This window comes from Callospermophilus lateralis, chromosome 2 (assembly GCF_048772815.1).
Source record: "Callospermophilus lateralis isolate mCalLat2 chromosome 2, mCalLat2.hap1, whole genome shotgun sequence".
Taxonomy (NCBI): Eukaryota; Metazoa; Chordata; class Mammalia; order Rodentia; family Sciuridae; genus Callospermophilus; species Callospermophilus lateralis.
The window spans coordinates 38861679-38933767 of NC_135306.1; the positions used below are offsets into that span (position 1 = coordinate 38861679).

The 72089-nt window shown below is 37.9% G+C and overlaps 1 protein-coding gene across 1 annotated transcript; it reads right to left on the minus strand.

The window, feature by feature from the left end:
- Positions 1-2401: 2401 nt before the first annotated feature.
- On the minus strand, positions 2402-53682 carry Aco1 (aconitase 1). Its single transcript, XM_076845926.2, has 21 exons — positions 53544-53682; positions 36801-36919; positions 35578-35746; positions 34427-34564; positions 29203-29272; positions 28897-29080; positions 27866-28005; positions 26172-26343; positions 23609-23709; positions 23314-23430; positions 21892-22051; positions 20519-20654; positions 19701-19785; positions 18840-18996; positions 17254-17378; positions 15620-15724; positions 14550-14692; positions 12735-12882; positions 8765-8887; positions 5669-5854; positions 2402-4781 (listed from the first exon to the last, which is right to left on the minus strand). The coding sequence occupies exons 2-21, from the start codon at positions 36895-36897 to the stop codon at positions 4653-4655; spliced, it is 2685 nt and encodes an 894-aa protein (XP_076702041.1). The 5' UTR covers positions 36898-36919; positions 53544-53682; the 3' UTR covers positions 2402-4652.
- Positions 53683-72089: the final 18407 nt, after the last annotated feature.

The following is a 72089-nucleotide window of genomic DNA, read 5'->3' on the forward strand; positions in this document are numbered from 1 at the left end:
AAGAATGCAGAAAACTCCAGATCTGGGGAAAGACATAAAAATATAGGTCTCCAATCAGATTCAGTCCAAATAAGAAAACACCAAGGCATTATAATTAAACTGTTAAAAGTCAAAGACAAAGAAGAGCCTGTAAAAGGGAAGTAAAGCATATATAAGGGAGTTCCGCTAAAGCTAGCAGCAGATTTTTTTCAACATATAATTGAAAGTGCTGGGGAGAAAAAGAAGGGAAAAAAATAAATAAAATCAAAATCAACCGAACCAAAAAACCCCCAAGAATATTGTACCTGGCAAAACTCTCCTTCAGACAAAAATTAAGGAAGTTCATTTAAAGAACATCAGTTCTTCTCAACAATTTCAAAAAACTGAAGAGGAAGTACTTCCAAACTCATTTTATGAGCCTAGCTAGCATTATCCTAATACCAAAGGCAGACAAGGACACTGTAAGAAAATTATGGGCACATAAGCATATATGCAAAAAATTTTTAACAAACTAAATAGTATGTTCAGAGAACTCTTCATGTTGAAGTAGGTAGGATACATCCCTTGGTTGCCAGAATAGTTCAGCATACTCCAGAGTATATACTATATTAACAAAAGGGACAAAAGCCATAAAATCACCTCACTAGAGGTTTAAAAAACTGACAAAATTCAATATTCTTTCATGAGAAAAATTCTGAAGAAATTAGGATTGAAGTAATTTACCTCATTCAGGCCATAACTGACAAACACACAGATGACAGCATACTCAATGGGGAAAAGTTCAAAGCTTTTCCTCTCAGGAAGAAGACAAAAGATGTCAACTCTTATCATTTGTATTCAATGCAGCACCGAAAGTCATAGAGAAATTAGGTCAGAGAAATAAAAGGCATCTAAATTATAAAGAAAAAAATTGTCTGCAGATAACATGATTTTATATATGGAAAATGCTAAAAACTCCACGTTAAAAAAAGCTTATAATAAACAAATTCAGTAAAGCTGCAGGATACAAAAAAATCACCATAAAAATTAGTAGTATTTCTACAAATTAAAAATGAACTATCTATAGAAAGGAGTAAACCATTCTATATGTAGAAGGTACAAAATAGTGCTTAGAAATACTTATTCACCAAAAACAAACACTAATGAAAGAACTGAAGATGGTATCAAAAAATGAAAAGATATCCCATGTTCTTTCAGTGGAACAATTAATGTTAAAATGTTCACACTATCCAAAGCAATCTACAGATTCACTGCAATTCCTATCAAATTTCCAATGTTTTTCACAGAAATGAAAACAAGTCTGAAATTTATAGGGAATCACAAAAAACTCCATATAGTCATTCACCTTGAACAAAAAGAAGAGAACAGAGGGAATTACCTTGTCTGCCTTCAAAATACACTACAAAGCTACAACAATCAAAATAGCATAGTACTGGCATAAAAACAGACCATTGAAAAAGAAGAGACACCCAAGAAATGAAGCCACTCATGTATGGCCAATTGATTCCTGACAAAGGAGACAGGAACACATGATGGCAAACAAACAGTTTCTTCAATAATGGAGTTGGGAAAACAGGATAGCTACATGAAAAAGAATGACATTAAACTCTTATTTCATACCACATATAAAAATCAACTTGAGATGGATTAAAAACTTCAGCATAAGACCTGACATTGTAGATCATAATAGATGAAAACACAGAGGAAAAACTCCATGACATTGGTCTAGGCAATGATTCTTTTTTTTTTTTATATGACCCCAAAGCAAAAGCAACAAAATTTAAAAGAGACAAACAGGACTGCATCAAAATTAAAAAGCTTCTGCAGCCAGGCAAACAGTAAAAAGACAACCTACAGAACAAGAGGAAATATGTGCAAACCATACATTTGATAAGTGGTTAATAACCAGAATATATAAAGAATTATAACTCAATAACAAAAAACCAAGTAATTAAAAAATGAGCAAAGGACCTGAATAAACATTTCTCAAAAGCAGCACATAAATGGCCATTGTGAAAAAGAAAAAATGCTTAACAATATTATCAGGGAACTTAAAATCAAAACTACAAGATGGCCACTCCAGACCTGTTACAATGGTCATCAGCACTTACCTTTCATCAAAAAGATGAGAGGTAAGTGTTGGTGAAGATGTGGAGGAAAGGGAACACTGCACACTGTTGATAGGAATGTAAATTAGCATAGCCATTATGGGAAACTTTATGGAGACCTCAAAAAGTTAAAATGATCACTATATGATCCAGCAATCCCATTTCTGGGAATATATCCAAAGAAAATTAAATCAGTATGTTCAAGAGGTATCTATGCTCCTGTGTTTACTGTAGCATTATTCACATTAGCCACAATATGGAATCAGTCAAAGTATCCATCAATGGATGAATGGAGAAAGAAAATGTGATATGTATTCATATACATACATAATGAATGTTATTCAACTTGAAAAAATAAAATCTTATAACTTGCAACAATATGGATGGACCTGGAGGACACTATGTTAAGTTAAATAAGTCAGTACAGCAAGATAAGTACCACATGATCTTTCTTATGTATGGAATCTAATGTTCAATTCAAAGAAGTAAAGAATAGAAAGGTAATTAACAAGGGTAGTCAGATGTCAAAGGATACAAAATTTCATTTGGGAGGAATAAGTTCAAAAGCTCCATTGTACAACATGGTGATCATAGTTAATATAATCTTGGAAATCACTAAGTATTCCCACTACAAAAAATATGCAAGGCAATACATAGGTTAATAAGCTCTATTTAGCCATTCTACAATGTTTATGCATTTTTAAAACTTATATATAGTAAACACATAATTTTCACTTGTCAATTAAAAATTTTTAAGATACAAAGAAAAAAAATTCAAAACACATTCCACTTTAATCAATAACAGAAGCACTGGCTGGATTGGAGCCAAGGCTCAGCTCTTTAGCTCTCTGGTTCTCACAAGATAGGGAACCCCAAAGGCACAGGTGAGCAGGCCCACAGCATGAGAGGGTAAGAGGCAGCAGGCTGGCTTCCAGAGGGGGGAGAAAGAGAACAGACAGGGAGGGAATTAAAGAAATTTACACCTGATCTACAAATTGCTAAGATTTGGAAGTCCCATACATTCCAGATGTTAACTGTCAGCCATTTAGAAAATCAGCTTTGAAATCTTGGCACTTCTATATATTAGACTTGTAAATTATTATTTAGCCTCCCTGGTAACTACAGTGGAACCACTAATACTTTTCCTATATTGCTAACATTATATTAAAATGTGAACTTATTACAAGATTAACTACAAGGTACCTTGTCAAGAACTGAATGTTTGTGTCCTCCCAAAATTCATATGTTGAAGCCCTAACCCCAATGGTAGTGTGGAAATAGTAACTCTTAAGAAAAATAATTTAAACTTAATTAATATTAAATGAGGTCATAAGGATGGGACTGTTATCCTATATAATTAGTGTTCTTCTAAAACACCAGAAAGACAATCCTCTCCCTTTCCTTCTTCTGGTGCATATCAAGAAAAAGTCACCTATAAGTCTTGACCTACAAAGTCAAGAGAATGCTCACCACAAACTGAAGGAGCTAGAACCTTGATTTCCCAGGTTTCAGAACTGCAAGAATATCAATTTCTGCTGATTGTCACTCAGTCTGTAGTATTTTGTTATGGCTGCCCATGCAGACTAAGACATGCCCTGATATGGATTTAGTGATACAAATGAGCAAATAAACACTAAACCTAATCTGCCCACTACTCTCAACATCCTTGCTACTGCTACCAGGTACTAGGCTACTCTTCCTTCATCTGCTGCTCCCAAACAGGGAAGGCAATGTAGTAGTTCCTCAACACAGTCTGTATCTACACAGTCCAGAGATATGTTTAGAAATAGGAGAACATGAAAGTCATTCAGACTTCAGGATGAAAGTGCTTTAAATATTGTAAAACTGGATTTCAAAGTCAACAAATTTTCCATGAAAATATATTTAATCTTATTCAAATCAGAAATGTTCTATGTCTCCCAATCCATCTCCAAAGGTCTCCTTGACAGATAAAATGTTTCCTAGGGAAAATTTCTGAACATAATAAAGAAAAATTTTTACTGTTATGTGGATCCATCAAAAGGTACATCATCAAAAAATTCAACGTTTGACCTGACCATGAGGCATCTGGATTACTCACTCTGAAGGGGGATCACAATCACTACCATGATTTGAAGGGTGAAAAAGTTCTTACCTACCTATGCCAATTAACACTGGTATAAATTGCAAAGGAACAGACCCTTAAGAGAAGGGTTTCACTGAGCAGAGGAAAACAGAAGAGCAAGGGAAGGGTAGGAGGGAAAACAGGGTAGGAGACATCTTCAGAGAAGACTTGCTAGTGCTTAGCTGAAAATTAATAGGGAAGAGTGAAAACAAATCAATGTCACTGATTTAAAGACAGGCTGATTCTCTTTCTGCATTACTGATCTTCCCATGATTACAGCTTCCAAATTCCAGAAAAAGATTCAAAGATTAACAATAACAGAGAATGTAGAAACTTTTGGCTTTGTGCCTCCAGGAATGGCACCCAAAATGCAGTGTTTACTTGCTGTCTGCAAGGAAGTTTCTCCACTAGGGCCCCAGCTGGCTGGGAACCCATGGGGTGCAGCACCTAGTGCGGATCCTCTAAGAAACAAGGGCCTGCCTGGCCATCTTTCGTATCATGTAGTTGAGGATGCCTCCGTTGTGGAAATAAGTAAGCTCCACATCAGTGTCGAACCTCATGACAGCCTGGAAGGTCTTTCCAGTATCCAGCTGTAATGAAAAAGAAGCAGAGAAAAATCGCTGAGGAAGAAGGTGAGACACCTGTCTTAGGGATTCTGTCCAGTCTCCCCTTAGTCTCCCATTTAAGGTGTGGTTCACATTCCGGTGCATTTAGAAACAGATGGTCTCTTCCCCCATCCTGGACAGTGATCAGAACCTGCATTTTGACAAGACCCTGTGAGATTGCTCTGTTCACTAAACTTTGAGAAGCACTGCACTGAAGAGTATAAATGATGGAAGTGAGAGGCAACTGAGAACTAGAACAGCTTCTAAGGGCTGTAGCCACTAGTGACAATGGAATGGTATTTTCTAAACCTTCTTTGGGGTCTTCTTGTGGACAGAAGTGTCTCAGCATCAGAGGTTTCACTGAGGTTGTCCTTTACTACCTCTCTCCTAGCAGGGTGCTAAGTCACCCTGGGATGTTGGTGCTGGCACTTCACCCTTATCTAGAGAGGTAGGATTGGAACCGATGAATCATTCTATAAACAGAAATCGGTATTATCCTTGGTATGCTGTGAAGGCAGGTGGGAAAGGTGTCAGCAGGACTCTGAGTCTAATGCAGTCCTGAGTGACTTTTATTTTTCCCTCTCAAATCCCATTCATTTCCTTCGCTGGGCATGGTGGCACATGCCTGTAATCCCATCAGCTTGGGAAGTGGAGGCAGGACGATGGCAAGTTCAAAGCCAGCCTCAGCAAAAGTGAGGCACTAAGCAACTCAGTGAGACCCTGTCTCTAAATAAAATACAAAATAGGGCTGAGGATGTAGCTTAGTGGTGGAGTGCCTGAGTTCAATACTGGGTACCTCCCAACCCCGCAAAAGAAAATTGTCTAAAAGGGCCCTTCTAAATGCATCCTAGTGTAGAGAAGGTCCAGCTTACCTTAACCTGGACTTTCATTTGTGGTTTGAGGTTCTCTGGAATGACAATAGTGTATCGTTCCCGTCCTGTGAGTCCCAGGGTGTCTGCATTCTCACCAGGGAGATATTCAAGGGGGATCACTCCCATTCCAACCAAGTTACTGCGGTGAATGCGCTCATAACTCTCAGCTAAAACAGCTTTGATTCCCTGATGAACAAAGAGAATAAGTTGGACACAGTCCCAATTTCTTTTTTTTTTAGGCATACAGAAACTTTTTAAAACGCTTAAGTCAAACTGTTCTCACAGCTAAATTCTCTCTAAATACTTGATAGTATTTCACTTAAAATATCCTAACATTAATTAGAAATATAGTAGCAAGTCTTACCAGATTACCTATAGTATAAGCACTGACATGAATTCTCTCATTCCACCCTCCACCAAATGGGGCACAGCAGATGCTACCATTCTGCCCCTTTACCAGGTTTTCAGTGTTGGGATCTGGTATTTGAACCTATGTGGTCTGACTCTGCACTTAGCCACTCTGAGATCCAAGATCTCTTAGCAAACTTCCATTATATCCAGAACTCATACCATGAATCAACATAAAGAAAATTCATTCCCTGAATTTTTCTATTATTATAGGTTTATCAGCAAACACAGAAGGTTTAACCAAAAAAGAAACTTTCTGAATATATTATGAAATAAATGATTACTACTTGCATACTTCCTGTTTCAAGGATGAAACTGATTGAATACAGTCTTGATATTAAGCTTCTTATAAAGGACATTTTTTTTGATAAAGTGTATATAGCAATAGTCAATAAAACAGGGTACCTGACTACCTAGAATTCTCCATTAATTATTAATAGTTGATGCTAATTATAATATTGAGGTACTCTAAAAGGTACCTTGGTATTTAGAGCACACCTTTGAGACACCACAGACTGAGTGACAATCAGCAGAAATTAATATTCTTACAGTTCTGAATCCTGGGAAGTCAAGGTTCTAGCTCCTTCAGTTTGTGGTGAGCACTCTCTTGACCTTGTATGTCAAGACTTACTGGTGAATTTTCCTTGATATGCACCAGAAGAAGGAAAGGGAGAGGATTGTCTTTCTATTGTAATTGTATAGGATAACAGTCTCATCCTTAAGACTTCAATTTAATATTAATTAAGTTTAAACATTTTCTTAAGAGTTGCTATTTCCATACTACCACGGGGGATTAGGGCTTCAATCAAACATATCATACTTAGGGAGTTTATTAATAAAAAATTAAATATTCTTGAATATTTAACCAGGTCTACTGAATCAGAATGTCTTGTGTATGGTGGGAGGAACCAGTGACTTTTATGTGCTGGAGAACCATGGCCATAGAACAGTAGTTCTCCATTTGATTTCTTCCCCATTCTGATACAGTCAGAAGCATGATTCAGAAATCTCCATTTATTTATTTTTCTCCAAAAACAGTGGTTCTCAAACTCTGTTGTATATCAATCTCCAGGGAAGACTTTTAAAATCTAGTGTCCAGGACTTTGTCCTTACCAATTAAACTAGAATCTCTGGGGATGAAATGTAAGACCAGGTGTTTTTTTTTCTTTTTCTTTCTTTAATATTTTCTTTAGTTGTTGAAGGATCTTCATTTTAATCATTTATTTATATGTGGTGCTGAGAATTAAACTCAGGGCCCCACACGTTCATTAGGCAAGAGCTCTACTACTGAGCCACACACAACCCCAGTCCCTGTTTTTTTTTTTTAAAAAAAAAAAAAAAAAAAGGTTACAGATGTCTCCAATTTGAGAATCACTACCACAGAGGAAGGGAAGATTCTTTGGGGTAGTAGTTATTTTGTAGAGATTTTTGTACATTTGTATTTATTCTGGGGAAGAGGAAAGCCTTCTAAATACAAGGAGTCATGTCCCTAGCTCTGTGTAAATGGCTGTGCAGCAGGCACAGAGTTGGCAGCCATATGAGTGGCCTAGTTCGGACAGCGAGGACTCAGAGAAGTAGAGACTTTGGTGTCCCTTTGATGCTTTTATTCTCTTTTTATCCCTCTTCCCCACTTGTTTTCACTGCCCAGTTCTCATTTCTGCCATCAGCTCTCAACTCCCTCCCTAAAGTCTTTTTATTTTTTTTAAATTTATCTGGTTCATTTTAGCAGTTTCCAGCAAAGTCAGGCCTCTGACCTATTACCAACTAATCAGAAAACATTATTTTTTTCCCCTTAGAGCAAAATGATCAATAAAATAATAGGTGTGATGTTGGAAGACATTTGCAGAGGCTAGAGGGCTGCTAGGAAGCCAGAGTTTTTACTGTACTGTGGATATTAACTTGTTTTTCCCAAGTGCATTGATTTTCTTGAGCTATAAATTATTTAAATTAAGGTGAGCTAAGACATTTTTACTTTATCCTTAGGATTAAAGCCAGCAACACGGTTTTCCCCTGATTTCAGATCAAGAAAATACTCAAGAGGGAAAAGCTCTCTGGTTGGCCCACCCTATGGGGACACCTCAAACAGGGTGAAACCTGAATCTGGAGAAGGCTCTAGAGATCTCTTTTCTCACTTAGATGAGAAGCAGACTTTCATAGGCAGTGAAAAACAACTTTAAAATGTACACACTCCTAGTTTTTCCAAGAGACCTGGAGCCTGTTCTTGTCAAACCAACTTCTGAAAATAGCCCAGGTTCCTTAACATTTCCCTTCTGTGAACCTTACAATATCTGTGGCTTATTCCTTACATTCATCTGGGACAGTGGCCTTAAATAGATTTTGGGTACCCAAGCTCTGAGAATGTTATGAAAACCATAGAACTTTTCCCTAAAAAAATACAATCTGGATATAATGTCGGAGACTTAACAAACCTCCTCCCATTGATCTGTAGACAATGAATGTCTGACTTAAGGAAACCAGTTCAACTTTGTAATATTACTTTTCACTGAGCAAAATAAATCTAGATACACCAAAAGCAGAAGGTAAATAACCATTACATGTTTTCAGAGCTTACTCTTCCATGCCATCTTGGAAAGCAAAGCAACAGAATTTATGCTTGGGCACTTTGCCAGCTTCTCTTCCAGTTTGGAGGGGCAGCTACTTCCTTGAATGTCTCTGCTTTATACTCACCAGCAGGAAAGGGCCCTTGGCAGCCCAGTCTCGGGAGCTACCTGAGCCATACTCTTTGCCAGCCAGAACAATTAGGGGAAGGCCTGCTTGTTGATACCGCTCAGCAGCATCAAATACATCAAGCTGAAAGAGAGAAAAGGAAAGTTTTACAGATGCAAAAGAGGCAAAAAACATGGTTACAGGCCTAGTAAGCCCTGGAGTCACAGGGTCAGAGGGGTCTGTGAGAGCCAGGTCATAAAGCCAGTGCAGAACTCAAACAACTGGCTGTGTGGACTATAGCCACTCAACCTATTTATTTCTATCAAACTGAATTTTATATTTTTGACTTAAATGCCTACATGTTGTCCAGTTTTCTAAAAAAAAAAAAAAAAAAAATTCAAATCCTAGGGCATGGGGTGGGGGGGAAGAAAACTAGATCAGATTTTCTTCACCTTTTTCCATTGACTAAACTATCTAAAAACTCAAAAACCCGAGAATACCACCTATGCCTCAGTTTTGACTCAGTATCAGACCCAGAACTAATTAGTTATGAAGGGGAGAAAACAGTAGGTAACAGGCTCTATAAATCACATAAAATACCAATTTTTGTTATTTTCTACTTGTAGGCCATGGGTAGAGATAGCATAAATATGGATGAAAGCATGAATCAATAAAGATCAGGGAAGGATTAGCTACATTCATACATGAGAAATATCTTAAACAGATTTGTTTCTCACAGCAATCTGAATATTCTGCTAAGATGAGACTTCACCAAGACATTTGGTATTACTATTGGTAACCAAGTAATGAAACAATTATTTTTCCTAGCTATGTAAGTCAGAAAATAAAATCCCTTAAAATGGAATGTATATCATTTCAAAGGAGCTTAAGACAAGCATTTAAAACTCTGAATAGGCTTTCCACAAATTAACTTGGTGGACTGATAAGAGTTAATTTTAAATCTGGGAAGATCCAAATATTTTCAGCTGAAGAGAACTCATGAACATAAAATCTGTTACAAAAGCACTAAATGCCTTCTTCTGTTTGGTCAGGATCCTTTCAGAGACCAGGAAGAAACAACCTACTATTTTCAGAGATATTAATTTTGCATATTAAGAATGTGTTTTAAGAAGTGTCTGTTTAAAAAGTGCTTTTGAAACTAGAGAAAATGGGCAGGGAGATAGCTCAGTACTATAGCACTTGCCTAGCATGCATGAGGATTAGGGTTCAAACCTATCACTACATTTAAAAAACAAAAAACAAAAACAAATACCCAAAAAATACCTATAGCAAAACTGAGGATTCCATGGCAAAGTAGTCGTGTTACCCAAGAGCAGAGGGATTATGCAGGTCTGGAATTTGGGTACCCTGATGCTTCATCTTCCATGTACTCTCCCTTCTCGTCTAAACAAGAAATATGCCATTTCTTCTGTTACTGTGCTGTCTCTGCTTACTGTTTAAACTTCTAGTTCTTGTTTCTCCATCTGTCATCAGTTCCCTACTTTGCTCAAGAGGATTTAGTTCTCTTTACCACTGCTCTTGCCAATACACAACCTCTCACTATAGTTATGCCATAAATTTTGATAAGCAAATATTTGTTGTGTACATTATAATGATTATACAAATTCTGTTTGCAGCTGAGCCATGTAATGTACTATGATTTCTTCTTGGCAATTTTGACAACATTTCTACTGCAATTAGTCATTTTCCTTTTTTGGTGTGCTCAACCTGTGTCTATACTCCTACCCATTAACTAATCCTTAAACACTCAGCCTACAGCACAAACCATCTTTAATATATTGAAATATATCAGGCAATCTATCATTTTAAAACGTCATGGTGGCACCACTCTTGGAGCCCTTGGTCTGTACTAATCTGGACTGACTGCTCTGGATGCTCAGTGCATTCCTGTGACAGATAAGCTTCTTTCCCCGCCATCCAGGGGATTCTCTTCAGTCCTTTTTCTTGGATCTTGCATTCCCCCCGCCCCCCCCCCCCCGCCATTTTGGTGGAACACATTCACCAGGCAGCTTCCAGAGAGAAGGACTGAAGGATATCTTTTAAGCTTTTGGATCTCTGAATATGCTATTGCCCTCAATGTACTTGGCTGGCAATAATCATTTTCCTCCATCTAAGCTTCCAGTATTGCTATTTAACAGCCTAGAGCACTTCTGATCCCATCATTGCATGTAAGCTGTTTTTCCCTTTTCAGAAGTTTCTAGACTTTTCCTTATCTCCGTTTTCTTGATTTCACAATGATGTGAATTAGAGTGGGTCTCTGTAAAGCACTGGTTAGGTATTCAGTGAAATTTTCAATCTGGATCCTCAGATACTTTAGTTGGGGAAAGTTCTTTATTGTGTTATTACTCTGATAATTTCCTTCTATCTTGTTTGTTTTCTTTTTAGTACCTATACTTAGTCAAATATTGGGCCTCCAGAGTTCAGTTCTTAATTTTCTTCCATCTTCTAATTTTCTCTTTGTCATTCTGTTCTATATTTCAGGAGACTTTCTAAATTAATTATCTTTTCCTCTGAATTTTTTGAGTGACTGTTTTGTTTTTAATTCATTTCTCTGAAGAGGTGATTCTTTTTCTTAAAGTTTTCTATCTTTTGCAAGGTCTCTGTCCCCCTACAGCACCCTTTTTTGTATAAGTTGGTTTTTCAAGTTCAAATCTTGGTTCAAATATTTGCTCTTCCCTGATTATATGTCCTTATTTGAAATGAGGCACTAAGCATCTGACTAGAAGTCAGTCCTACATCATGACAGAGTTACTCTGACATATTTTATTGTCCCTGCTCCCATCTTTCCCCTTAGTCTCTTGGGTATTCCATCATTTGTATCTACCTTTTCCATGTGATAGTTTATGATCCCTGTCACTCATTAAACAAGCATCTGCTGGGCTTGTCCTGGTGAGGACCCAATTATCTCAAAACAAAGCACCTGCCTGACAAAAATATAGTCAGTTGTGAGTATAGAAGCATGTGGGGAAGTCAAGGGCACTGACTTTAGAGCCAATCCTTGGGTTTTAATCTCTAATTTTTTTTTTTTCACTGCAACCTTAGAGAGTTATTTGACCTCTCTATGCTCAGGTTCTCAACTTAAGAACAGATAATTATTATATCTGCCTTAAGGGGTTGTGAGAGCTAAAAAAGTCCATATATGGAAAGGCTTATAAGAATACCTGTAATATAGCAAGTTCTGTAGAAATCTTGGCTGCTATTATTTTTAAATAAGTTGGCAAGGTTATTTCTCAAGCAGGCTAAACAGTTTACAAGCAGTTTCTCAGCATTCCCTAGGAAGGGGAGTGACACTGAGGATCTACATCCTGTGGCAGACACTATGCCACGTTTTACACATCATTCCATTTCATTTTAAGCCTCAAAGTCGTATGAAATAGGTATGATTTCTACTTCACAGGTAAGAAAAGAGAAACTCAGAGAAGGAAACCACCCACCAAAGGATCCACATTTCATATGAGGTGGTGCAGGACTTAAGCCCAGCTTCACATGGTTCAAGGTACAGGTTTCCCAGCTGCTCACAGGACCCACATTGTAACAAAAGCCTAGCTGGAATATACCAACTTCAAATGGCTTCCCTGAGAACTCAGGCCTATAAGGGCCTCTGTATTCCTTGTTCTAATAGATATAGTACATTAAATGCTAATAAGTCATACCGTAACCCTTCTTGAGAAAAATATTCTCTAACCTGAAATTTTCCCACTATATAATCGGATGAAATTTCACTCAAACTTTCAACTCCCTGGAAGGTAAGACTTGGTTAAACCACAGTGCAGAATCTCTTAGGTAAAAATTTCTATCAGTGATGAACTCCACACATATGGGCACATGGAAAGAGGAACTGTAGGAAGCCAGAGGTAGAATAGAGTTGGAAAATAAAAATGAAACCTAAAGGAAAGTCACTGTAAATAACCAGCCTCCAAGAGCCCAAAAAACACAGGTTTCTGAAGGAAGCAGAAGAGAGGATACTCACAGTTTCTCCAGAAGGAAGATGTATAGTCTGCGGTGCCTGCTTGTTCAAAAATTTGTTTAACAAGCGAATGTTGGCAAAGGTTCCCCGTGCCATGATGGCATCATTCCCTCGGCGGGAGCCATAGGAGTTGAAGTCTCGAGGAGTTAGGCTAATAATGCAAGCAGAATAGGAGCTAGTTTAGTGAAGTTAGCCAAGATTAAACTTAGCTTACACCAGAAAAGAAAAATACCATAAACCTGCCATTTCTCTAAGTCTACTAAGGTGTTCTCCAAGGCAGAAGAGCTGTTGTTATAGCTTCAACTAGAGGCAGAGTGACAAGTCAGGTGGAGAAGGGCAGGAATCAATATTCATCTTGGGTCAACTCGGTGAATTTTATATTTGGATAGAAAAATCAGGAGGAATTCTAAAAAGAGTATTTATTACTCAGTTGGGTAGCTTATAAAGTTTCACATAACATAAAACAGCTAACTTAAAATTAAGAAAATAGAAATAAGAGAATAATCAGCGTAGATTAGTCTGATGGAGTCAAAGATGGGAGACAACAAAATACATTCCACAAACCAACCAGAAGTAAATTCAAATGCATACCCACATTATGAGGAACTCAATGCAAAAAGAAGTCACACATTGGCAACATAATTTACAACTTCCATAATATAAAAATCAAAGCAGTGCCAAAGAGGCAGAACATCTATTTCTGGTCCCAGAACCAGAGAAATATCCTATTTGTGGGAACCAACAAAAGGAAACTGTGATGTCAAGAACATTATCTTACAATTAATATAGTGAACAGTTCACCAGCTTGTTCTTTAAATACAAGGGGGTGACTGGGCATGGTGAAGCAAACCTGTAATCCCAGTGGTTCTGGAGACTGAGGCAAGAGGGTCATAAGTTCAAAGCCAGCCTTAGCAATGTAGCAAGGCCCTAAAAAATTTAGCAAGACCCTGTCTCAGAGTAAAAAATGAGAAGGGCTGAGGATGTGGCTCAGTGGTTAAGTGTCCCTGGGTTCAATCCCCAGTACCAAAACAAAACACAAAAACAAAAACATAAAACAACCAACCAAGGGGATGGGTGTGAGTATTAACTTGATTTATGGTTACAGATTCATTTTATGACTGGGTGTCAAGAGCAGGCAAACATGGCTATGAATCCCTGAAATCCTATTCAAAATGCTTGCTTCCTTTCAGCTCACCAAGGATTCCATATGTCAAACAAGGTCAAGAATCACCACTAGAGAAAAAGTGAGTGGATTCTATTACTCAAATTTGCTCTGGGCCCTATCCCTGAAAGAGTTGATTCTGGAGGAAGGGACAAGAACCAGTAATTCTTATTTCCCCTTATAACTCTCATAGATTTGGGAACCACTGACTTCAGTTAATATCAGTATATTAGATAATAGGCAATACTGATATATTCCCCATGAATATCAGTATATGTCTAAAGAACTGATGAATGGATGAATGAACTGCAAATTCCTGAAGCAGTTCTGTGTTTACAAAGAACCACTGCTATAAAGACATAGCAAAGGCATTTGGGGTTATATCACTGTGGGCCTGAAGCATAAGCTACATCCACCACTAGATAATAGATGAGCCTAACTTACACACTTGTTCAAAAAGAAGACTGTTTTCCCCTCCCATTGCTGGGATTCCTGTGCTATGAACAAACAGAAAAAGTGACTGATTTTTGAATTCCAGAGTTCAGTGAAAAACCAGACTCTGGTTCCACAGAGATCATGTAACGAGAAACACTGACCCTCTCCATTTCATTTATTCTTCTTTGGCCTTTAGTCTTTTCAACCTCACTTATACTTACCCTCTGTTAGTTAAGTAACGAGCAGCAGGGCTATTTCTTGCAATATTTCCAGCTGGAGAGATGTGGTCAGTTGTTACTGAATCTCCCAAATTTAATAGAACGTAGGCATCCACTATAGATTTAGGGGGCTGAAGATCCAAAGTCTAGTAAAGAATAGAACAAGTCCGTATTTACCCAGGTTTTCTCAAAAAGTCACTAGGTGAGACTCAATAGTAGGAGTCCATGAAACTGGACCAGATGACAGTGCTATATAAATGAATAGAATAGCGTAGTTTTCTGGGTTTAAGCAAGGGTGCTTAGAAAAAGGAATGTGAACTTACTGAAAACATTCATATCTCAACCTCAAGAGAAGGCCAAGTATTGGCATGTCTGGCCAAAAGAGACATGAATGCAGCTGCAAATGACATTCATTCTTCTCCACAGAACTCAATTACCAAGGATAACTAGAATCCCGATTTCTCCCTTCCCCTTCCACAGTGACCATCGAGGAGTGGGGTGGGGTGGGGGTAAAATTTTAAACATGGTAGGTCCTGGGGATGTTCTTTTGGAACAGTCCCTCAGACTTTGCAGGCCCTTATCCCTAGTGGCAGCTATCATCATGATGCCTCTGCAGAGCTACCCAGAGAAACTATCACTACAGCTAAGTAGCTGACTCCTAAAATATTCCCCAGCATTATCTGCTTGAATATACAAAGGTGTTTTTTTTTTTTTTCTTTCTTTTTTTGGTGCCAAGGATTGAACCCAGGGGCACAACAACTGAGCCATATTCCTGGCCCTTTTCATTTTTTATTTTGAGGCAGGGTCTTACTAAATTGCTTAGGGCTTTGTTAATTGCTGAGGCTTTGAACTTACAATCCTCTTGTCTCAGCCTCCCAAGCCACTGGGATTACAGGCATGTGCCACTGTGTACAGCATGAATGTACAAAGGTTTTAATGAAATGGATAGTCAAAGCAAAGGTATGGATTAATAAAGTGGATTTTATAAGAATTTTATAAGGATAATAAAGTGGATTTTATAAAGAGAGAAACCTCTTAAAGAACTTGTTTTGTTTAAAAATAAAAAGTCATACCAGATTTTCAAAGAATGGTGGTGATTTAATATATGTAGATTTGGGATTCCAGAAGTACAGCTTATCTGATGGAGCTCCTAAAGCATTCCAGCTTTCATTCACAGTCTTTAAAAAAAAAAAAAAGTAATCATAATCTATTCCAGGGAAAATTTAAATATGTAAACACAAAACATTCAAGCTAAGAGGTACAATAACAACCATTTTTATTCTAAATAGTCACATACAAGAGTTCCTTTATACTAAGACAATGTCAAGCTAACTTAAAAATAAATAAGCTCTGATATAAGAGGGCTATAAAATGGCAGGAATGGTCCTATCCCCAGGATTTATACCCTTAGGTAACCCCCCTCCCATCCAGCATTGGCTGATCCTATGACTTATTTCCAAGATTAGGTTATAAAGACACTTTGCCTTCTGCTTCTCTTATTTACTGGCTCTGATGGAAGCCAACTCCCATACTGTGAACTGTGAAGAGACACATGCATAAGATGCTTTAGGAGGTCCCTAGCTGACAGCCAGTGGAGAATTGAGGATCTTAGTCTCATATTACATGAGTGAGCCTAAGTGGATACTCCTCCAGAGACCACAGCCCCAATGATATTTTGCTTTGAGTCCTGAAAGTACTGGCACCCAGTGAGACTGCATCTGTATTCCTAACTCAGAGGAACTGAGGTAATAAATATTTTTTTTGTTTTGATTTTCTCAGTTTGGGGGTAATTTGTTATATAGCAATAGATAATGAATACATATAATTAAAGATAATATTTAAAATAACAATTCAGATTGTACCAAAGGGGAAACTACTCTGGATATTTTGAGGAAGTAGACTTCCAGGTCACACGGACACTGGATAGTAAATAACCGTTGCAATGTTTTAAAAATGAACTGAATTCTCTTCACAGATCCATTAACTTGGCCTTTGGAAAAATGTGTTTAATCAGATGGCTGCCAAGCCTCCTAAAATCCAGTGAGCAGCTTGTGAAAGGGTATGGAATGCCTCAATACAACTGACCATTTCACTCTGTCCTCAGACAGTCCTGCTCTCATTTCAAACCAGTCAGAAGCGTTGGGCAGCTTAACACAAAAAGCAACAAAAGGAACAACATCCAATGATAACAGGGTGTTTGAGCCTTCACAAGCCTCCAAGGAAAGGAATAACAACCAAGAATCTCCAAAAATGATTCAGATTTATAAAATGCACTTTACTTTTCTTATTTCAGCAGTTTGTGGCTAATTCCTACTGAGGTTTTCTTTCTTTTTTTAAACACCCAAATAATGCATTAAGAGGTACATTCAACGCACTGATTCCACCTCAGTGACACAACACAGTGACCATCAGGGTCGTCACCACAGATGACACACATCCCAGGGTGTCTGAGAAAAGGGTGGTGCTGAACCTGAGCCCTTTCTTCTTGAGGCTCTCACACACTTGTCCATATCTGAGAACAACTGGGAAGTGTGAGATTCATAGAAACATGAAATCATGGGAGAAAGTTGCCTGAGAATCACCTCCTTAGTTATCTGAAGAAATAAGGGTTAATTTCAATACATACTCCCATTAACTTCAAGGTCTGCAGAAATGACACGAGGAGAGGCTTTCTCATATATCATTGTGGGGCTGCAAAGGGCCTCACCTCTATTTTCTGATAGACCTCCTTAAACATCCCAGGGATGACATACTGTCGCTCCACCGCCTGGATCTCATCTCGAGTGGGCCAGATATCTTTCAGAAATACTCGTTGTCCCTTTGCATTTGTCCCTGAGGAAAATATGTTTACCAATGAGAAAAGCCTCCTCTAATATCCTCTTTGCATTATTAATACAGTCAGGTCTCTTTTCTCTCAATGGTTATGTTTGTTCTGAAAAGTATGTGTGAAGAGTCAATCAGTGAACCATTGCTCCTAGGAGAGATACAGGTTAAGGCCCTAGCTGCTTCTGACTACACTTTCATCCATACATAAACTTGTTTTAGGTGTCCTCCTGTTTAAAGACATCTTATTTACTATACAGTTGGGACCCTGTATCTGTGGGTTCTGCATCTGTTGAATCAACAATGGATTGAAAATGCTCAGGAAAAAAAATTGCATCATACTGTGCATGTATAGATATTTTTATCATTATTCTCTAAACAGTACAATATTTATAAATCTATTTTATATAGCATTAACATTGCATTAGGCATAATAAGCAATCTAGATATGATTTGTGTAGGTTATATGCAAATACTATATCCATTCATATGAGGCACTTGATTGCCTCCTGATTTTGGTATCCCCAGGGGTCTTGAAATCAATGCTCATGGATACTGAGTGGTATAGATATAGCCTTGGACTTATAATTGAAAAGCACTATAACTCATGCCTCAATAAAGCCTACCTCAACATAAGGTACACCATCATGGTCTTCTTGTGCTCAAAATATCACAGTACTTCACACTATGCTCTAAGACCAATGTAAAAGTGGAACCACCACAAAAAGGCATAAAAAGGAGGAAAAAATGGCACTAAGTAGACTGTGAAAAGTATACTTGTTCAGAGTGTGGGAGCTGATACAAGAAGATAGAGTGCAGCCTTCATGGACCTTAACATGGAAGGTATGTTGAGTGACTTGAGAAGTTTTCACTCCTGTGCATGTATGTCAGTGGCATTAAAGCATCAGAAGTACTGACTGAAGGTTAAAATACATTTTAGTGGGTAGGCAAAATTGCAAATATGGAATCCACAAACAATGAGGATCAACTGTACTTCTGAAGTTATGATTTCCTAAAAGTAAATCTAAGGGACAATGTTTGTGTATCATCTAAACTTCTTGGAATGGACTGAGACGGTACAGCAAGCGAGAGGCCCACAGGAAAGAAGTCAAAGCATCAGTTCTAAATTTTGAGAAGTTGAAATATCTTAACACGTTTAACAAAGAACATGTTAAAACAATGCCTATCATTAGAGTAAAGCAAGAGTGAGAAAGGTAGGAACTGTAGAAGCCAGGAAAGCAAATCTCTACTACTTTTGGCATTTATTTCCCTTTGCCACTCTTGTCCACATTCATGTTTAGTTCAGTATGTGTCTTCCCTGTGTATGGAGAATGTTGAAAATATTCTCCTCTTTGTCTTATCTCTAAAGGTTCTATGCTTCATTTTTAATCAAGAAAAGTAGCAATTTTCTTCCAATACTGTTTTTTAATTCACTGGAAACAAATTATAGACGCACAAACAAAATCTTACCCAGTGGTTCTTTCTCAAAGTCAATCCTGATGGTCCCAGCGATGGCGTATGCTATTACTAAGGGAGGAGACGCTAAATAGTTGGCCCGGGTGTTAGGGTGGACTCGACCCTCAAAGTTCCTGTTCCCAGATAGTACTCCAACAGCTACTAGGTCTCCCTGTATAAGGAAAAGATGGAAAAAAATCAAGTCATAAAGAGGAGGAGACTGCCTAGACTTCTTATCATAGATCACTCACAACAGTTCACATAATGTGGGTGTGGCCCTTTCATTTTCACCTGGTCCTCTCGGGCTACAAAGGGAAGGGTCTTTGGGAGCAGAGTTGTGCTCAATGATCTCTTCTCATGAGAAAACTCCAAGCAGGTCAAAGCACAATCTCCCAGATACTGCTGCCTGAGCTGAAGAACGGGTGGGGAACATAAGCTGATAGCTAAAGGGAGCTATGGTGACCTATGTAAACTCAACAGTACTGGGGACAAAAGCCAATGCAATTTAGATTATTTAGGTGGAGACCAATTTGACTTGGAACCAATTTTCAACAAAATTGTAGCCAGAACTAGCATGTACTGAGCACTTACTTAAGTGCCAGGCACTGGGCTAAATGTTTTATGTTGACTGTCATTTTAATTCTCACAACTCTAAAAAATAGAAACTATCATCATCTCTAATTTACAGTTGTGGAAACAGAGGAACAAACAGGTTAATTAACTTAACCAGGGTAACAGAGCCAGATATTTTAAAGACCATATTCTTAACCACATCCCCTGTTTTTATGGTATATCTTGAAATTACCAGCATTTTTGTCATATCTTATATGGGTGGAAAAAAAAGCTTTGAATACCTACAGGTTCCTCTGTAATTACCTGAGTGATGGCTTCTACCACAGGTTCAGGTAAGGGCCCACTGTTGCCAATGCAGGTCATGCAGCCATAGCCCACCACATCAAACCTTTGAGTCAAAGGGAAGCACAAGAAAAAGAATGACTTTCCGTAAACCCTTTGCAGGCAGTACTTCTGGGAGACCATGGATCACAAAGGAATAGGAGCGCCTGAGGTTAAGTTCAGGACAGTGTAGTTTTCTAAAGCTTTCCTTCTAACTTATAACAAGGAGACAAATGATTCACCATTTTAAAAAATTCAAATCAGATATGGTATTTAATATTTCCATTTACTACTGCTATTGTATGATCTCAAGGATTTTTGAATTTTATGAAGTGTACAGAAAAAAATGTCAACTAAACCAGGAATAATATGGACACTGGAGAAACTATATTTGGCAACTGATTTGTCTCAAGAAATTACAATGTTATTAGCCATAGTGAATACTTATTTTCATGCCCAAAGGCATACTCTCAGTTGCAGAGTCTCTGCTAGCCCATGGCATACCTCAATGCAAGTAAGAAAAAGATGCACCCTTCCTCCAGGAGGGTGCAGCCCCACATTAGGTGGTCTCAGTTCCAGCCCCTGCTTTGTCTTTAGGATCATCCTTGTATGATGAACAACCAGCACAGGTGGGCCATATTCAGTTAAAATGTCTGGGTTTAAATCTATCAACCAACTAATAAAAGACTATACTGTTGAACAGCATCAGATAAGCTCATAGCTACCACATGGTGACACAGCAAAATATATGAGGAAAAGCTACAACAAAAGCAACGGTGTAAAACAAAATACTCCCTTACCCAAGCTGAGACAGATAAGGCATGACTCCACTTTCTCGCAGATAGTAAGTGACCACTCCACTGCCAGGAGATAAGCTGGTTTTGATGTATGGCTTCACATTCAGGCCAGCATTCACAGCCTTCTTTGCTAATAATCCTATAAAATGTAAGCACAAACAGTGTGTAGTGACTACCTGCCCCAGTTATGGGCACTTCAGAAAAGAGCCTAAATTTTCAGTCATACTCCCTGCCACTGTCAAGGCTTCCTTGGTGCTGGCATTCTGTGCCATTTCTGCTGACTATCAGAAATCAAAGTTCACTGGCTCAAAGTTGTTTACACATTTGTAATAAAGTCAAAACTAGTCATGAAAATAAAGAAAGAGAAGTGTTTAATTTTCTTTTTTAAAGAATAAACGCAAAACTTAAAAATATGTTACAAAGTGAGTTTTTAATTTTTGGAGGAAGTGCAATTTTTTAAATTGAGTTTGATCTGTGTGAAAATTATAATTGGAAGGCCTCTTTCTATGAATTGTATACTGGTTGGTGAGAAATATAGTGAGCCTAGAAGTAAAAATTTAGACTACAGATATTTCTCAAGAGCTCCTGGGCCTTTGGACTTTGAGCAAATACAGGAACTGTTACTGGAACACTGGGTGCTCTCACTTAGTTAAGTATCACAAAAGTAGAAAAGAAGCGAGAAATGGGGGTGAGGGTGTAAAGGGACAAAGAGCTACAGATAAGTTGGTGATGTGTCTTAAGAAAAACTGGTTTGTTCCAGACAAGGAAAGCTTAAACCCAAAAGATGAACTCTCTGACAAAGGTTTTCCTTATACCCATAAACAAACTACATGGACACAAAGGAAATTTGTGGGGATGATTAAACATTTGGAAACTAAATGAGATTTATGTTAGTGAAACACTGCATGTAAACATTAACTATTTAACCAGAACGGTGTAACAAGACAGGTGCACTGAGTTTTATCAAACAGTGCCTTGTGCCCTAGTTCCGATGCACTTGCCAATGCACCTAAACAATACTAAATTTCACTGGTCAGGAGTTTTACAGAGAATAAAGTATGTGACAAGACAATAGGTTCTTTTTTTTTTTTTTTTGTCTTCTAAAGTCTGAAAAGATTCTAGCTTTGAAAAAATTCAGATTCCTTTGGTTTCCTCTACTTATTTTCTCTAAAGAGAGAGACTATTATGCATCTTTGTTAAATACTTTGCTTTGGATGCTATTGTTGTATAGATATTTCTGGGCCAACAAATATCTTTATCTACAAAGACAAAGTTCAGGGAACTATGTGTGCAACTGTTATAACCCTGGGTCATATCTTGGGAGATTTCCACAAGCATGTACACATGGTAGTGGGGATGGACTCTAATGCACTTACCTGCTCCTAACATCACAGATGGATTACTGGTATTTGTGCAGCTAGTAATGGCAGCAATTACCACAGAACCATGAGCAAGGGTGAATTCACTATTATTGTAGATAAATGTCTTCTGGTCATTGTGATGGTCTGCAGCAACTTGGAATCCTTTAAATCCTTGCTATAGAAAGAAAAAAACACAATTTAGGAAGAAAAAAAATATAAGAGATATGGTTTTTAATATAGGAGGAAAATATATATATATTGCCAAAAATTCTCACTTTGGAAGAATTGGTAACCACAATTTTAAAGGCCAGTTATTAACAACAAAAAATCTCTGCCAGTAATCTATGAAATATCACATAAAGTTTCTCTACATTCTTTTAAAATATTCACAAAAGGCAGCCATAATTCCTGAATCTTACTCTGCATTGAAATCAATAATGATTATTTTCTTCTCTCTTAAAAAATGAGAATGCTAGACAGGTGCAATGGGGCCCACTTGCAATCTTAACAACTTGAGAGGCTGAGGCAGGAGGATCACAAGTTTGAGGCCAGTCTGAACAATTTGGAAAGACCCCCTGTCAAATGAAACAATAAAAAGGGCTGGGGAGGTAGCTCAGTGGTAGAGAACCCCTGGGTTCAATACTCATACTGCAGATAGATAGACAGATAGATAGATAAAATTACAAGTTTAGTTCAAAGTTGATCTACTTAGAACTCCAAGACATTACTGTATGGTTTAATGGACATGGACTGACTAAAACTACTAATTCTAACCTTAAGGAAATTTAGAGAAAGTTGTCATTTTTACCAGGTTCAGTTCACTATGATCAATAATAGATAAAACAACTGAAAATCTTATATAAAGCTAATGTCCCATGGATAAAAATCCATCGCACATCTTATTCATTTGGAAGTGTTCATTGAAAATCCGTGTCCAAGATGTTGCTGGTATTCTGTGGGATACCAAAACAACTGGCAGTCTAGTAAGGGAAATCACACATGCAAACAAAACACCAACAGTGTGAGTTGAAGAATATGGAGTCTCATCAAAAGGATTCAGATCAACCGAGCCATGAGATGCTGAGGCCACAATGTAGAGGAGCTGGTACCTGAACCAAGCCTTATGAAGCTGACAGAATAGAATGTGATGAAATGAAGACAGGTAGGCAGGGAATGGCATGAACAAAAGTAGTGGCTGAGTAGTGAAGAATGTGGTGAATCCAGTAAAGAATAAATATGCTTAAAAATGATTGAGTTGTGCTGTGTTTACAGATAGGCACATGCTCTTTGGAAGCTGTGTGGCCCACAGCTTCCAAATGGGGGACTCATTAAGGATTTTAGGATAGAGAAGAAACATCCCCAGCACCAATGCTGAAGGAGATTCATCATCCAGTGGAGTGAAAGCCAGGGCACAAGGCAGAATTAGGAGTCCCCTACCTTTGCTCCAAGGCAGGTCTCAAAGTCATTTTTCATGTCAGACACAGCGACTTTGTCCTGAGGCCTCTTGGGTCCACTGCAGCAAGGTACAACTGTTTTCAAATCTAATTCCACAACCTGTTCACCCAAGCGAAAAGGAATTATAGAATTCACACTATACCCACAGAGAAGAAACATAGCCATGACAGAAAATTTAAAATCTTACAACAATAAAAATAAGCAAATAAAGAAGCAAATCTGCCACATTCCAAATAAAGGAAAGAGGAAACATGTTTGTTGGAAGGTGCTCTCATACCTGGGTGAAGGCTGGGTCTTGAGAGCAATCACTAAAATCTCGAAACATTCCTACAGCCTGAAGATACTTTTTAATGTGCTTGACTTTGTTTTCATCCCGACCTAAACGGCATCAGGAGTACCAAGAAACATGTTAATAATAATATTCCCAGAAGCAGTCACATAATTAAATGTTTTATGTACTCATACCTTTGTTATCTTTCAGCTTCCAGGCTTTAGACTGTGACCCTCTGGCTGATGCTGCGTTTTATTAGGGACTATTAACTGTTCCATTTCCTACCAAAGTGACTATTTTCTGGAAAGGTATTGGTTCTACCCATAGATACTCCTCCTCTTTTGGGCCCATAATTAAGAGAATTGTAAGTCTGAGCTAATTGTCAAAGTGCACATATATATATATCTATCTTCAATTGGCCAAGAAGACTCTTGGCACACTATATTACTCTTGTTAAAATCATTATCCAACCCATCCCAACACCAAGCCTCCTGATATTAATAGCACTTTCTGTGTGCTTGACACTGTGTTAAATGGGCTAACTACATTATTCCATACTCTAATCCTTTATCCTGACCTTATGAGACAAATACTTTTATTTAAAGATGAGGAAACAGTAGCTCAAGATTAGGTAACCATCCTGTAGAACACAACTAATAAATGGCAGAACCAGAATTTGAATCTGAGTTTGCTTTCAAAGTCCAAAGTCTTAACTTACAGTGCTGTCATCAGGAATACAACCCTGAACCTTCTGCTCTTTTCAAGATCCTGGTATAGGAGATAATAGTACCCATGAAGTACGCCCAATAGACACACTATTGACCCACCTCTCTGATAGTTAAATGAGACTGAAATTCTGACCCATAGATCAGAATTCGTCTGTTTGTATTAACTGAATTGTAAAGATCATCAGCTTTCAGCACAGACCTCATAAAAGATGGCTATATGAGCTTTATTAACAATTTATCATGGCCTGTGGCAAACCCACTGTTCATTACACCCCATGCCATCTTCTTCATGAACATGAACAAGAGAGATTTCTCTTAGCGTTTATAAAGAGAAAGGATCTCATTCTTTTGAAGAAGTATGCTTACTTCAATTAACAGTATACAAATTTGGCACTGGGTCACCACCAGTACTGCAGAAATGAGCCCAACCTCTGAATAGATTCTGCAGCTCTTCTCCCTTTCCCAGTCATTGTCCCTCTCCTTTTCTTTTTTCAAGGTAATGCTCCCTATTATTTATTCTGTTCCTTTATTATTATCTTTTTCACTTCAAATCCTTTGAAGGCAACAAAGGACTTGTGGGAATGTATTAATTCCAATTCAGTTATATTTGATAAAACACTTTTAAAAAAATAAATGTTATTCATCATAATTTTTACTGCTTCCAGAAGAATTTCCTCATAGGGAGAAGACTTGGATTTATTAGGATTCTCACAAATCCCTTCCCATGGCTTGCCCCCTCCCTTCACTCAGACATCTGTCCAATTTAAAGTTCCATCAGCCCCTTGTTGACTTTTCTATAGAAAAAGTACTCTTAAGCACTCTGACCACTTCCTGGCTTTCTTCTTCATTGTCACACTTTTGTGTCTGTTCACTAGTATTCCTTCTTCCTCCCTCATAGGAACATAAGCTGTATGAGGGCAGGGACTTTATTTATCTTATCTACTGCTTCCTATCTGGGATCTAGGCTTGATACTGACTATAGAAAATGAGTATCAGAATGAACATTGAACATTTTTTTTTTTTGTACTGAAGATTGAATTCAGGGGTACTTTACCCCTGAGCTACATCCTCAGCCATGTTTTGAATTTTTAAATTTTGAGACAGGGTCTGGCTAAGTTGCTTAAGGCCTTGCTAAATTGCTGAGGCTTGACTGAACTTGTGATCTTCTATTTCAGTGTCCCAAGCCTCTGGGATTACAGGTGTAAGCCATTGTGCCTGCTGAGAATTTATTTTTAAAAAGGATTTCTCAAAGAAAAAGTCAAATGTCTAAGCAAATTTATACCAAGTTAAAGATCCATTGATATAAAATACCTTCTTATGAAGTCTCTCATTTCAGTTATTGGACAACATGAGATGGGCATTGCAGAGTGAGGGCCCTATTTGAAGCCAAAAAGCTGCAGGCTAGGATTCCAACTGTTACTTATTAGCCTTAGGTAATAACATTTCTCTGATCATCAGTTTTCTCTCCTACTATTTAACTAACTAATCCATCTCCCCTGTGGACATGTGAAGAGGAAGACAGCAAATGCATGGCAAGTGCCTGGTCTACTACAGCTACATTACTAACCTAACTCGTTCATGTCAGAAACTAGTTGCAGAAAACCCAGTACAAGTATCCAGGTTTCCGTAGCACCACAGCTCTTCCTATGGGTAGTACTACCTCTGACTTATACCTCCTTAAATCCCAACAACCCATCGTGACTTCACAGAGTGAAAAAAAAAGCCATGTAACTCTACGCTAAGAGCATTGTGAGGGACAGAGAAAGAAGGCAGGGCTCAGATTCTCAGTGTTCCATGAAACTTTAACAAGGAACTCTCTGCTTTCACAGTCCTTCACTTACCTGTCTGCACCAGGTACTTGATACTAATTTCATCAACTGGGAAAAAGGCAGCTGTTGCTCCATATTCTGGACACATGTTTGCAATTGTAGCTCGATCAGCAATGGACAATTGGGCTACTCCTGGCCCAAAGAACTCCACAAATTTGCCCACAACCCCAACCTGGCGGAGGTGCTAACCAGCAGAAACAACAGAAACATTTGAGACAGCCTAGATTTAAAATGAAGAACTGTCATCTTGTAATTCTTATAATTCTTTACATTCCCTTATTACTTGTAAACATAAGTAATAAATTAGCCCAACACATTTTAGATTATTTTAAAAAACAAAACTTAAAATGCAGTGCCATCTGAATGCAACATGACATCCTAGACTGGATCCTAGAACAGCAAAGGGACATTAGTGAAAAACCTGGAGAAGTCTGTGGCTAAAAGTGCCATACCAATGTTAACTTCTTGGCTTTGAAAAATATATCATGGCTATGTAAACTGTTAAAAATAGGAGAAGCTGGGATAAAGGTAACAGGGACTCTCTATATTATTTTTTCCTGTAAATCTAAGATTATATCAAAATAGTTAGGGCCAAAATTACAATAACATTTAGGAACTTTTTTCAAAATGAGAAGCACTCTTTGGATCACTAGAAGTGCCAAGTGTTAAAAAATTGAATTCTTCCAATCTAAATAAATCTAAATTGTTATGCAGTCATACTAGTTGAATAAGTAAATGACGTGTTTTCAAAAGTATAATGCATAAAATTCATTCAACAAGTCAAATGTAACATCAATAACAAAAATATTTTCTAACCCCAGCTTTCCACACAAGCCATCAGCCTGCCAAGGCTCTGGGACTGCTGGCAGTTTGCAAAAAGCCAGTTTCATAGAACACAGACAATTACACAGAAAAGCTCTTTTGATTATGTGGATTCTAAAAAATTTTGTGGGAAAGTTCTATATTATTCCATGTTTGAAAAACAGTGTATAGATATTTGTGATAAGTGATAAGTTATGGTGTTCAAACAAATCCAATTCCAAATTCCAAAGATTAAATCAAAGAGAAACTTTTAAAATTTCTTTTTGGCCTTTTACAGTGTGGTGCCTATATAAAAAGAAGCAAATTAGACACACCAGAAACAGATGGTTTCTTACAAAATTTTAAGAAAAAACACCCTAATATTTCCCAACCTGGAAAACCATCTCTTATAATGATGTAATTTATAATACAAATAAGTAAATTTAAAAACTCAAAACATCACAGGGAACTAATTTGCTATTTACAAATAAAGAGAAACCATGTGGAAAAATGTAGCCAAAGTATTAAGATATGCATGGAAATGATTCTTACAACTACAGGACAGTGATTATTTCTAGGAATGGGAAGCAGGGTTTAGCCATAAACACTATATATTTACTTCTTTAAAAACAGTCACGATGCAAATATGGCAAAATATTATCATCTGTTAAATCTAAGAAGTGGGCATATAAATATCATTTTAATTGCTGCATATTTAAACTATGTCACAATTTTTAAAATTAAGAAAAAGATCTGGGTAGCTAAAGAAGAGTAAAATGCACATAATCATCTAAACCACAGAATATTCCCATTATCTCATCTCCTTTTAAGACTATCAACGTATTGTTTCCTAGCATTTCCAGAGACCTCACTATCTATCTCTTCCCTGTTTGTCACAGAGTTACCTTAGTAATGGTGAGCACAATGTCAGTGGATGTTACCAGAGCTTGGGGCTTTCCCATCAACCTGTAGCCAATCACCTGGGGAAGCACCATGCTGATTGGTTGACCAAGCATGACAGCTTCTGCTTCAATACCACCCACACCTGCAACAAACAGGATGGCCAGAATAATGCTTCATTATTTCTCATTGTATCCCTCAGCTATCAATTCAATAAACACAATTATAATGTTTAACTGGTAGAGCTGTAGTTCTATAAGAAGCAGTTATTCTATTTTCCACTATACAATTTTACAAGTGTTTCTTAAAGTATGTCCCTACCAGTAATTGTCACCAACATCCCCCAAAGCTATACCCAGTGGGGTGGGTAGGGTTTAGGAGTATCTGTTTTTTTGTGTGTGTGTGTGAGGGAGTTACTAAGAGACTGAACCCAGGGCTTCAATGCCAGGCAAGCCCTCAACCACTGAGCTACATCTCCAGCCCTTTTTCTATTTTTTATTTTGAGACAAGGTATTACTATGTTGTTCAGGCTAGTCTCAAGCTTGGATCCTCATACTTCAGCCTTCCAAAGATTCTGTGATTACAAGTTTGAGTCATTGTGCCTGGCAGAAGTCTCCACTTTTTTTTTTTTTTTTTTAAATAAGTTATACTCCATGTATGTATATTTATTTATTTTTATGTGGTACTGAGGATCGAACCCAGTGCCTCACATGTGCTAGATGAGCACTCTACCAATGAACCACAACCTCAGCCTCAGGAATCTTCATTTTTAACAAACATCTCAGTTGATTTTTTATTTATGCAAAGTGTCCCTAACCTATTATTGCAGTTTATTTTTCCAAACAAAATCTGAGTTTCTATTAGATGCAAGGCACTTTCCTGGGCACTGGAAATACAACAGTGAACAGACAAAAACAATTCTCTTATACATGTGATTATGCAAATACATGGTACTGAGATTTAATTGCAGCAAAGTGAATTAAGGTACATGCTCCAGAACAGCATATATGGAAAAGGAACGTGGAAGTACACTTACCCCAACCAAGAACACCCAAACCATCAATCATGGTAGTGTGTGAATCTGTGCCCACGAGGCTATCTGGGTAATAATATCCATCCTGATCAAACACCACTCTTGCCAAGTACTCTAGATTCACCTGGTGGATGATTCCTGAACCAGGGGGAATAATCCGCATGTTTCGAAAAGCCTGAGAACCCCACTGGGATTGAACAGAAAGAACATCATGAATACCAACATAATTCCACTCTGCCCAGTCTGAACACCTCTCTCTTGTACCCCACAAACAGAAAACCAAATAACAAAACCAAACTCTGCCCATACCTTTAAAAATTCAAATCGTTCTTTATTTCTTTCAAATTCTAGGTCCTGATTCTTCTGTAAACTGTCAGCCCTGTGAGAAAGAAAAACTAAATGTATAAACTTCAATGCTTAATGTATTATGGATGAAATTCATTAGTGATGAATAAACAAAATGGCAATTTTATAATCAAACTGCATTGTTTTGAGTCATTTCACAACTCCAGTTTTAGCACAGAGACAGTGCTCATAAATTGATTATCACAGATTGAAGAAACACAGTAATCAAAGACCGAAATCAGACTTTATAAGTTAACATAATTAAACGTTTACCGATTGATATTACATGTTTCAGGATCCAGATCAAGTGACACTCCTTTGGACAACAATGAATCCTTAGTCAGGATGATTTGCCCCTTCTCTCTGGTGACTACTATATTAAAGGTGTGAGTTCACTTATCCTCTTTCTTCTTAAACTAACCTGTTTTCTGAATAAATACAGTGCTCATAGTATGCCCATTAAGTTGATTTAATTTAAAAACCCCACAACCCCCACCCCCTAAACCCCAAGAAAGCACCTCCAACCATATTTCTACTAGTACAGGTGAGAAAATATGGCCCTGTCCCCGTGCTCATCTTTTCTCCTTCTGTACTTTGTGCACTTCTGGATTCTCGTCACTTTTTCCTTTTCCCTGCAGCACCAGGAAGATATGAGAGCTTCTCATAGCATAAACAGGGCTGAAAGGGAAACATCTACCTGAGGAAATGTTGGGTGCATCTATCTGATAGATGCAATATATTCACAGGATGAACAGAGGCCAGAAACACTTAGGCTGTTCTATGATATGGTATTTCCAGGTACTAAACCTCATGAAAACAAAACAACTATTATGCTAAAGTTGGCTCAATTAGCCTAATTCTAGTTACTAGAATGAATAAACAGAGTTCAGGTTTTTTTTAATCACTCAGAACTTTCCTAAATTAGCCCAATGTAGTAATCTTTTAATAAGGTCTCTGAATGTGAATGACCTCATAGACTAAAGGGAAAATTTCTTCTTAGTTATATAATTTGAATTCACATTTAGACATAGTTCATAGTTCCTGAGAATTACACTGAATGGTGCTTTAGCAGTTCCCAAGTAATATTTTATAGACAAGATAGTTTTCATACTCATAAAATCTGGTCAGAAATTGTGAAATTTTTGCTGGAATTTTTAAAAAGGGTATTTCCAAGGTAACTGTATAAAACAGTATAATAATGTGTTAGTTAGATCCTCAATTCCCAGATGATGTGAGGCCAAATAGTATTTTTCAAACTAGAACAAAAATTATTTTGAGAAATATTTAACTAAAAAATGTCTCACCCTACTAGCCCTTATCCAGTTTTTCTAACTTATTTCTGAAACAGAGACGAAAATAAGCTCAAAGCACACAGTTCCAAAAGAGCTGAGACATATCATATTTAATTCCTTTAAAAAATGACAAAATGAGAAAAGAGACCAGGAAGTGGAATTGCAAAACCAAAACTCAAGAAACAACAAAACACCACCAACGAAAATGTTTCTAACAAAAATCTTCTAATTACATATTTTCACTAGATTTGAATATCTGAATCAAAGTTCACCCCTGCTTTCACAATAAGGTTTTCAGTACTACAGTATAAATGGAAAAGTCTATAAAAAAATTGAACCAGAGTTTCAATTTAAAAGGAAAAAAAAAATCAGACGGTACTTGGTAATGACCCAGTGCATTAATAACCATGAATACTTTAAATTTTGAGTCAGCAGACTTCAGACATGAAATCAATTACAATTCTGTTTCCACTGGTACTTTCACCTTCCAGACGAGTGAAATGAAAGTAAACCTAGGAACATCAATGAGTCTCTAAGAAAGATGGCTATTATTTGTGAGTCTACTTTTATAACTTTTGAAGCGGGACTTTAGGAAACAACCTTACTTTCAAATAGAATAACAATTTTATGCTTATATTTTTAACTCTTCCTTTTGAAACCAAAATATTGAATTGAGCTCATGTAATTTAAAAGGAAAGAAAAGACAGAGAAAGAGAGATGTTGCCTAAGGATGGTTTCAGGGTTGAAAGAGAAAGTTGACATTTGTCAACTTCAATCTCTTTGTCCCAAGAAGGGTCAATTCTGGGACAAAGCACATTTTTCTTTACCCTGAATTTATCTTGTTTGGATACTTGCAATATTAACTGGGGAATGGTCATTTTATTACTCTGAGCCACATCCCCAGTCTTATTTATTTTTTATTTTTAGATGGAGCCTCACTAAGTTGCTTAGGGCCTCACAAAGTTGCTGAGGCTGGCCTTGAACTTGTGGGATCTTCATGCCTTAGCCTTCCAAGTCACTGAGATTATAGGCCTGTGCCACCATGCCTGGTTTATTTTATATTCTTAAATAACTTTTTAAAATTATCAAAGTAATAGCTTCTTACTATAAAAATCAGTTATAATCCTAGAGATAATTACTATCTGGTACCTCTTGCTAATCTTTTAATTCCTACATAACTTTTAGTATAGCTGAGATCACTCTATATATGAAATTTAGTATCTGGCACACTGAAATACAACAGGAACATGTTCCAAATGATTAAGCACCTTATAACTATAACTGAGAGGTTACCTAATAATTCACTTTGGGCATGTATACTATAAGTTAATAAATCATTCACTTTGTTGAATATTTAGATTGTTTCTAGGCTTTCATTTATAAATAATACTTTAATGAACTTTATTGGCCAGTAAGCTTTTTTTTCAATTTTAGCTACCTATTAAAGATATGCTTGGAAGCAGAAATTCTAGGACAAAGGATATGGAAATTTGTAAGGTCTTACTATATACTGCTTTCATCATTTCTAATTTACAATGCTATTAGATTATAAAAGTGCCTCCTTCATGACACTTTTTATAATTAATGTTTATTTTCTAATCTTACCTACATTGATAAAAGAAAATGCTATCTCAAATATTTTACTTTATTACCCATAAGACTTAGGCTGCAATACTGTTTACCACTTGGAATACCTTTTAGTATGAATATACACTTTCCTTTGCCTTTTTATCTGCTGAGTCTTACAATTTTTCTAAATGAGTTGTACACACTCTTAATAAATTAAGGATATTAACCCTTTTGGCACATGTATAATTACATTTCCTTCTTATGTTTTTAAACATTAACATTTTCATTCTTATTAACTGCTTTCACTAAATGTCTGATTTCCTCAGCATTATATGTGGAAATTCTTTCTTTCTCTATTGAACAACTTTATGTAGTCATAATTAAGATACCAGCCTCTTAACAGTACCTGAAATCCAAGTCCTAGTTCTGTAATACTGCAATTATTCCTACAAAAGATGGACCATATTTCCATACCGAAATTCTTGGCTTGCCCATGTAACTTGCTATGATCAGTGGCATCAGGAACAGATGTGATCTGTGCGAGTCCTTAAGAGGTATTACGCTTTTCTGATTGCCCTTCTGAGCCTCTGAGATCACCAGGTTACTGTTTTCCCCTTTAGCCTGGGTCCCAAAAGAAACAAAGAAGCAGAGCTGTCCCAGCTACCCTGCAAGTGGTGGTACAGGATAAGCAAGAAAACCAGCCACTGCAGTGGGAAAGTAGGGTTGCCCAGTTGACCTCAACCCGATCAGCTTACTTCCCAACCAACTTGTGAATATGTTAGAAATAATTTCTTGTCATTGACTGCCACTGAGATTCTGGAGCTACTTTGTTACATAGCAATAGCTGATTTTATATCTTTATATTGAGATTTCATGGTTTGGTGGTAGAAACTCTTGCCTTTTAGAGCAAAGGACAAATGGCAGAATTTCCTCTCATCTCACTCTTGTCTATACTATCTTGACTCCAAGGGCAAAGGTGATTGTTCTTTCCTTCAGATCAATGTCATCAAGTGCTCTTTTGGATTCTATCAAATCACTAAAAGCTTCACTTGGATTTTGCTATGGTACTTTTTTTTTTTTTTTTTTGGTACTGGGCATTGAACTCAGGAGCACTTGACCACTGAGCCACATCCCCATCCCTTTTTAATTTTTTTTTTTTTTTTTAATTTTGAGACAGGGTCTTACTAAGTTGCTGAGGCTGGTTTTGAACTTTCAATCCTCCTGCCTCAGCCTCCTGAGCTGCTGGGATTATAGGCATGAGCCTCTGCACCCAGCTGTTTGTGTCATTTATTTTTTAATGATTTTTTGGTGTGTATACTAAAGGAAACTAGGAATGAATGATGTTTAATGTCCTAATGCTATTTTAAGCCAAAGAATTCACACTTGCCATTTAAAGAAAAGTCTTTGGGAGAATGAGTTTGAGGGATACAAATTCATTAAAATAAATTGAATCAGGAAAATTGACCATTACTACTTGATTGTTGCCTTGGTAAGTGTTTGCTCTCCAAATATGAGAGCTGAAAGTGTAATAGGTACTTAACATACTAAGACAGGTGACCTTGAAGTTTTCCTTGGATTAAATGAGAATCTTGATGGCTAAGTTAAAGTGGTTATAATTCCTTTAGAAAGGGAGAAACTAAATTCCCCAAGACATTGGGATTCTCTTTTATCTGTCTTCTCACCATTGGCATCAAAAGATATTGGTATTAAAAGGTCCTAGTAAAAAACCCTTTACTAGGGAATGAAATTGACTAAATTATACTATTATATTGTGTGCATGTGTAACAACAAATTCCACTGTTATATATAATAATCAACAACAAAAAGGGAAAAATTAAATAAAAAGAACACTTTTTTCAAAGAAGAAAATTTAATATGCAAGTATACTTTTGTGAACTAGCAACTTAGGCCTGGCCTCTTAATAAACTTTAAAGGTAAATAAATACTACTTAAGCAACGAACATGTAGCACTATTAATCCTGGCCCACTGAAGAAATAACTAAGTCTATGAGATTAACAAAAAGAGGATTTAAGCTGGCCAGGAAAGACATGTAGGGTTTGGGCAGGACACGAGAGGATATCCCAAAAAACAAGCAGGGGGAAAAGGATAGACACGATGAAAACCCACATGGAGAGGCACAGACAACCAGGTATGAAATTTACTTGGGCTCAAAAAGGAATAAAACTCCAATGGATGAAAAAAATCCTTGCTTTTGCTGAGGCTGGCTTTGAACTTTCCATCCTCCTGTCTCAGCCTCCTGAGCCGCTGGGATTACAGGTGTGTGCCACCACACCCAGCCCCAGTGTTCATCTTAATCCTTCCTCACCTTCTGTTGAAGTCAACCTGGATAGAATGGTCAATTACAAGATCAGCAGGACAGACAGGGTTTATTTTCTCTGGATCTCCTCCCAACTTTTTCACAGCATCACGCATTGCAGCAAAGTCAACCACAGCTGGCACACCCCTAAGAAAGAGAGAATTAAGCAGAAAATAGCTTTAAACAGGTATAATCAGATTTTGCAATTTTTGCCACCATTGAAGATGCTGATGAGAGACTACCTTGTCAGAGTTGATAACAACAGGTGACTTAGAAAAGTGAAAGTTTCTAAGCATATTTCCTCCAATAGAAGTCACATAGCTAACATAGTCACATAGCTATGACTGAAGGGTCTTCATCCAATTTTACCACTATATTAAGTTTAATGACAATTAGGACTAAACAAAGACACTGGGAAAGCTGGCACATACACTCAGGAGCTTTTACTGCTGTGACCATTTCCCACTCTCATGGTGGGTAGACAAAGACCTGGAGAAGACAGACAGATCATACCTTCAACTTCAGCCACATTTAAAAGAATGGATGTAATTTAGAAAAGTAGGCTGTGAATCAAATTTATGTTAAGTGAATCCTTTCATTATCTTAAAAGTATAAAATTTGGTGATTTTCCTCCAGAAAAATGAAATTAGGCTGTTTGGGAAAAAATGGTATCATTTAAAAATGGAAAGACTGTCTCAGAAAAGGGAATGTGATAGGAAGCAAGGATTCCTAGGAACCGCAGGATGTGGACTAATAGTCAGGCCTGTGAAGTACATATTGTCCCTCATAGACAAAACCAGAATGTTCAAGTATAGCTGCCAGGAACCTGGCTCCCTGGGCAAAAGTTTCCAGGACAGTTCTGCTCCACACACTTTCTTTTACCTTTCCCTGGGATACTCAGGACTAGATCTTCAAGACCAAGGATGATGACAACTGCCACTGGAAAAGTGGATAGACAACACATCTGTGATCGCCTGAGACAATCCCAGTTTATTCTTGCTGCCAGGAACAAGAACCCCTTTTGAAAGTGTCTGGATATTAGGTGATAAATTAAACAATCACTACAGAGATTTTTCGGTTGGATTAAAAATAAAAATAATAAAAATTTTCTTGAAAGGCTGACAAAGGAGCAGTAAAGAAAGAAGTGACATTAGGCTCACGTAAAGTCCTGTAGGATGACACGGGCAGGCTTAAATGGTACTTCTATGTTCTTATGCTGCATGATATTCCAATTTAGAATATTTTCAATGTCATTTTTCTTCACCAAAAACTCATCACAGTTCCGAACAGCTGCCTCCAGGAGAACTCTGATTGAAAATGGTAAGCGTACTGCAAATAAAGGAGGAAGCATTAGAAAACAACAAAAACTAAAAAAAAAAAAAAAAAAAAAAAAAAAAAAAGAGATACCATAAGAACCCTCTTTAAAACCTATTATTATGTAAACTTGAATGAGGCATCAGATCATTCTTCCAACAGGTTAAGAGGGTAAATTAGCTGACAGTTCAAGATAATGAGTGGATTTAAGAGACATTCAGTAGTAGAAAATGCTCAGTTAGTCAAAACCCAAATATTACAGTTTATTTTTTCCCTCCTATTAAAGGTTGCCTTGGATTCAATAACACAGAGTCATCACATCTCACTATCAGTCTAGATTTTCACTGTATTATGTTGGTAAGTATTACATATGTTCATATACTTGCACAGAAAAACATTTCTTATGAAAAGTAATGCTCAAAAAATGAGAAAAAAAATAATCCTTTTATAATTACTATAATTGAGTCCATAGAATCTTTGATATAAAATAAAACCCTAAACACTACATAGCACTGTCACTGGTAACTGGAGTTTCTAGGACAAAACAATGGAAATTCATAAGAAAACATATTTTGTTTATTTACAAAACAGAAGTTTAACCTTGATATAAGAAAATTATTTACCAATACTATCTGAAAAAGACAATGAAAGAGAGGAAAAAGCTTTGGAATAAAGCTTTTTTATTCCAGGATTTGGAATAAAAATAACTTGTGTTCTTTCTCTTCTGCTGCCCACACTTGTTATCTGAGCACACATCATTGACTCACTCTGGGTCTCAGCTCACTCAGGACTTTTTACATTTTATAAACATGACCCCATGTGGTTATTACTCACATAAAATCATAGGCTATTTATCTACAAACACTATATATTATGAAGTGATAAAGTTACATGTAACTAAAAATAATCAAAAAAGAAAGGTGTGTGTGTGCTTAATCCAAGAACATTCAGCCATTCTGTTATTCCCTCTTCCAATGCTCCTCAAAATGAATTAATAATATAGCTTAATTATTATGCAATGAATCTCAATTGCTATCTGAGAAAATACATTATAGAGCCATGTACCTACCATATCTTGAATCCTCCAATTTATTCAAATTGAAGAATTTCTTTCCTGGTTGTGCAGGATCCAAAGGCTCAGCAAGGTGTGAAAATGGGTTCTTCATGATTACTGATAGTCACGAGTCCCTAAGAAAAAGAACTTGTTACTTTCGAAGTTGGGCCTTCTTTTAACGATTACAGCACACAGTCACTTACAGATTCTATGCTTGTTATTTTTTCAAAATTCAGGGATGAGGGGAATTAAATGAAGACAAGAATGACATTCTTAGCAAATGTAATGGGCTTCTGTATAGCTATGTGAAAGCATTTACCTCTCTAGACAGCACAAAAACCACAAACTTCTTTAGTCCTATTTCTACAACTTCCCAATATTCTTCCTCTGTTAAGAGTTGGGCAAAAGGGAAATGAAGGATGTGTCTCACAGAAGACCATGAGAATGTGAACAGACCTCTGAGATGGACTCGTAATTTTATATAATTAAACATGAATTACATAAAATCTGAACATAAATGGAAACTTGACAGAAGTCATACTTATATATTTTCTATTATAACTATTTTTGCAACATTTTAATTTTTACTAATTTATTTTTGGTACTGGGACTTAAACCCGGAGTGCTTTACTACTGAGCTACATCCATAGCCCTTTTTATTTTTTATTCTGAGAAAGGGTCATGCCAAGTTCCTGAGGCTGGCTGGCCTTGAATGCCTCAGCCTCCCACATTTGCTGGGATTACAGACACACAACCAGTCTTTGCAGCATTTTTATTAAACCTGAATACCATAGTTAGAAATCTTCCTGATTTGCTTTGGCATATGGTGGCATTAGTATGTTGACATCGGGGAATCTTTTTGTTTTAAGCACTGGGGATTGAACTCAAGGCCTCATGAACATCAAACCATCTTCAAAGTATTCTGTGATAGCATAAAGGTCTAAACTCCCCAGATATGTTTACAGAGGACCCTCTACCCCAGAACTTCTCAGATATCTCTTTACAAATTACAAGCAGTGAACAGTGGAAGACAATGTTCCTGACCCTTACTACATAGATAAAGAACAATTTTAAATAATTACATAACTCAGAACAAAATGAAGTGGGGTGGGAGTCAGAGAACTTGCTTTTCTGGTCTTACCTCTTGAGCAAAAAACCTGTTAAGTCAATCCATTTCCCAATTTTTTTTTTTTTTTTTTTAGACAAGGTCTCACTCAGTTGCCTAGGGCCTCATCAGTTTTTAAGGCTGGCCTTGAACTTACAATCCTCCTGCCTGAGTCTCATTTAAGGTAAGAATACTTAACACTGTCCTGCTTTCCCAAAGTTTATATGAGTAAATATTACCCACATATTCAAAATATTTATGGAATGACCTATATGGAAGGGATCAATATATTATTACAAAATGAAAAAACACCATGTATATAAAGGACTGTTTGTGAGGATAAAATGTTACAAGTGTGCCTTGTCTCTATAGACAGGAGTTTACCTTCATTAAGGACATAACAGGGACTGATTCCCTTAAGAGGAACACAGACCTGGAAGTTAAGACTGGGATGAAGACATAGTTTTTAGTTTTTGCCTTTTTCTTTTAGCTATGAATACAAATTACAACAAAAAGTAAAAACCTAGTTAAAATTTTAAAATAAAATATATTTGTACGTCTCTTCTGTACAAGGCCTAGTACACGTTGAATATCTCTATTCCAAGAATCTGAAATCCAAAATGAAGAAAAAAGCAAACTTTTTGAGTGCTGACATAGAGCCATAAGTGGAAAAATTCCACACCTGACCTCACATGAAAACACTGTTACGCTAAAAATACTGTCTAAAATTACCTTTAGGCTACCTGTATAAGGTACATATGAAGCATAAGTGAAATTAATTTTGAGACTTGGGTCTTGTTCCCATGACATCTAATTATGCACATGCAAATATTCCAAAATCCAAAATAATCTGAAAATTGAAACTCTTCTGGTCTTAAGCATTTCAAAACAGTATGCAGCCTATACTAGGTGGTTTGGGGAAGAAGCAATTGGTTGAGAAATGGATTCTGTCTTCCTGGAGTTACCAGTGCAGCAGGCAACAGGACATGGCACAGGTATCAGACAATGCCGAGTTCAAGAAAGGGAAAAGCCCCTTTCCTTGGAACTCCTTGTTTTACCTCATCTCACATGATATTGGCAGCAGCTGCCACTTGGTAGTAGTGACAGAAGGTATTTGACCTCATCTAGGCCAACTTCCTTCTCCAGGAATTATGAAATGAAGACTAACTAAAAAAAAAATCCAGCCAGGGAGGATGGAACATCCCTAATGCCTATAAAAGTATTTATCCTAGTCCATTTGTATGATAATTACCTGGGCATCTTTCCGGTTAAAAAAAAAAATGCCTGAATACTTCCCTCCCCACCCCTTGAACCACACTGACCAGAACAGACAGACGAAAGGGCAGGAATCCATTTTAGCTTCCCAAGTGGTCAGTTTGAGAATCACTACTGGAAGCTGAGGGATGCCAGGTGAGAATTTACACCCAATTCAGGAAGCAGTAGGTAGCACAGGGAGCGGGAATTCCTAGAGTCACAACCAAAATGCCTTCAGGGCACAGACAAGGAATCTGTGCAAGTAAAGCAGGCCGCACTGGCATGGTGGCCTTAATTTTGGAGGTGACAGTGCATACAAGATAAAGTGCCACACAAATGCAAAAGATTTGTTAGTAACTGCCACTAAGTGAGAAGCCATCCAGGAGGAAAAAACCTGTCAATTCTGTTTTTTTAAATTTATTTTTTTATTAGTTGTTAATGAATCTTTATTTTATTTGTTTATTTATATGCAGTGCTGAGAATCAAACCCAGTGCCTCATACATGCTAGGCAAGCACTCTATCATTGAGACACAACCCCAGCCCAACACTCTGTTTAATAAGAAACATACTACTTACCTGCCTGCAGAAGTTTACAAATCTGTGGGCTCAGAAATGAGACTAATCATTCCACTGACTGGAATTCTGAAAGCATACATTTAAAAAGACCATACTGCTACTCTCTCTGTTATCCATGCCACAACCCCAACTTAACTTTCTTACTCCAAATAGCAGTAACTTCAATAGTAAAACTAGTTTTTACCTGATTGGAGAAAAGGATCAATAGAAGAACATCTCTACAAAGGCTGTGGGACTTTTTAGTGTTTCTGAAGCTAGACAAAGTGGTGGGAAACCCTTGGAGAACAGATCAAGATAGGTCATTTCTCTGTCCAGAACTTAGGGCTCTGAAACGTGCAATCTCTGTGTTAGGTTCTAAAGAGTCAAGGGCCCAAAGTCTGCTAAGATACTACGGCTAAACCAGTTGCTAAGCTATACCCATATTTGCCACCATACACTGGGGACCAGATGTGTCTATTTTCTTTCTCTGTAGCTTACAAACAGCCTTGACATTATTAACACTGGAAGCCTCACATGGTTCCTGCTATTCCCACCATCCTACAAAGCCCATATTTCAGATGGATACAAGACCAATATTGACTCTTACAGAAAGTGGTTTGTGTGAAGAGCTCTACTGTCTGCCTCCTGTTTCCTTTCAAAACTAGCTGTCTACATTCATTAGTCATGAAGAAAATTTGACTTGTAGAGGTTAGGGGAAAGAGGAAGCAATTACCACTTGCTAAATAGGAGCATGTGCCAAATTCTTTAAACTGTCTTCTCTAATCCTGGCAACAGCTTCAAAAATGAAAACATATCATTATTCCCATTTTATAACTGTGGAAACTGCAGCTCAAAGGGATGGAAAAACTTGCCCATGGGAATATATCTAGTAAGAGGAAGAGCTAGATTTTGAACCCTGGCTCTTTCTATTGTCTCACTATACCTCCTTGATAGATGCGGCAGCTCCTGCTCTGAAGGTCACTACCAGGCCCCGAGAGTTGAAAATAGCCACAAGAAATCCTCTAGAGATTCAGGTTTGAAAGCTGGTGCTGTCTTTACTTCTCTCCACTGGTCCCCTGGCATCTAGTCAGACCAGGAATTGTCACTTGTCCCTCCCACTCTTTACTGAGCCATAGGTCAATAGGAAACAGTAATAGCTATATTAAGGCAGGAAAAAAAAAATGGCTCTGCTTGGAAGCTGGGGAAAAGCCCCTCCACAGAAGTTGGCAGGACACAGGAATTCAGAACTGCTCTAAGGTTCCACCTATACTATCACCCTTGTGGCAAATCTGGAGGTCTCTATGGGTTAGTAACTCCCTAAGAAACCCCCCTCATAACCTTAAAATGACCCCCTTAAACTCCCTTACAATGACCTTTTAATGCATTTGGAGTTTTCTTAAAAAAAAATTCAGACCTTACAACTGTTTAGAAAATTTTTTATTTTTTTCCACTTATCAGTAGACAACAAATATCTTAATATGGCAGTCATGATATTTCACATCTTTTTTAACTACACCATAAAAATCTTAATAAGACAATAATTTGCTTCAATCCTTTTCATTAAAATACTTATTTTTCAAGTATTACCATTCAAACAATGCTGCAACTCTTGCATACAAACTTTGGAATGTCCTTAATCCATTGAGTTAAATAAATTCCTAGTTTTTAGTTTCTAGAAGTAGGACAGCAGGGTTAAAGGATTTACATTTCTTCATTTTGTTACAAAGCACCAAGATACCCGGGAAAGGCTGTCTTAATTTAATGACCCTTTTCTGAAATAGTGAATGCAGGTGCCCAAACCAGGCAACACAATTCATTTTTATCTTCTGCCAAAACAAGTGATTAAAAAGCTAATTTTGGCATCTCTTTAATAGCTAGTTAAATTAAATGATTTCCCACCTATGTTAGACATCTGAATTTCTTCATTTATACATCAACTGTCTGTCAAGACTGATCAAACGGAGAGGCACTATGATGGCCTCTAGTGACCAATTGTTCTCATTTCAAGAGATTTTACTGACATACTAACCTAGATGAGACTCAGTTCTGTAACCCGGAGAGCTTGACACTATCCTTGGCCTCTACCTAAACTCGAGACTTGCAATCCACAAGACTTCCCCTTACATGAACAACAGCCCTAAAATATTTGTACAACTTGACTTTATGCTTGTGTATATGCGAGACTCACTAGTTATAGCAAGATACAAAGGTGATTAGTTAAAATAACAGGCAAAAATCCCCATTTAGGTCAGTGAGTTTTGCTATGTGTGACCCCAGACTAAACTTCCAAGCCGGGTAAGCAATCTAGCAAATGGGTTTTTTGAGTACAACATATGGATGAATGTTATGCTATCACTCATTAAGAAAATCATGTTGGAAAAAAAAAATCACATTGGACCACACATCAGCCAACAGCGAACGGTTCAACATTAGCATCAGCATTCAAGAGAAGTGTCATGCTATGATGTTTATCTGTCACAGCTGGATTTTTAGAGTTGTTTGAAATAGGTAACTTACATTAGCTAAGTACCAAATATCAGGGGAAAAAAATTAGATCCTCTGGGGGTCTCTATCCAGTCTATGGAGTACATAAATCTATGATTTAACCGTCTCTGCTGTCAGAGGTGAATCCTCTTAGGCTGCCTTATGAAAAAGAGGAAAGGATATTAATGGGCCCTACAACCAAACACATACCAGTAGGAAGGAGCAGAGGTGAGGAGTGACCCTATGCAGCAGAGCTCCTGTAAGTAGTAGGGTGAGGACAGAGGGGTTTTTGTTTTGAGGATAAATGTTAGTTTCCAAGGGACTTTTGTAGTTTAAAAACCTTTAAGGTAATCAGTTGGGGATCACCTGTTTTCTATGGTGTATATAGAACACATATCCTCTGCATTGTTTATTTAGGATATCTAAAGATATACAAGAGGAGGTTTTCAAAATGTATGTAAACAACAGTAAGATCTCTTTTATTTTTCATGTGATGTGCCCACCTCCTTTCTCTCTTCCTCTGTTTTCCTAAATGTACTCATCCTGTATTTTCACAACTTCCAACTCTTAAGTAACGTTACTGTATTTTTTAGGGTTTATTCAGTTCACGAGAAAGATTAGCTATGTTCTTTTTTTCTGTTTAAAAGAAATTAACTGCTCCCAAACTGAATGTTGTGTATCTGAACTTTGTGCTACTTATAAACAATTTTTTTTTTTTTTGTCAAATGAAAGATTCTAAGGATGTCTACATAAGCATAAGCAATACTGAGGTCAGCACTTCCCAAGCCAGCAACATCACCATGGCTTGTCAACTTGATTCTTTCCCAAGCAGAGAGCTAGAAACGTTTATTCTTTCCTTTAATTGATGGGGATGCACATGGGAAATTGTATCCACTAAATATCTCCGAACTATACCAGACAACAGGTCACCTCTCTGATCCTTTCAGCTATTCAATAAAAGTTATTTCAATAAAACAAAAACCTCCTAATTTGTAACTAATACAAGTTATCTCTATACTTGTAACTAAAAGAACTTCCAAGGCAAGAAGCTGGAAGAACCATTTTGAAAGAGAATACAAAAACACTGGTGCAGAAGAAGCATCCTACAGAAATGAATGGTTCTACACAAAATAATCAAATCCAGAAGCATATTTCTTTCTTGAGCACTAATTATATGCAAGGCACACAATGTGCTACAGAGATGAACACACTGCCTTCTATGTTAGAGAGCTCAGCCATCACACGGTAATTTGTCTTTTCTTGCTAACTTTGTAGATTATCAGCCTATTTTTTTCTGTTTTCTGTCCCATCTGGATAACTGACCAGAATTTTCCACATACATTTCTAGATTTTTTTAAAAAGCTATAATGGTGATTAAATAATTTTCACTTTTAGTCAGCCGTAACTTTTCAGTGCTTCAGTTTCCCAATGTCTAAAATCAAGTTGGTCAGTGATCTAAAATGAAGTTGGCTAATGATCTAAAAAAGTCCTTTCTAAGGAAAAAAGTTCATGATTCACTCATTTAATCTATGTTTACATTAATTGTTCAATATGTGCAGGGTCTGTTTTAGGTCCTGGGGATATATGAGTGAACAAAGAGACAATTTCTCTTCTCTTATCATACTTCCATTTTTGTGGAAGGAAACAGACTAAACAAACAAATAAATAAATATACAAACAATGTCAGAAGGTGACCCATTCTGTGGGTAAGGCAGGGTGAAGGCCATAAGGAGTGTGAAGTCTGGGGTCAGTTTCACCTGAGCAGAGCCCTGAAGGAAGTGAGGGGATAAACTATGTGCAGTCTGGGTGAAGATAAGATCTCATGCAAAGGCCCTGAGGCAGGGGCATGCTGGGGGTCCAAGGAAAGGCATAGAGGCCAGAGTGAATGCAAAAGACAGAAAAACTGGGGAGACAGCAGAAGCCAGACTTCACAGGGCTTTGTCAGCCACTATAAGGACTCTGATAAAGACAAACTACACACTCCAGGCTCCACACCTAATTTAACATCAAAATTTGTTAATGTTTGATAAGAAATGAACTCATAGTAACCATAAGAAATGGCTACTTCCTGAAATCTGACCTAACCTTTTGCTTCTCTGAACTTCATTATTAAGTAACACTGGAAATTCTCAGGATGTGCCACAGAAATGATCGTGAGTCACTTGGCAGATACGCCTAGCCACCACCAAAAATAATGGCTGGGATTTAGGGGACTAGAGCCCTGCCACAGCAATGCCTCATTGAGCTCCTCTATCTCTTAATATCCCCAATTCTGAGCTCACTTTCCAAGTGGAAGCAATGTCATACAAGCTCCCAAAGAGAAAGATCTAATCCAACATATCCTCTAAGCTCACTTCAAATTAGTTGTAACAACTCAAAAGAGACTTCATTTTTTACTTTTTTAGTTTCACTGTGGGATAATAAAAGCAGAATATCACAAAAATCTTGGTGAACTTTGCCTTTTGTACATTCCAGAGACAGGCTGAGAAAACCAGGCCATGTAGTCATGAAACATTTGTCCTGAAAGCAGAGGAAGAAGTGGGGGCAGCACTCTTCAGATGGGTCCAGACCCAGCCTGATCTCATTTTCTCCTTGGAGAGGTCACCCTCAGCTCCTTCCTAGAAGACAAGTCTTTACCTTGCAACTCCCTTATCACCAGTGGAGCTTAGTAAATGACACCTGCAAAGAACACAACGATGTTCTACTGTATCTATATTTTGGAGGAAAGGAAGGCAGATTTTAAAAGCACTCCAGAGAAGGCCTAGATGAGACTCATTCTTTAAGAACACTGCATGATTTCCTTAATTTCCTGAATTCATTTTCTAAACTGTGATAACCTTTTAACTTAAAATTCAGGAATAAGAAAGAAAGGGATTCAAAAGTCTACATGTCCAGCTGTCAAATGTCTCCCAGAGCTACCTTCATCTCTGTGAACTCAAGTTTCTGAGGTCTTTGTGGTCTCATCACAGTCTCATACATGTTTGGATTCAGGCATGATGACTCATGCTAATGAAGTTCCCAGAAGTTTAATATATAAATCCTAATCTTACTGATTTTCTGTTAAGAAGGACAGCAACCAGGAGGACCTCATGCTCCTGGGCTATTTGTTTTTGACAAGCACATTGTTTATCCACAGCAGGATAACAACATAGTTAGGCACTGAAAATCTAAGTTATCTGATACCTGGGCTTCTCTGGACTCTAAGAAAAGGAACTGATGGGAATTCATTAATGCATTTGGTATTTGTGGACCACTAAGATGAAGGGACCAAAGTGCCCTCCTCCTTCACTCATAGCCTGAAAAGGGAAGCTGGTGAGATCATCACAGCATTGGACAGTCCATGATGCAGCAGTGGTGGACCAAGGGCAGTAAGGAAGCAGCCAGAATGAGCACCTAGTCCAGAGAGGGAGGGAGTCAGAAAGGTCTCTAGGCTCAGGAAACACCACACGTCTTCCAGAATAACAATGAAGTGGGAGTCTGATGAAAGAATAGTCTGGCAGAGAAAATGATATGTGTCAAGCACAATTGAGTGATACTGTGAGAATCATGAAGTTGTTCCATGTGGATGAAGTACAGGGTGCACACAGGGGAGGGTTAAGAGAACAGGGGCAGGCAGGGTCCAGATCATCAGATGTTCACCGAGAGATCTGGATTTACAATGAAGATAAAGAGGGCCCAAACAAGGATTCCAGGCTGTAATCGGTAAGACCTGATTTGATTTTTCAGGTCACTCTGGCATGGTATGGACTGACTTACAATGAGGCGGCTAGACTACTGTCAGAAAAGCAGGTTACAGTACTATTGCAATCATCCAATCAGAAAGGGCCTGGGGGAGAAGCAGCAATGAGGAAAGGCAGAAGGCAAAGATCCCAGGGACAGTTATGACAGCAGAATGGACTGAGGGCAGGTGAGGCAGAAAGAGAGGTCTAGGATTGCTCCTGTTTCATTTGGGCAAACTGTCAGAGCCAGTGACCCAAATGGGAACCAGGATGTTTGTTTTAGACAGAGAATTTGAGGCAAAGAGGCCAGCAGACAGCTGGAGCTCAAGAGGTAGGATAAGATAGAGGTAGGAAAGAATGGCAGCAACATGGTGCATTATGCAGAAGGTACTATGTGGTTCCAGAAGCACAGTAGCCTGGAGACAAACTGAGAGCCTCTGGGGTGCAAGCTCCCTCACCCACCAGGTCTAACACAGCAACTCTATGACAAAGGCACCACACCCTGTCTTATGGGGGTGAAGATGGCATCAGAGGGATTAGGTTACTTGTCAAGGTCTTGTGCCTGTTAAGTGATCAGGTGTCCTGATGCCAGAGTCTCCCAACCGGCAGCACAAACTATCTTTTTAAGGTCAATTCACATAGGTAGCTCCAAATTAAGTGAATTAAACAATTAAAACTTACTTTAAAATAATCTTCAAACTCTAAAGTACCTAGTGAGGACTAAATAGTCAACATCAAGCTCCCTAAAATGTCCTTAATTTTGGCAAAATTTGTACAATAAATAACTTTGAAAGGATGGATTTATATAAATAATAAAGGCATCATGGGCTCTTAGACAGTGACTGATTCCTTACCTAAATAAATAAGGGTCTAGTAAAACATGATATCCTTCTACCCAGCCTATCACACAGTTCCACCTTATCACACAGTTCCACCTTTCATACATCTGCCCTAGCATAGTTCTCAATTCATAACAAATTCTTGGCAATTCACCATTCCCCTTCTCAATAAAAGTTCAAAACTGGTGAATCATGTAGGAGGACACTTTATCTTACAGTGATGCACCTTCTTCATGAGCCATGCCACAACTTGTACCTTCTTTGCAATTCTACAATAACGTTCACAGAAAGGATTATGAAGATGATGAATAATTAAGTGGTCCATATCTGTCTGTTAGAGCAATGGCCCAAGGCAAGTCACATTATCCAAAGATGGGCAGGCCTGGAGTTCTCCTTAGGATAAGAGAGAATGGATAGAACCACCTCCACACTCAGGTACAGAGAGGCTAATTCATTGAAAGTGGATTAACTCTTGACAACAAAGACTAAAAGCAGAACTTTAGGAATCTGAGAAAGAAATGGCTACAGAGAGTGTGACATCATTTTAGTAGTTCCAAGGCATTAGGGGCACAAGAATCTGTTCTAAGTCTCAGAATCACACTGTTTAGCAAGATGGTTTCATGTCTTTGCATAATTGCAACATCTGATTCTTAAATCTTGTTTCTAATCTGCACTTAATATCAGACTGTGTCACTTAACTGCTGTGGACAAAATTCCCTCTTGCCTGTTAAACCTCAGTTTACTTCTTTGTAGTTCTAAGATAACAATGCCCATCTTCACTTGCTCTGCCCAAATGACAAGGGCTGCTGGGATAATTAAATGAGGCAAACACACGAAGCATGGTGTACACCAGGAACTCCATCTCTGTGAGCTATCGTAATTTATGAGACTGCTATTGATTTACTTCATGGGACTCAGTGAGCTCTAAATGTAGCCTATTTCTTTGCTGAAGATTTAAATCTACACTTTAAAACAATAAATATTTAAAATATAGTCAAGAATCACTCTTATCCAATAAAAATGATCCAATACTATTTAGCACCTCTCCTGAGGTATTATTCCTAAGGGGAAAAACATATAAAGATCAGAAAAGACCTAAAGGCTCCAGATATATATATTTGGGAAAAAATTTTTTAGAAAAGAAGCCATTTTTTAAAATGCTGGTTCAAATTAAAGATGTTTTTCATCATTATTTAAAATGTTTAAAAATCCATTAAAGTAGGAGAAAATGTTCTTGGTCCTAGGTAATGCCTGAGAATTTTTCTTTTAATGTGATGAATTTCTTTTATATTCAAAATTTTACTCCACTGACCTTGAACAATTCAAATTAATTTAGCATGTATTTCTTGAGTATCTTCTTTGCATTCAGCATTGCTAAATACCACAGGAGAAAGGAAGATAAGGAAAACACTCCTTTTACACAAAGATTACAATTTAACAAGAAGACTAAGATAAGCGTACAATTAATTACAATAAGATAAGGGTCAGAAGAAAGATCAAATGAAAGAGAGCTACAACTGGGATTCATGAAAGACTTTACAGAGAACTTGGAAAAAGAAAAGATGGGTTTAGATTCACAGGCAGAGGGAAAAGCAAATGAAAAAGTAGATTCATTAAAGATGTTTTTCATCATTTTTAAAAATGTTTAAAAATCCATGCAAGGGGGTGAAAATGCAGCAAGTACTCAAGGACCATTCAGAATTTCAATTTGGCTGACATTAGAAAGACTTCTACGGTGCTGGTACATGTACACTACCAAAGAGATGCAGCAAAGAATAGTTTTTTGTTAAATAGTTGAAAATGAAGATGCCTACTCCTGGCAGGAGGAAAAGAAGTGAGGTCAAGGAAAGGTAACAAGATGGGCCAATTATTAATGGTCATCCTTGTAAAGCTGAGGGCTTATACTCTCTTCTCTACCTACTTGTATATCTGAAATCCCCCATTAAAAATTTGTTTAAATGCCAGGTGCAGTGACTCACACTTGCAATCCCAGTGACCTGAGGAGGCTCACACAGGAGGATGGCAAGTTCAAGGCCAACCTCAGCAACTGAATGAGACTATGAAAATAAATAGGGCTGTGAATGTATCTTAGCGGTAAAGCTCCACACAGTTCAAACCCCAGTACCCTTAACCCCAAAAAAGTTAAAAAAAAAAAAAAAATGAAGACCAGTCAATCTAGGGAGCTGGTCAGCTGATGGCTTCTGAAGTGATGGTGCTAAAGAGCTTTCTAACCTCCTGGTCAACTGTAGGGGAAGGGTTGGAAGAGACTCCACAGAGAAGTCCACACAGCACAATGTGATTACAGTTACAAGTGTGCCTGTTCTGGGTTTCCAATGCCTTACTCTCTTCACCTGTTCTTCCACTTCCTATTGGGAGAAAGCAGCAGAAGTCTACTACCAGGCACGTTGGTGTCAGTTTAAGAAAAGTGGAGACAATGTGACCTCAATGTATCTTGTGTAAAAATATCCACAGGGGTTGATTTTAGACATATAAAATCTAGTATTTGTTCATGTTGGAAAACTTGTAAGAAAATCTAAAAGTCAACTGTATCCCACCACCAAGAGAAAGCCACTCAATATTTTGGCAAATCCAATGCCTATGTCCAGACAGATGCCCACTCATATTTATGTACATGCTTTCTCTCCTCAGAAACAGAGGATTGCTGGGAAATAGTCCCATGTAATCTGCTTATTAGTTTAAAAACTGTATAATAGCAATTTTATAACACCAGTATAAGGGTTATAACGGCCCATTAAAAGACGCTTTGATCTAGTGCTTCCAACTTTGCACAGGAGTTTAAGGCAAACATTAATATTGTTTTGACTTGAGACGGCTCAGTCTCAATGCTATTTGAGCTGATATATACTACTATTATATACTCTAGTTAGGAAATGTGATGTGACAACGGAAGTAGTTTGTCGTACTGGGGGAGAAGGGTGGTGGCAGTATTCTTACCAGAGAAATAATACCATCTTCCTTTAAAAATTATAGGTGTTGAGATTTTAGTTTTTTGTTTTGTTTTTAACTTGTAAAAACTATGTATGAATTTTGTTCCAGACATCTAGTATTACAAAAAATAACAAGAAAAATTTCCCTGCCTTCCTTCCATTCCATTACTTCTCAGAACTGGCTACTGTTAGCAGTGGTACATCTGCTATCAAATAATTATGAGGCTACTTTAAAATATCAAACAATTATGAGGCTACTTTAAAATACATAAAATGTATAATCACCTGTATATTCAATTTATATACATATACAGATATACAACTGTGCATGTATATACATGTAAACACAGTATACACATACCACACACATTGCATAAGATATACAAATATCAGGAGGATTTTTCTTTCTTTTTGAATATTTCCTTTTTCCCTGCCCCTGAAATAAAGACAGCTGTTAAGAGATGCTACTGTTTTTTGCATGACACACTAGATCAGACTACAGGTCCACCCACTCGAGCATAATATATGGGAGATGGCTCCAGAAAAGGAGTTAGGAGTAAAGATTTCCTCACTATCCATGGCTGTGTCCTCAAAACTTGAAAATACCTGGGCTTTCTTTAAACAATCTACTATGGATTCTTCTATGATTGACTCCAAATACTTTCCAGTTCTGACTGCCAGCTGAATCCATCTTGGAGACTCAGGTCCCTGGTATTCATGTTTAAAGTCCTGAAGAATTCTTTTTCTATGAAAATACCTCCTTGAAACATGACTCCTGTTCTCATATTTGAGGAAAAAAAAATCTGCAAACTACAGCCTAATGCCTGTTTTTGCAAATAAAGTTTTACTGGAACACAGTCACGATCCTTTGTTTCCATACTGTCTATGGCTGCTTTCACAGAACAGCAGTACAGCTGAGTAATTGCAATAGAGACTATACATCCCACAAAGCCTAAAAGTTTTACTATCTGCCCCTTTGCACAAAAAGTTTGCTGATCCATATTCCAAGATAAGTTCAAAACACACTGTGTTTTCTCTATCAAAGATTGTGAAGGACTTGAATCACCCTTCCCATAATCAGTGTGTTGGTCCAGGCTAAAGAGTCTGTTTTCTATTAAAAACAAATCAAAAGCAACTTGGCTTTGACAGTAGTAGTGGTATGCAGGTAAACTTTGCTCTCCAGGGGAAAAGAGCTCAGATTTGCAGCACTGGCCTATTTCCATGATATAAGTGTTACTATTGTGGCTTATTTCAAGCTAAAAAACTAAAAACAAAACAAAACAAACCAACCAAACAAACAAACAACAACAAAAACTAAACATTAGAAGCAACCAAAGTCAACCTGTGAGTCTCACTGAATTTTCAGGAGGCCAGCAAGATACATCATAAAATGAAGAATATGCACAAATAACTAGCTGCAGTAAACCACTGGTTATCTGGGACACCTGCTATCAATGGTCCAACTCCTTACTTTAAAGTCAAAGGCACTAAGGCCCAGAGAAGTATCTTCCACAAATCTGGCTCAGTGAGTAGCATTAAGTTGGAAGTAATTTCTCTATATAGAGTCTGGCTGCCTCAAAGGGAGTTACCTCCTTAATAAAAGGGGAAAAGGCAAAGAAGTTGTTGCCTGGCACAAGTTAATAAATGTTGGTTTTTATCATCACCTTCACAGTGTGGGATTCTGGTTGCTTTAGCTCATGTTTTTGAAGCACACTTCTGATAGGAATATTGTTCTTCACATAGGACCATGTTTTATTAATACTCTGACAAATGATTATCCCAATTAACCAGCAGCTTCCTAAGCTATTAGAAAGATAGAGACTGAATCTTTTGTACTCATTACTTTTCTAGCTGGTACAGAACTGGAAATGTGGTAAATAGGTGGTCAACAAGTATCTACTGAAAGGATGAAGGACAGATACTCCACAATCAAAATGGAGTCTTATTCAAAGAACCCAACATGTGCTCCAAGTTTAGATCACATTCTTTTCTCCTACCTGAGGACTGTGCATTTCTAAAGTACTGGCTGCAGTGTCCAAACTGCAGTGTCCACTGAAGCAGTACAAGCTCTTTGGGTAAAAGATACCTGAGTTAGAGAATTTTTTCCTTTGATTATACACTAAACAGTCATATATGTATATAGTATATTTGTATGCTATATATAGTATATATTTTCTATTTTAAACATGTGCTGTCAGAGGATGAAATCAAGGAAAGAATTCAGTGAAGGATCCCACCTACCACACACCAAAATGCTGGACAATTGCTTTCCAGTAGAGACCAAGGAAGGACCATATACAGTGACTCACCTTTAAAAGTGAAAAGTGAAAGAATACCAAGATTAGTAAGCATATTCCAACAAACTCAAGGTTAACAACTACCCCAAGTGCAAATAGAAATGAACACAAGGAAAGGAGGCAAGAGCATGTCTCTATTACTTTGGAAATAAATTCTCAACTACTTGGTAATTCTCACTCTAACCTCTACACACTTGGCATGGTCACCTCATTGGCACTTCTCTGAACCCACTGATCCTGTTTGCCACAACACAAGCTGTAATCCTGATGCACACACAGGTCAGGTCTGCAGGCACAGAAGCAACCAAAGGCACCTATGAATCTTGCTGAGTTTTTCAGGAGGCCTCCAAGATACATCATAAAATGAGAGGACCTAGTACTTGGTTTCAAAGTGAGGTCAAGCTTGATCCCACAAATCAGAGGTTAACCCTATCCATGGCATGTGGTGGGTTGTGCTCCCATATTAGAAGAACCCCCAAACAAGAAGCAGTCCCAATGAATTAAGTCTTTAAAGCATTTCCTCCCCTCTGGTTCTAAAAATGTTGCAAGGTCTGCAAGTTCAAAACCACTTTCATAATAACACTAAGATGTTATTCGCTTTTATCATTTTCACATTCTCAGGAGTCCACTGTGGAGGTCTCTAGAAGTTACATGACATGTGACAGAGCAAGAGACTGAATAAAGCAGATACAAGAATCCGGTTTTCTTTTATTGAGCCAGACATTAAAAGAGGTTTGCAGAAATGTAAAACAATGCCATTATTCTTGATAACTTTCTGTTCTGGAAAATACAGGGTTTTTTTTCATAAAAAATGTTAAGATATAACTAGTCTATTATTTTAAAATGTTATTAAATACTGTAAAAGATTCTCGGTTTTAATTATATATGGCAAATATCAACCTATACAACCCACATAAACAAAGGTTCCTTATGATACTAATTTTTAAGAGGGTAAAGGATACGGAGTCCAAAAAAAGTTTGGAAACTTCTGTCCTGGAGATTGTCCCCTGTAACTAGAGTTGTGTGTTCTGCACGTAGGAAGACGTGCCATTCCGGTATGCCGATCAATTAGGGAAGGCAGCCGGTCTCCTTAGAATTTGGGGTCCATTAGGGTGGGCTTTGTGTCCCACCCCTTCTAGAGGTCTTCCTCCCTCACCCCATTTCCTCTTGATGGGGATTCCCAGACCTGCCACACAAGCTCAGGGACAATGACCCGCCGTCCAAGCTCGGGACGGACTCCCGGGTGAGGCCCAAACACCCTGGGGTCAGGACTCCGCGCGGCCCGCACTGCCTCGCCGAGGGCTCCCGGGCAGCACGCGCAGCCAAAGCTAAGGACCGCAAGCAGAGGCACTCCAGTCTCCGCCGCGACAGAAACTGAGGGATGGCGGGGAGATCACTCCCCAGGAACACGTCCCCTCGGCCTCCCCCGAGCTCTGCCCGACTCCCCCGGGCCGCTCTGCCTCGCGCGCCGGGAAAAGGCCCTCACCAACTCCCGGGAGGACCCTGTGGCCGGCGTCCCCGCCGGGGGACGTCAGTCGGGACGAATTGGTACTCACCAGGGACAGCACGGCGGGGCTCCGGCGACTAGCGAGCCGGGACAGAGCAGCGGGCGCACTCGCAGGCGGTCCCTGCCACCGCCTCCGCGATCCTCCCCCGCCGCCCCCGGCCGCTGGTCGCCGGGAGGAGCAGGGGCGGGGCGGACGCCGGCCGGAACCAGCCCGGCCGCGGACGGGGCGGGGCTTCCACAGGGCCCTGCCCCGCCCCCTAGCGGCCCGGGAACTTCGCCCCGGGCGGGACTCTGGTTGCTGGAGGTTCGCCGCAGAAAGTGGGGAGACGCGTCTTTCCCCAGGGCTCGCTGGTGCCGGCCCTGGCCCCTGGGCTAGGGTGACGGTCGCTCTCGTTGGGGCCTAGGGTGTGACTGCTCAGCTCGCGCTAGGGCCGGAAAGAAATGCAGTTTTTTTTTTTGTACTGGAGATTGAACTCAGGGGTGCTTAATCACTGAGTCACATCTTCTGCCCTTTTTATGTTTTTATTTTTGAAATAGAGTCTCGCTAGGTTGCTTAGGGCCTCGCTAAATTTCTGAGGCTGGCTTTGAATTTGCGTTCCTCCTGCCTCAGCCTCCGGAGCCGCTGGGATTACAGGTTTTGGGTGTCACGCCTGCAAAGAAATGCAGCTTAAAAAAATGATAATGAAATATTTTGCCGTAACTGTAGAGGCTTCACTATCTGGCTACTCCTGAATCTGATTATCTTGCTCTTCTTATCTCCTTGCCCTTCTCCCCATTCATCCTTCACCTCCCATCCCTACCCCTGCCTTGATTCTTTGCTCAAAGTATGCCAAGTGGGACTCTGGTTTAGGAATGCAACATTTCTAGTATGAATGTATTCTTTTCAACTTGTGACCACACTTCACTCCGTAATTCATGGTGTTCTCAGATCTGTAGGAAATGGCTTGGGCCTTCTCCAGACATGCTTTAGGTGCTGGTTGGAGTTGTGCCCTGTAGGTAACTGTGAATCAGAAAAGCGATTATATTTTTGTAGGTTAAAGGTCGTGATGTTTTCTTGCCCAAATTATTTGGGAAAATCATTGTAGTTTTCTATCCGAATGAACAACTAATAGCTAATACTATTAATAATGCCAACCACTATCAGCTATCATTTACTGCCTTCACTAGGCCCAAAGCCCTGTGGCTGGATCTTTACTAATGTCTATTCAATTCATTTCATGCTTCCAACCACCTAGGAAGTGAAGACTTCAGAGCTGTGAAATGTGGCACAGCTGGATTCAGTCCTCTGACTTCCACAGCAGCATCTCCCCAAACAAGCTACACTGTAGGGCACACCTACCTGGTGATATTCAATTTTGAAAGGATAAGGGGTGGTGTTACTGTATTTCCAATAGGAGAAGACAGTTTCTTCCACCCATTTCCCAAATCCCATCCTTTCATATTCATTGAACAAATTTTCCTTAAATGTTCACCATATGCTAAAGGTTTACTGTAAAACCTGAAAAATAATAATGCTAGTGTCTCCTCAAAAGTTAAGGAGAGTATAGGGAAGGTGAGAGTGGATAGTAGGCTTTGGAGTAGGGCCAGAACATGTCCAGCTAAATTTTGATTTGTACTGAGGCAGCCCTTCAGAAAGCAGAATGTTTTAATGTTCAACACCAACATACATATAACTGATAATCTTGACCCAAAGTAATTAAAACAGGCCCATAAAAGGAACAGAGATTAGTAAGCACCTTAGCCAAACCATGAAGGGAATATTTTTCACATCTCTCCACTCTTTGACATGTTACCAATGACATGCTGGTTGAGAATCCAGTGGCCTCCCTTCTGTTCTTGTTCTTCCTTCTGCTCTGTAGTATTTGGCAGCAGTGATTAATCCTTGAAATTTTAAACTCCTTTTGAATTTTCAGCTCTCTATTTTTATAATTCACCTCTTCCTTTTTAAATCCCTCTTTCTTTAGGCTCTTTCAGTATTACCTCTCTTCTCTTGCTTTTCCTGCCACTCTGCACACTGATGAGTTTTCCTTTGTCTATTTTCTCACCATGCAAACTCCCTATCATTTCCAGCTGAAGCCTGCTGTCCTTCATTGGTCTTACTTCTTCTGATCCTCACACTCTATTTCTAGCCATTTGTAGTATCACCACTTGGACATTCCAAAGGCATCTGTCATTCATCACATCTAAAATGGAAAGTTATTATCCTCTAACCATCTGTCCGTCCTCTCCTATCCAACCAGTTTCTTCCTCATTCTGAATCCTACATCTCCAGTTGGATCCCATAGTTTGTTCAGAAAGCTAAATACATGGGTTGAGAAACACATCACTGTGCTCACACAGGGTCTAAGTATTTCTGACATGGTACCAAAGGTTCTGCTAGTGGCCCAACAGAGTGCGTATACTTTATGGACCTTCTGAGAGGAAGCCACTCAAACGTGATAACTACAAAAACAACAAAGATTCCGTTGGAGATTGTTAAGCTGAGGAGTGCCTCATTGTATTCCACACTGATTTTAGTTGTAGTCCTGTGTGATTAAACATTGGGAATACATGCTCAAAATGCATGCTTAGGCACTTTTGTTGTGCAAACATCATAGAGTGTATTTACATGAACTAAGATGTCTACAAATGTCACTAGGTGAAGTAATCTTTTGTGACCATCAGCCTGTTATTGACTGAGACGTATGTGGTACATGACTGTACTTGTATAAACTGGACTTAGTTGATTAAAAGGTCTGAAGAACTATATCCCAACTGACTTTATATCATAATTTGCAATTGATGGTGCACTTTCATACACATGGACTTAATAGAAAAGAAGTGGTATAAGAGAAAGACAAATCTAGCATAATGACTCAAACTTTGGAGTGCACTGAAAACATACATACTTTACTCTTTAGGCTGAGTTTGATGGAATCAGTCAGAGACACACCCTATGAGAAATACTGGTGGTACTTCTCAGATTTTAGATGTTTCCCAGAATCATTAGAAGACACTTATTAAAAATACAGCTGCCTGTATTCCCTATATCCTAGGATGTCTGATTTGTTAGAGTAGGGGCAGGATCTATGCTCAGATTCCGAGAAAGTTAAAATTTTACTACAGGAGATTCTGCATTAGCATATCTATAGATTGTCACCAGGGACCTGATACCTATAAATAAAAACTCCATGAAGGTCAGAGGACCATGTCAGTTTGTTCATCACCCCCAACACAGAGCCTGGAACATAGTAGGTGCTCAATGCATTTTTATCAATTCTGACCCACTGTGGGCTTCTTTGTTTTGTGTATTCTTTGGCTCTCTGTTGGCCTGCATGTGATTCAGTGTTCCTCCATGTGGTTCAGGGTTCACAGAGGGATGACATTTGTTTGACAAGGAATGGAGAAGTATAATGTCATCCTGAACTTCTTGCTTGAAGGGACTCTAGGATCTCCAACATTTCAACAATGTATATCTTTTTCATACCAGAAAAAGTTTGAAATGAATACTTTCTGTTCCTCTAAAAACCAGAAAGCTATATTTATATAAGAAAAGGCAAGGCTCAGTCTCCTCTTGGCCCCAACTCTGCCACATTTCCACATACTTAATTTTCCTTCTCTTTCTTAATGTTTAAGCATTAAAATATCCCTAGGCGGTTTCCCAGAGTCTTCTGGCCAGCTGCTTCCAGTTAAGCACCATTTCTCTCCAAATAGCCAATAATGAAACCCAAGCCTTATTAAATGTCCCACTAAATCTTCACAACCACCATTTGAGGCTGGGAACATTACTGTTCATACATAGGTAATAAAATTGAGGTTCACAGTAGTTACATCATTTGCTTCAGGTCGAAAATTCCTGACTGATAATCCTGGGGTCTGAATGGAGGCTGATCTCACCCTCACCCTATACTTTTTAACTTTTAGGCTCCTCTCACCCTATACTTTTGACTTTTAAGCAACAAAAGAGCTGTAAGTTAGAATATATATATATATATAAAATTTGTAGAAAAGAAGACTTAAATGTACTAGGAGAGAACACCAATCTCCATATAGTCTAGAATTACTTACTTATTTCCAGGTCCTATTTTCCCTGGTTATAGTAAGGGCATCCTTGTTGCAGCCTTATAATTTGGGAGCACCCAGGTAAAATAATCTGGGGATGAAGGTGTTGGAAATCAGGAGACAACTAAAGTATGAATTTCAGGATTTGCACATAAAAATTAGATATCTAGCACCATCTTTCACATGTTATTTTGCTGTATAAGTTTTGAATGTGTTATTTATAATATATGTGTGTGTGTGTGTGTGTGTGTGTGTGTGTATTTTTTTTTTCCAGAGTAGAGAGGGGGAATCTGCTGGATTGATCTATTAATTTTTTTATGTACAGAAAATGTAATTTTATGAGGTTGCTGATACTGATTTTCTTATTTTATTCCAAGAAAATGATTGATAACTTTGACATATGAGAATGGGGGAAAATTTTGCTAATTCGTCTATAATTTGGCTCATTTCTTTTGCCAGTTTTTGAAGAGCTTGCTTTCATATATCAGTTTAAATCATTTTAAAATGGAAAATCCTAGCTTTTGCACCATTTTCCTCCATTCTTGGTGGTAGGAAACAACAAAAAATATCAAGGTACATGTGTCTATTCCCTGTTAAGCCTTCAAAGTATCTGAAAGACTAAATAAAGAAGATGATGGTCAGCTACTGCCCTCTGTTGATAGAGTGTGAATTTGCAGTAAACACATTGCCAATTTCAAAGAGCAGAGGATGGTTAGGGTTAAGAGAGTGAATGTTAAGAAAATACTAATGGACTAAGAAATTTACTTGTGTCTTAATTTCATAGTTTCTGCACACCCTAGAAATTAAAGAGCAGAAACTTATTCGGTCAACAAACTGGCTTCGCTTGGTGTAAAGGGTACAAAATCAAACATGATTAAATCAATTCCTTCTCTGAGGACCCTGAGAATTTATTGTTATTATTTTCCAGGAACTCCTTCAATATTGTTTTAATATTTATCCAAGACATTACAGCTTTTCTGATGCGAGGTGCTTGGGATTGAACTCAGGGGAACTCAATCACTAAGCCACATCCCCAAACTTTTTTGTATATTATTTAGAGACAGGGTCTCACTGAGTTGCTTAGGACCTGAGTCTCTGAGGCTGGTTTTGAACTCACAATTCTCCTGCATCAGCCTCTCAAGCCTCTGGGATTATAGCTGGGCACACAGTACAGCATTCATCCTTGGCGTATCAAAATCTAATGTTGTTTACTTTTCCCTGAATAATGCCAGGTTCTTATAACATTCCATTTTGACCCTTCTTTAAATTTTTATGCCATTTTAATCTTTTATTTCATACACATATGTGCTAACTCCTCAAGACATTATTATTGTTTTATGTAGTTAAGATTTATTTATCAAGATTTAAGCACACACTTGCCATTTTTGTTGTTCTTCATTCCTAACTGTCGGGCTTTCCTTCTGGAATTATTTTCTCCTATTTAATTACTAATTCTCTTAATATTTTCAGAAGTGTGAGTCTGATGAGGGCAGTTTTTCTCAGGTTTCTTTTACTATTGTTCCTGAAGGGTATTTTTTTCTGGATATTAAATTCTAGGCTGGCAGTGATTTTCTTTCAGTTTTTTTTTTTTTTTTTTTTTTTTTTAATTCACATCTGCTGGCTTCCATAGGTTTTCATGGAGAAGTACACTGCCCACCTAAAACCTCCTCCTCTGAAGGTAAGGGGTCTTCTTCTCTGGCTACCTTTATAATCTTCTGTTGTCTTTGGTTTCCACTAGTTTGAATTTTCCATAAACATATTTTATTATTTTTTTCTGCTTGGTATTCATTGGACTTATTGAATTTTTGTGATATGAAAACAGTGGTCAACTGGTAGGGTACACTGTTTGCTGAGTTTCCCTACATGGCCCCCTGTAGGCCAAGGAAGGAGACACACTGAGTCTCTGCAAATTTTATAAAACTCCCTTTTTGTATAGTAGGTTCCCATTATAGGTATAACAAATTACCCAAAAATTACTGGTCATCAAATAATGATAGTTTGAGTTCTTCTTTTCCTATTTATATCCTTTTAATTTCTTTTATCTGTCCATTACTCTGGCTAGAGTTTCCAGGACTACGTTGAATAGAAGTGGTGAAAGAGGGCATCCCTGTCTTGTTCCAGTTTTTAGGGGGAATCCTTTCAATTTTTCTCCATTTAGAATGATGTTGGCCTTGGGCAGCATAGATAGCCTTTACAATGTTGAGAATATGTGCCTGTTATCCCTAGTTTTTTTTTTTTAGTGTTTTGAACATGAAGCGGTGCTGTATTTTGTCAAAAGCTTTTTCTGCATCTATTGAGATGATCATGTGATTCTTATCTTTAAGTCTATTGATGTGATGAATAACATTTATTGATTTCCATATGTTAAACTAACCTTGCATCCCTGGGATAAACCCCACTTGATTGTGGTGCACTATTAATATGTTTTTGTATTTAGTTTGACAGAATTTTATTGAGAATTTTTGCATCTATGTTCATTAGAGATATTGGCCTGAAGGTTGTTTTTTTTTTTTTTTTTTGATGTATCTTTGTCTGGTTTTGGTATCAGGATGATATTGGCCTCACAGAATGAGTTTGGAAGGGTTCCCTCTTTTACATTTCATGGAATAATTTCAGGAGTATTGGTATTAGTTCTTTGAAGATCTTGTAGAACTCATTGTGAATCCTGGGCTTTTCTTGGTGGTAGGCTTTTGATGGTATCTTCTTTTTCATTGCTTGAAATTACTCTACTTAAATTGTGTTTATACTCCTGATTTAGTTTGGGTAGATCATATGACTCTAGAAATTTGTTAATGTCTTCAAGATTTTCTATTTTATTGGAGTATAAACTTCCAAAATAATTTCTAATTATCTTCTGTATTTCAATAGTGTCTGTTGTGATATTTACTTTTTCATCATGAATTTTAGTAATTTGAGCTTTGTCTCTCCTTCTCTTGTTAGGGTGGCTAAGAGTTTATCAACTTTATTTGTTTTTTAAAGAATCAACTTTTTGTTTTGTCAATTTTTTCAATTGTTTCTTTTGTTTTAATTTCATTGATGTCAGCTCTGATTTTCATTATTTCCTGTCTTCTACTACTTTCGGTGCTGATTTGTTCTTCTCTTTTTTAGGGCTTTGAGATGTAAAGTTAGGTCATTTATTTGTTGATTTCTTATTCTTTTAAGGATGAACTCCATGCAATGAACTTTCCTCCTACTACTGCCTTCAGAGTGTCCCAGAGATTATAAGGTAGTTCTATTTTTAATTTTTTGAGGAATCTCCATATTATTTCCATTATTACTATACGATTTACATTCCATCAACAGGGGCTGGGGATGTAGCTCAATAGTTGAGTGCTTGCCTAGCATGTTTGAGGCCCTGAATTTGATCCCTAACACTTTAAACCAAACCAAAACAATAAAATTCCCACACCAGTGTACAGGACTTTCCAACAGAATGCTTTGTTAAACATTTAGATTTTCTGTCATTAGATGGTTCCACTAAGTAATAGATAATTATTATGTTTTATACACTGTTTCATAGTACAGAAAAATATTGAAATTATGATAGTTTTCCCTTTTTCACACTCGTATAATGGTATTAATAATGCTTATGCAATACTTTGAAACTGCACAGAAACAAGACGGACACAGATAAATAAAAAAATTCTGTGTCCAAAGATAAAGTAACTGTGCAAAATGCCCTAAACCATTTGTTGGCAAAAGCAATACGCTTTCTCAACACTTAAAGTAGAGAAATCTTGTTTTTTTTTTTTTTTTTTATCTCTTCAAATTTTACGGTTTATTATACTCAGATTTGAGTCCAGAACAGCTTTTGCTATAAAATAAACCTCACTATTAAAAGTTCTTATTTGTTTATTTTGAGATAATAGATATAAAAGGGAACATCTAGAAAATTCTCAATAGGTTGTTTTCATTTCATATGTATTTTTGACATTCATACATATTTTTATGAAAGCAAATTTGTCACTTAATATTTTTTTTAATCTTTAAAACATAGCCATGGTGATTCACACCTATAATTCCATCCAGTAGCTCAACTGGGGAGGTTGAGGCAGGAGGAATGCAAGTTTGAGGCCAGCATGCGTAACTTAGATAGACCGTCTCTCAAAATTAAAAAGGCCCTGGTTGTAACTCAGTAGTAGAGCAGCCCTGGGTTCAATCCTTAGTACTGCCAATTTTTTTTATACTTTATTAATTAAATAATTGTTTTTCTTGATTTATCTATAATCTCCTCAATATGATATTCTTTTTAGACTACATTGCTTTTCTCATTTTTAAATGAGGAAACCAAAACATTCTTCCCAACTTTGCCCTAAGTTAAATATTAGCTCAGTATCCCCTCCTAATAACACCATCTAGGAGGTGGCCTATGGCCCTTCAGGGCCTGTTTCAATCCCCAAACTGAGCAGGGAGAGGCCTATAGGACCTCGTCAGGTATTTCCAGTACAGAACCCCCCTTATCAAAATGGCCCCAATTTATATGGCTCCCTGCCAGAGAGTCTGGGGAGCATAAGCTAATTTGCGTTTGTGCTGAATATCTAGATATACTTCCTGCTAGGGAAAATTACTAGGAGATACATCTCCTTACATTCTAAACACATTTTCCACTGCGTTTCGAAATCTTTGAAATCTGTAAAGGCTAAGTCATCATATAAATATCAGTGCTATTAACAATCACAGAATTAATAAGAATAATAATGAGCACAAGTGTGTAAAATGCCAGCCTTAGCATAAACGTGATGATACCTCCGTGTGTGACATTTCTGTCTTGCCACAGGGAAAAGCTCTGTGAGCTAGTTACCTAAGTAGAGCCAATACTTTATTTCTGTAAATAAATTGCTCATTATCTTATTTTTTGGGTAACTTTTGAAGAATATATTGTTGTGTGGTGAAATATAAAAGTTGTTTTAAACAAAAGGGAAATGAACAACAATTCTATATATCACTTTCATTATCATTATAAAAGTAAGACATGTTCACTTCAAAAAACCTTGAAAACACCACACACACACACACACACACACACACACACCTCTCTTTGAAACTACCATCCATGGATTACCTATCAGTTAATAAGTTTAGTTCTATTATCTATCTCATTAAGTGAGGAACAAAGAGTAGGTAGTTTTACATTGCATTTTCCTCAAACCTAACACCAAACCTTTTCTCAGCTTTTTGAAAGTTAATTTAAAACACAACTTTTGTGTTGTGGCAGTGTGGCCACATAATGTAATACTACTTGACTATGACAAGGAACAAATGATTGATACATGAAACAACAAGGAAGAATTTCAAAATGATTATTATGAGTAAAAAAAGCAATTGATCATGGGTCACAGAATTGTGGAAAGTGTAGCTGTGGATAAGATGAGGGGAACTATGGTAGCTGGATTTTGTCAATTTTTTCTCTTGTCTATGAAAAGTGGAACTATTTATTTATTTATTCATACATACATACATACATACCAGGGATTGAACCCAGGGGTGCTTAACTACCAAGCCACATCCCCAGCACCTCCTACCTTTTTGAGTTGCTCAAGGCCTTGCTAAGTTGCTGAGGCTGGTTTGAACTTGCAATTCTCTTGCATCAGCCTCCTGAGTCACTGGATTAGAGGTGTGTGCCACCGTGCCTGGCAAAAAAAGTGAGTTTTTAAAGGTGATTTTGAAATTTGCATTTGCCATCTCTTTCCTATTATTTTCTTAAGATTTTTTCTCCTTTTTTGGGCCAGAAGCTATACATTCTAAAATTATCCATTTACTTATCAATGTTAACATATCTTTAAAAAAATACTTTTATTTATTTATTTGTTTGTTTGTTTGTTTATGTGGTGCTGAGGATTGAACCCAGGGCTTTGCACAAGCTAGGCAAGCGCTCTACCACTGAGCCACAACTCTAGACCCTAACATATCTTAAACTTTCAAAATTCTGCAAGACTGAAAGAGTAAGGGAACAGGTAGATATTTAGATTGTTGCAACATGGAAAACACTCAAATGCAGCTTCTTTCTGAGTAAGGATGACAAGGGGCAGGAACTCACACTACTGAAGACTTGCCCTGCTAATACCAACAAAGGTGATTAATGATGGCAGTGTTAAATGCAGAAATATATTTCTTGTTACTTAGATAAATTAAGTGTTCCAGCTCCTTCTCAGACTAACTCATAAATACTGAGCAATGTGCTTAGAGAGGCTTTTTCTGGAGGCTTGTATTGCCTAGGTGCACCAATGTAGAACAATTCAGTAATTTTAGACATCTTTAGAAGAAGAAAAAGAAATTACCTGACAAAAGACTATTAATAGTCACAATGTGCCAGGCATGAGGTGCATACCTGTTATATCAGCAGCTCAGTAGGCTGAGGCAGGAGGTTCACAAGTTCAAAGCCAGCCTCAGCAATTTAGCAAGGTCCTAAGCAACTTAGTGACACCTTGTCTCAAAATAAAAAATAAAAAATGGCTGGGGAAATGGTTCAGTGGTTAAATACCCCAGGGTCAATCCTTGGTATCAAAAAATTCACAATGTTGATATTAATATTAGTAATAACAAATACATAGAATTTATTGCTTTATTATAATCTCTAATAAATTTAAACTTATTTATATTTTTTATTAGGTTACATTTCTATCTTGGGTGGTAGATTTTTTTCTTCATTGTTTTCTTTTTTTTTTTTTATTTATTATGTATGTGGAGCATACCTACCATCTATGTGACTTCCAAGTGACTTGATTTATTAAAATGTCCCTGCAGGGCAGATTTGTATTTGCATTTGATAGATGCCCCAGGATTATTACTGGAATCATTACACTTTATGTGATAATTTCTCAGATCGATATTTCCTATACCAACAGCATACTGGAGCATACTACATCTGGAGTACAAACCACCCAAAGTGCTTCACTTTTCTTATGAGGTTGCTATTAATTTGGTTTGGATGCCTAGCATATCCTGGCTCTCAACTCCCTCTTCACTTTTCCCTCCCTGGGGATTTCTCTTTCTCTTTTACTAATTCTTCCGTGGATTCAAGTTTAAAAATATATATATTTTTTTCCAGTATATAGAGATTTATGTGGGAGAACTTCAGACTTCTTACTTTGCCATCTAGGCAGAAGCTCTTTTTTATCATACAAATCATCCCAGTTTGCTTCCATCATTACCACTCGGTGGAAATTACTCTTGTCGGGCTTGTGAATGACTTCCACATTGCCAAACCAACAGTCGCCTTTCTTAGCCTCGTCATGGCAGTGGTCTTATTTGCCTTCTAATTACACTTTCTCTCTTCAGACCCTCCTGACATGCCATTTACTCCATTGGCTACACTTTGTCAGTTTCTTTTGCTCTATCCTTGTACAGTCTTGTTTTAGTCAACTTTGTGACTAAAACACCTGACAAGAACCACTTAGAGGAGGAAACGTTTATTTTGGCTGACAGTTTCAGAGGATCCGTCCACGGCTGGCCAACTCCGTAGCTCTGGTCTGATGTTGAGGCAGAACATCACGATGGAAGTGGGGGGCAGAGGAAAGAAGAAAGCAGTTTAGGACATGGCAATCAGGAAGTGGGGAGGGGAGAAGAGAGGGAGGGAGAGAGAGGGAGAAGGAGAAAAGGAGAAGGAGGAGGGGTGGAGGGAGGAGGAGGAGCATGAGGAGGAGAAGAAAGCCTGTGAGTGCACTCCACTCACCAGGGTCAAGATGTAAACCCCAAAGGAACCCGCCCAGTGATTTACTTCCTCAAGACATATCCTACCTGCCCCAGTTACCCCCCAGTTAATTCATCCAAGTGGATTAATACACAAATTAGGTGACAGCTCTCATTACCTAATGATTTCACCTCTGAACATTCTTGCATTGTTTCACTCCTGAGTTCCTGTCAAAGTTGTCAGAATTAAAATGGAGTCACTTGTGCCAAGCCCTCAAAAAAGTAAATAAATAAATAAATAAAAGATGGGAGTTTATGAAGGAGAGGATCTCATACCTGACAAAAAGAAACATCACAAATGAATCTGTCAGGACCATGACCTGGCACAAAATCCAAGACAATGTTATACAACACACACACACACACACACACACACACACACACACACACTTCTGCAAGGACATCTGCTCAGGAACTTCCTTTTTAGTCATGGACTGATGTTACTCTTGTTATTGATTTTTATATACAAGGATAATGGTTTCAAAACAACATATATAAATCCCTTTTCATTTTACCTTGACAAACCCTTGTCTTCCTTTACCTCCTTAGGTAAGCCCACATGCATTTCCATTACAACACTCATTTCCAAATAAAGTAATTGTCTTTGGGGAACCTTTCTCTGTTAGTTATTTTAAGTGTTGGAGAGCATCAGGATTTTGCTGTGGGCCTTCCCTTTTCCATTTACTTTTTTTTCTGGTGATCTCATCTACAATATTTGTTAATCACTTCCAAAATTAGGTCTCCAATTGCCATTCTCTCCTAAGTTCTGAACTCATGTAACACACTCGCTACTTGAGATCTTCATCTCATACTTTAACTGCATCCAAACTTAATTGTTCAAAATAGAACCTGACTCCTACTTCCTTCAGAAATCCCCTCTTCCTTTCCCCAACTTTTTTGTTTGTTTGTTTTAATCTCAGGAAACAGCATAATCATCCACCTTATTTCTTAATAAGAGTCAATCTTAATTCATCTCCTGTTCCTCACATCCCACCTCCCATCTAAGGACAGTCAAGTTTTCCCTCCAGAATATCTCCCCATCTGTTTATTCCTCTCCATCTTCAAGATCATCTCCTTACCCCAGCCCACCAACATCTCCCTTCTACCCCTCTCAGTAGCATTCCCTTGAGCAGCCTGCCTCCAGTCACATCCCACGATAATCCACAAAACTTTGAGATTTCCTTATTATGTGTAATTATAATTCACTAACAAAAGCACTAAAAATGAGGCAAAAACTATAAATCAGATTGCTTTGGACTATTGTCAAATCTCTCAAATGGCTTCCAATAGCATTTTGAACAAAATCCAAATGCCTCACCTTTATCAACAATCCTTTTGAGTTTTGCCTCTGCTTCATCCCATGACATGACCTCTCCTGGCTCATTGTTCTCTGACTTTGCTGGTCTTGCTTATCCTCACACTTGCCAGGTTTCAGCCCACCTCTAGGTTGCTGCTCTTTCTTACATGATAGGCTCCTCTGATCTTTCTGATCTCAAATCAGTTGTCACTTCTTCCTCATATCACATCTAAGGTACACTGCAACTGACAGCCTCCATAATATATTCTGTTATATAACCTCTTTGTAATCTCCTTAACAGCACATTCTAGGTACTGTATGATATATCTTTTGTATTTTATTGGTTATTGCCTTTTGGAATAAACTAAGAGGGACTTTAAAAAAATAAACTATTTTTAGAGCAGTTTTAGGTTCACAGCAAATTGGAAAATCTTGAGAACTCTAATACATCATTCTCACTCTATCCCCCACTACTGACATCCTTGTACACAGTGGAGATTTTGTTGTAAAATAATCGACACATCATTATCACCTAAGTTCTTTGGTTTACATTAGGATATTGGTATTGGACATTGTATGGATTTGGACAAATGCATATTGACATGTGTCTAGTATTGTGTATCATACTGGTAGTTTCACTGCCTTAAAAATACTCTGTACTCTGCCTATTTATTCTTTCCTCCCCACCAACTCCTGACAATCTCTGATTCTTAGGTTTGCTTTTTCTAGAATATAAGACAAGTGCAAAAAGTATGTAGCCTTTCAGATTGGCTTCTTTCACTTAGCAATACATGTTTATGTTTATTCCATGTCTTCTCATGGCTTGCCAGTTTCTTTCTTTTCAGCACTGAATAATATTCCATTGTCTGTAGGTAATCACAGTCATTTTATCCATTTATTTACTAGAAGAAGATTGACTTTGGATGCTTCCCAGGTTTGGAGATCATGGATAAAGCTGCTGTAAACATCTTTGTGCAGGTTTTATATGAACATAAACTTTTTCATCCATTTGGGTAAATACCTAGGAATGTGATTGCTGAATTTTATGTTAAGAGTATGTTTAGTTTGCTAAGAAACTGCCAAATTGTCTTCCAAAGTGACTGTACCATTTTATATCCCAATCAACATTGAATAAGAGGTTAGAGTGGACTGCCTGGCTGATTCCTGTGGCCAAGTGTAGGTGGGCCAGTTGCCTGCCTGCTGCTGAGAGCTTTGGCAATTGTAGCTGCTCAGAACTGTCTGTTGGATCTTTTCTCCTTTTACAAATGTTTTAATTAGTACATTATAATTATATATAATAGTGGGATTCATTGTGACATTTTCATGTATGAAACATAAAATAATTTCCTTCAATTAATTTACCAGTATTTCCCTTTTCCTTTTCTTCTTCCCTCCTCTTGGTCCACTTACTCTACTCTTTCAATCTTCCATATATATTTCACTGGTGCATTATAATCATACATAAGTGTGGAATTCATTGTGATATATTCATATGTGCATATAGCATGTGAAGAGAAAACCTTTGAACTTGGACTTTCTGAGTCTGGCTTACTTCACCTAGCATGATATTCTTTAGTTCCATCCATTTTTGGGCAAGTGACATAAATGCATTCTTTTTTATGGCTGAGTAGAACTCCATTTTGTGTGTGTGTGTGTGTGTGTGTGTGTGTGTGTGTGAGAGAGAGAGAGAGAGAGAGAGAGAGAGAGAGAGAGAGAGAGAGAATGCACGTATCTATCTCACATTTTCTTTATCCACTTGTCTATTGATGGGCACCTAGGCTGTTTCCATAATTTGGTTGTTGTAAATTGTACTGCTATAAACACTGAATGTATGTATTGCTATAGTATGCTGATTTCAGTTCTTTTGGATAAATACCAAGAAGTGGATAGCTGGGTCACGTAGTGGTTCCATTTGTAGTCTTTTGATGAATCTCCATACTGATTTCCATAGTGTCTGTACTCATATGCAGTTGTTGCATTTTATTTTTTGACCCACTCTACCAATTTCAATTTTTAATTGGTACATTTAGACTATTGACATTTAAGATGATTATTGATATAGCTGCATTAATATTTACCATATTTGTTATTGTTTTTTATTTTTTGTTCTTTGTTACCTTGTGATTTTAATTGATCATTTTATGTGATTCCATTTCTTTGCTTTCTTAGCATATCAATTAAGATCGCCACCTACCACATTTAAAGTTGTTTCCCTAGAGTTTGGAATATACCTCTACAACTAATCCAGGTTCACTTTTCAAGTAGCATGGGTGGTCCAAGTACTTTATAGGAACAACATATTCTTAACCCCTCCCTTTCTTCCCTTGAATTGCTGCTGTCATTAATTTCACCTATATATAATTAAGCATGTGTATATCCACATAAGTGTAATTAAATACATTATTGCTTTTGTTGTTTTAAACACACTATTTTCTGTTAGATATATTACATGACCTATCTCTTTTTACATGTTATTTGCTTTTCCTGTGGAACTCTTATTATGTTAATCATAGTTTTTTAAAATTCCTGGTCAATTAATTCTGACATTCCTGTCATATATGGCCCTGTTTCTGTTGCTTGTTCAGTATCCTCAAACTGTGTTTGTTGTTGTTGTTTGTTTGTTTTTCACCACTTAGCATGCTTTGCAACTTTTAGTTGAGTGGTGGATGTAGTGTCCTGGATAAAAAACTTGCAGTAAATAGGCCATGACTGTTAGGTTGGGTGAGGGAACCATCTGTATTCCCACAATTACTCTTCAGTCCTTTGGTGAGCCTGAGCCCTGGACTGGGGACCTGATCAGTGCTTCTCAGTTTTGGTGGGACTGAAAGGCTGAGTGGAGCAGTTCTTGGTCGCTGCTCTTCCCCCAGGAAGGTAAGGCCCTAATAAACTCACAGCTCTGCAGAAATGATTTCTGAGGGCAGACCTTGTTAAAAACAGAATATTCTGGTATATTTCAGTATTCTGGCATGTTGCATTCCTGGCGACAAAAACACTTAGGGGTCATTCTCTGGGCTGCACGAAATAAAGAGACAAACATACCTTTTTCTTTGGGGGTCCTGTGATGGCTTCTCTGACCTTAAGGATCTGCAGAAAGAGAGAGAGAGAGAGAGAGAGAGAGAGAGAGAGAGAGAGAGAGAGAGCGAGCGCAAGCAGGTGCTGAACCCTTTTATTGAGGTAAAGCCATTCAAATGAGGCAAGGGGTCAGGTTTCAGGGACTGAGTCTAGCTTCCTAATGTCTGCTGTCAGCAGGTTGACTTATCCATATCTAGAAAGTCCACACCCAAAGGCAGAGTAAGAGAGGGGGACAGACAAAGGGTGTTTCCATGGAATATTCTATCCCAAACAGGGGAAAGGGGTAATATCACAAAGGAACAGGTGAGCATAGCTCAATCCCTGGGGCTGCAGAAAGGCCCATGAAGACACATTCTTCGAGGATCTGTGGGATCCCCTGTGGCTAGCTCCCCAGTGGATTTTAACTCTCAGACGGTCCACACTGAGCCTCTGTCAATTCACTCGTTCCAGCTCAGACTTCCTACTCTGGCTCTGCTTCCTATAGAGGTTTCAGTTTACTGGTTTCTTCTCCAGTCAGTTGTGATTTTCTGGATCTGCCTGTCTGCCTCTACAAGTGTAGGGGCAATGGTTTGCCCTGAGATCTCATTTCTCCAATGGATCCAAGAACGGTTATTGATTTTTATTTTTGGTATGTTCACCTTTTTCACTTGTTACCACAGTGAGCTAACTTACTTGCATGACCAGAAACCAGAACTCCAGTTATCTTTTATTGGTCCTTATTTTCAGTGAGATGCTGTTCTCAGTGCTGGGACAGCCCTTCTACCTTGGCTTTACTGTAGCCAGAACCCCACACTCCCATTTCTGCTTTGCTGGCTGCTTTGTGAGGCTTCATTGATGGGGGAGCCCTCTAGGGGGAGACTGTAAGGCTGAGGAAACTGAGGAAGTTGAAAGTATTCACTATTCCATCTGTTTTTTAAAAAAAAATTATTATTAATTAATTAATTTTAATTAGATATATATGACAGCAGAAGGAATTTTGATTCATTGTACACAATTGCAGCACAACTTTTAATTTCTCTGATGTACATCATGTAGCATCACACCATCTGTACAGTCATACATATATATACCTAGGGTAATGATGTCCATCTCATTTCTCTATCTTTCCTGCCCCCATGCACCCTCCCTACCCTCTCTCTCCTTTGCCCAATCAAAGTTTCTCCATTTTTCCCATGTCTCCCCATTCTCCATTATGGATCAGCATCCACTTATCAGAGACAACATTCAGCCTTTGATTTTTTGGGATTGGCTTACTTCACTTAGCATGATATTGTCCAACTCCATTCATTTACCTGCAAATGTCATAATTTGATTCTCTTTTAATGCTGAGTAATATTCCATTGTGTACATATACCACAGTTTCTTTATCTATTCATCTATTGAAGTTTATCTAGGTTGTTTCCACAGTTTAGCTATTGTGAATTGAGCTGCTATAAACATTGATGTGGCTGTGTTACTGTAGTATGCTGATTTTAAGTCCTTTGGGTACAGACCGAGGTGTAGGATAGCTGGGTCAAGTGGTGGTTTCAGTCCAAGTTTTCTAAGGAATCTCCATACTGCTTTCCAGATTGGTTGTACCAATTTGCAGTCCCAGCAACGTATGAGTGTGTCTTTTTCCCCACATCCTTGCCAACACTTATTGTTGTCTGTATTCTTGATAACTGCCATTCTGACTGGCATGTGATGAAATCTTAGAATAGTTTTGATTTGCATTTCTCTAATTACTATAGATGTTGACATTTTTTCATATATTTGTTGATTAAGTGTGTATTTTCTGAGAAGTGTCTGTTCAGCTCCTTAGCCCATTTATTGATTGGGTTGTTTTTTGATATTAAGTTTTTTTTGAGTTTTCTGTATATCCTGGAGATTAGTGCTCTATCTGATGTGTGTGTGGCAAAAATTTGGTCCCAAAATGTAGGCTCTCTCTTTACCCCATTGATTATTTCTTTTGCTGAGAAGAAGCTTTTTAGTTTGAGTCCATCCCATTTATTAATTCTTGATTTTATTTCTTGTGTTCTAGGAGTCTTGTTAAGAAAGTCAGGGCCTATATCGACATGATGAAGATTTGGGCCTACTTTTTCCTCTATTAGATGCAGGGTCTCTGGACTAATTCTTAGGTCCTTGATCCACTTTGAGTTGAGTTCTGTGCATGATGAGAGATAGAGGTTTATTTTCATTTTGCTCCATATGGATTTCCAGTTTTCCCAGCACCATTTGTTGAAGAGGCTATCTTTTCTCCACTGTATGTTTATGGCACATTTGTCTAGTAAGAGATAACTGTATTTATGTGGGTTTGTGTCTGTCTCTTCTATTCTTTACCATTGGTCTACATGTCTATTTTGGTGCCAATATCATGCCATTTTGATACTATAGCATTGTAGTATAGTTTAAGGTCTGGTATTACGATGCCTCCTGTTTCACTCTTCTTGCTAAGGATTACTTTATCTATTCTGGGTCTCTTAATTTTACAAATGAATTTCATGATTACATTTTCTA

Bases quoted from the DNA above. Each gene is read 5' to 3' on its own strand.
- Aco1 (XM_076845926.2), bottom strand. From the start codon at position 36,897: ATGAAGAACCCATTTTCACACCTTGCTGAGCCTTTGGATCCTGCACAA. The intron at 14,693-15,619 runs GTATGACTTTTT...ATTCTTTACTAG, and splicing joins CACCATTCTTTGAAAATCTG to ACTTTGGATCTTCAGCCCCC. The intron at 8,888-12,734 runs GTGAGTATCCTC...TCTCTCTTTCAG, and splicing joins ATCTTCCTTCTGGAGAAACT to CTTGATGTATTTGATGCTGC.